This window comes from Saccostrea cucullata, unplaced genomic scaffold (assembly GCF_032062105.1).
Source record: "Saccostrea cucullata isolate Sc308-1 unplaced genomic scaffold, CSIRO_AGI_Scuc_v1 ctg5718, whole genome shotgun sequence".
NCBI classification, from domain to species: domain Eukaryota; kingdom Metazoa; phylum Mollusca; class Bivalvia; order Ostreida; family Ostreidae; genus Saccostrea; species Saccostrea cuccullata.
In genome coordinates, this window is record NW_026933206.1 from 1 (window position 1) to 56,079 (window position 56,079).

Genomic DNA, 56,079 nt, shown 5'->3' on the forward strand with positions numbered 1-56,079 from the left:
TATTTGACGGAAATTGCGGATGTCCACTTACCGGTAGTAGCTAATACAAGTATCATTAAATACAGAAATAAAGGAATTAAACGAACATAAAAAGTTGAATAGAGAATTTAGACATGGAAGATATGACAAAATATTCACCTACATGGTTATGATAAAATTACTGCCAGTGGGATTAACTCTATGAGAAATGAAAGAAATGAATGAATATACATGTAAACCGTTAATAATTACAATTTTAATGTATTTAAATTTTTGGAACGAATGAATGGGAAGATGATGTGTTTTTGAATATTAAAATTAAACCCGCATTTGAGGATATGTGTCTATTCAGCATACTAGTCTGTAATCAAATAAAAAAAATCCACGAAACTTAAAAAAGATGTGAAATACACATTTTATTACCACTCTAAAAAATTAAATTCAAGAATGAAATAGTTACAGATGCAAGCTTGATCGAGTAGATCTTTAAAGAAAAGAATTCTGAAAGAACAATAAAAACACATTTCCTCACATGTAGGGTTTTACAAAATAAATTTTATGCATGTTAAAGGTTTTAATAAAGCAATTTGTAAGAAAACAAGGATGAAATAAATTCAGGGATTTCCTTTGCTACAGTTGACCTGTAGAAATATTTGGAATGACAAAGGGTAATACACGCAGATACTCGTGAATACTTGGTGTCCAGTATATTGTACAAACAAGTACCACTTACGACTAAAGGACTCTGACACCTACTTATTTACAACAGATGGACATGGCTAAATCACTGATTAGCACCACTTAACATGATTGTTGAGACACATGACCATCATACTTTATTGCTTCGATGTTAAATATCATACAAGGGTTGTTCTAAAAGTACGTACACGATTTCTATGTTCGTTATACTACTTTTAAGAAATTTGAAATTAGCAAAAAATCATTTGTAAAAATGATTGTTTTGTGGATGTGTGAAGATTCATTTAATTTGATATAACAGAAATCGATTTATTTCATTTAAATTCAACATGTTTTGTACCCGCAGAGCACACTTAACAGCAATGTACATATGTAACGTCAAAAACCTGGCGTACAGAATTTCTCAAAAATCCTGGCCCTAAATACATTTTACCCAGTATAGTCAGATATCCATCCTATTGCTATCACTTGACATTAATTTAAAAAAAGGACAATTTTTGTCGTTTTAAAAATTCCTTTATCATGTTCTATTTTCTTTTATAACTTAACATGAATGAAATGGAGATAACGAACAGTATTCAATATCAAAGTCCATAAAACAACACAAAATAGAAGCACAGCAAACACGGACCTCCGAAACATCAGAGGTAGGATCAGTTGCCTGGGAGGAGTGAGCATCTCCTGCTGACCGGTCACACTCGCCGTGTGCTCCTTGCCATGATCGGGAAATAACGGAAAAGTACGTCGTCAATTCATTGTATAAATAATGGACTAATAATTAGTATGAAAAACGTCAGTCAGCATTTGACTCAATGATAAATTGTATTTGCTAACAAGATCATTGTATCTACCATAGAATTACGAAGTGATGACTCTAAACGAGACTGCTAATATACTTGTTTCAATAACTTGCTTGTCAATAATTTATCTCGTTCTAGAAATTGTTCATACGTAAACCAGGCTCTTCCGTATCGAATCAACTGAGATATACATACTCCGTATGCAGGTGATGAAGGTTTATTGCTGCATAAGTAAGGGAAGTAGTTAAAGTCATCACGTTTATCATAGAGCTTGGTTGTCAGATTACCATTAACGTCTTTTTCAAGTAAAATATCAAAGTATGAAACAGACTTGTCAGACTCTGTGGTATATTTTATCTCAAGCTCACCAGGATATATCATATCGACGTTGGAATGGAAATTTCCATTGTTAATTGACAATACATCGTCGATATATCTAAATGTCGAGTTGAAGGCCACAGCAAGTATTTTCTTCTTTTCGCTCATAAGATCAGCAACTCTGAAGCGACTATGTGACTTTTCATTACGACTCAACTTTTAAAATTTTGTACATATTTTTTCAATTAAACCGTTTCTTCACAGATTGTCTTCGGCCCTTACAGAGTCTCTGCCATTCAAATACTACGTCAACCATTTACACACACATGCACAACTCACTTGTTACATATTTTTTGATTCCTCAAACATTTATAGAGCTTTTCAGGATTTTTCCCGAGTATATCACAAAATTGTTCGCTTTATCTGCTGCTCTAATGACGTTCTAAAACGTCATCGTTTTTGTCATTTTTCAATCAGGATTACCTATTTTCTCAAGTTGATTTCATTTCAACGGAGGAAAATATTAAGCATTTATTTGGAATATGAATAATGTAATTTCAAGCTGAAAGACCGTTAAAAATCCAAAATACGAGCAGTTTTAACACGGACCTCCAAAACATCAGAGGTGGGATCAGGTGCCATGGAGTATTTAACATCCCCTGCCAACTGGTCACACCCGTCGTGTAATCCTTGTTATGACCGGATAATAACTGGAAAAATCCGTGTATTAATAATGGAATAGTAGTAAGTATGAAAAACGTCAGTAAGCAAAAGACTCAATGATAAATAGTACTTGATGAAGAGGTCACTGTATAGACCATAGAACGTACGAAATGGTGACTTTAAATGAGATTGTTGATAATCCTGTTTCAGCAATTGTTTGTAAATAATTCAACTCGTTATAAAATTGTTCATACGCAGAGCATTTTTAAATACAAACCATTTGAATTTATTGTTTTAATATTTCTACCAAATTTGGATAGCAAATTCGGACGTCAAATAAATAAGATATGACTGAAGTCCACGAACTTTTCGAAGAATGCTCTTACCATATATGTTTTTAAAATTAATTGAGGCCATATATTCATATCATACCTAAAATATTTGCTTACATCTGTGTTACCTACTTAGCTTTGCAATGGCTTTTAAAGAACATTTTAAGATTGAATTAGACCTATAAATTTAATGCTTATTTGTTAATTCTAGCCAATTGCAAAATACTAATATTGTACCAATTCTGATAACTATTCTTCGCTTTTCATGATAAAAGCAGCATAAAGTATTAACATTTTTTTTTGAAACATAAATGGAGATAACGAACAGTATTAGAGCTCAAATGGTCAAAAAAGAGAACAATCAGGAGCGGAACAAACACTGACCTCCAACGCATCAGAGATAGAATCAAGTTGCATGGAGGGTTGAGCAGAGTATCCCCTGCCGACCGGTCATATCCACCTCGTGTACTCCTTTTCAAGACCGGGAAATATGGGAAAAATCTGTGGACCATTCAGTGTGTAAATTATGGCCTCACAATAAGTATGAAAAACGTCACAACTAATAATCATTAAAGAAAGTAGACTTTAACACCTATTAATGACATGATTATTTAAACACAATTATGTGATATGTCAATCTTTCATAATGAAGCAATTTCTTTATTTTCTGTGATTGATATTGGTTTCCATGCATACATGTATATTTTGATATAGAAAATCAAACTTGAATTGCTTATTTTCTACTAGAATTATCTGTGAATAGATCGTATGATTATAGAGCAAGACCAATTTTCTATACTATACTCTGAAGAAATATTTCTTAAGTTTTGGAGCTTTTGATAAACATTATGTTAAATGTTGCTGAATTTATTTTTCAGTCCTGATCATTTTCACATACATGTCAATTTGATTTCGTTAGTTTCCTTATATAAAAGAAAAAAATAATACTAAGTTTCAAGCTTTTTATTATACAAATATTCGAGTGTACATCTGTAAATTACGAGAATGAAAGAAACAAAAGAGACTTGGTTGCGCATTTACTAGAACTTACTTTGTATGCTTATTTGTAAGCATTTTCATGAAGTTTCGTAATCCAATGCAGAATAGAGAAAAATCATTTTCATTATATCCGTCATTGCTTTCAATTTAGAAGTTCTTATGGAAGTTTGAATACTAGTATATAGTTTTATTCTATCACCTCTTACAACCTTAGCTATAAGTTTACGCAAAAATTAACAAATGCGATATTTATGGTCAGTAAGGTACTACAAGGAAAATATTTGCAATTGTTAGTATCAAAAAATATAGATTTCCTTATGTGTATGGTAACATGCTAGTGAAACTCCAAGGGTACTAAACTTTAAAAATTCAAAAGTTTATAAAATTAGCAAAAGGGATCCTCCGAATGAGGAATATTCACGAATGGCGACGTTAGTGTATTCCACATTTTCTATCCAAACATGGCAGCCCGCCTCGACTTCCAGGATGACTGTGTTGGACCCGGTATGGTAATAGCTTCCAGAACTGTCACCAGAGAGTATCCGCCCTTTCATTTTATTATTGATTTTGAGTGCGGTACCACAGTGAGAACTTCCGGCGTAGAAGCATTGCATCGTCCAATAAAACAGGTAAAGACCACGAACAGGTGCAATGAAGATCCCATCAGTTGGGTTATAGTGGTTCCTTAAGTTGGTGATGACGTTTTCAAACTTCAGAATGTATCCAGTACTGATGCCATTCTGATCGCTACTGGATCGAGCACAGAAAGCTATTGGTGTATTGTTGAAAATAGGAATACCTTAAAAAAGAAAATCTCAATAAAAGGCTTAAAATATATATCAAGTATTTTTATGTATTAACCTACATTAGCATCAGAGAAAGGTTTCAAGTAAATTTTTTGTTATGGCAACTTACCCCTTCTTTTGGTGCTGCCTAGGTTAATGTGGTGCTTCCACGTTAGAAGTCTTCCTACAGTTCTCTCCAGCAAAGACAGCCTAACGGACAGGTCCGACTCAGCGTCTGTGGCATTAGTGGTCAATTGACCACACATTACACTGAAGTAAATAGACAAGATATAAAGGTAAAAATTAAGATACATCTTGCTTAATTTAAATAAATATTGTGCTTGATAAAAGGAAGCAAATCTTTATTTTTACCTTTTGTTAAGGATGAAAATATTAGCTTTAAAGAAGACAATTGGTTAAAAACTATGTCCGCGTAACTCACGTACTTGAAAACATTTTGCTTACTTTGCTTTGTTAAAACTCCCAACGGTATCTTTTACATTTTAAAAAGTAAAGAAATATTTTTATATTTTCCCCGTCTTTATACAAATTATGAAATACCATTTAAAAGTCTACTTTTGATTTACTCATTATTGCGTTAATGTTTTTTTTCTTTTAGCAAAAAAAGTCCACTGTTTCAAGCTTGAGTTATCATTTCGAGAGCAATCACTAAAGGGACCAGAGGTATTTACTCTAGGAGTGGGGGACTGGTGAAGAGTATGAACGGGCTGGTTTTTTGGGGTGTGTGTCATTCAATAAGTTGGGATGCGCCTTTTTTAAGTGAGATGTCACGATAGTCATAATGACATAGGGTTCACAGCAGGTATGACCATCTCAGTATTAATTCATATTCCTGCAACAAACCCTCAGGTCATAGATTTTATAAACATATGTTTTATTTTTACAAAATGTCCAGAAATTATTCTACAAATTGGACTTAGAAAGTGTCTACATCAAATGCTAATAAAAATGGATATTCCCGTATAAAAATATTAGTTTTTCAATAGAATAACTGAAACTGAATGAAGCTACCACTTGTAGTTAGTCTCGTTTTCATCTATATTATATTAAAAGTAAATTAATTTATACAGGCCTTTTCATTTTTGAGAAAGATATATTTAAAAAACTAGTTCTACAATTGCAGTATACATAGAATCTATTTGAAATAAGCAAAAAAATCATTATTACCAAAAAAAACATCTTATTTTAAAACTATTCAATTTTTTTTTTGATTTGGCATTTTTTATTCATTTTTTGAAATTAATTAATATGAGAACAAGATAACTATGAAAATATAAAAACGTGTCATGAATGCATAACACAAGTGTACATTTAGCTTGCTCAAGTTTTTTCCTTGAAGTTGATATTGTACCTCCAAAGCAAGACCCGATAACAAGAAAAGTAAGATTTAAAGATTTTCTTGCGGTGTTAAATTTAAATTCAATATGAATGACTTACATTTTGATTTAAAGATTATATAATATGATAATATTTCTATAATGCAATTTCCTGTTGTATGAGTCAAGCAATTAAGTTGTTTCAATGACTATGACTATAAATTCATTCTCATAAGATGACATATCGTACAGTTTAGAGACAGATTACCAATATAGTTAAACATATATGCAGGCATGAAAAATAAGTACAGAGAATTAAACTAACAAAGGGCTCACCAGGAGAACCAACTTTCTCAAAGAAATATTTTAATAAATTTACATAATTTTATCAAATAAATTTAATGTATTAAAAAGTTGTTCAAACTTAAACACATTTGGGTCATTGGGGTTTAAATATTGATATTTTGATATTAACGATAATCTTGTTTTCTAAAAACATGAATCATTGCAATTAAAGAAGTAATGAAATTCATCACAAATTTCATTTTTGGAACATAACTATCAAATTTTATTTTCTCTTGGAATATTTTGTCATCTTACTTCCATTGGTACAATTTCTAAACCTACAAACTATATTTCAGGACTTACAAGGCAAAGATACTGAACACTTTTCTTAACAAATTGAAGTCATATATTGTATAATTAAGGCCTTTAGACGAGTTGAACATTTCACTGTACCACGACCGTTTAAACTGATCGTAGAGAGTGTTTAAAACTACTTTCTTCAGCCAAAATATATTAACTGGTTGGCAGTTTTGCTAAAAATATAAGAAAGTCTACCATCATCATTGAGTCAAATGCTGACTGACGTTTTTCATACTATTGTTAGTCAATTATTTATAGACTGAATTGACGACGAATTTTCCCGTTATTTTCTGATCATGACAAGGAACACAACAAAGGCATGACCTATCCACAAGGGATATGCATTCTTCCATGGCACCTGATCCCACCTCTGATTTTTTTGGGTCCGTGTTTGCTCTGCTCCTATTTTGTATTGTTTTATGGGCTTTTGATCTTGAAAACTGTTCGTTATCTCCATATAAATGTTTCATTCATTCAGAAAAGATTTGATAAAGTAACACTATTGACCATGACCTTAATGATAGTGTACGAGGGGTTATCAAAAAGTTCGTGGACTGAGGCTATAAAATTAGTACAGTAGCTATATAGTCTGTGCTTTCAAAATTTATAAGGAAGATCAAACGACAAAAAATACAGAAATGCTGAAAATGTTAACTTGATACCTTTATTATTTGCCAAATTATTATAAAATAAAAACCGACATTTTATGATCACCTTGCGCCGTGGCCGTTTAGTTCCATGACTTCCGACAACATCACAACGTCATTGTATTTCAGTGTCCGCTTCTTCTATCTGATACACGTACTTTGATTTGATTCTTTGGAGCTGAGTAAGGACTTAAATCCCTCTTTTTACAGGACTTACTATGTAATGAACAGAGGGGTTCAACTCAAATAATATTGCGAATGGATTTATAAATTGGGAGAGATCATCGCTAGATTGTGCAAGCATATTTTGCCTTTTGGAGATCTATATCTAAAACACATGATCAACGTCATTTCTTGACGTAATTCATTTTTCACACCTTGACTTCAAATTGACATTAACTTTGCATCCCTTTTTCTCTCTGAATCTATTGTGGCATTAAAAACAAGTACTATGGATGCATTTTATTTCTCCGTAGCCAGTTTAAACATTTCCTAGGTCTATACCAGTTTTTTACGGGCAAAACTTTATAGAATGTTGGAAAAGGAAATCCTTCCCCCCTTTTGACGTCATTTTCAAGGCCTTATTTGTTTGGACACTCCATGTAAAAGTTCAATAAAATCTTACAGAACTTCCTGAAAGTGGTAAATATTCCATATTTTATGGAACAATAGTGTACCTATGCATGCCTGAATGAACAGGATTTTTGGATGTCAAATGTTCATATCAAAAGAGTTTTTCAATCAGTTACGCTTGGGTCGAAAAAACACTTGTATACATTGCTAACCATACCCTAGAAATGGTTTAATTCAAATACTAAAAACCATAGTTTTATTGAGTGAAAACTACAATAGCGAAACTCTTTATTTTCATACCATATATAACTTACATTAACTTCAGTGTACATGCAAAGTTTGGGGAAAATCTACTGTCCAGGTATTTTTGAGGGACCGTCTTAAAATACAGGTACATTTACTATAGGATTATATAGGAAAATTCCAATTTTTAGCACTTTAAAGCAAATTATACAAATACTACAATAGACATTTTGTTCAAACTATAATATTTTATGAGTAATACTATATGATACAATATATGTAAGAAACACAAAATTCTACCGTCTTGTTAGGAGAGGGGGCATTAAAGGAGATATTCTCAAATTTCTATGTTTTTAATTTCAGGAGCGTATGTTTATTACTTTTTCTGTAATAATATTTTTATTACCCCTTTTTTAAGAGCTTCAGATTATCATAACGTCAAAAAGACACTGCAGCGACGTCAACCTACCTATTAATTGCAAAATCGGTTTAAAAAATCAGTTATATCAAATTGTAATTATATTTTTATAAATATAATTTCTTAATTTTGTTTAATTTTTATAATTAAGCGAAAAAAGTTGCATTTAAACAATAAATACGCTTCATTTACTATGATGCGCGAAATATTGCGCAATGAAAACTATAGTCGGCCCCCTTAAAAATGACTATATTGTCAGATCCAGCAAATGCTCTTCCAAGTCAGATCTTTACTCCTTACCGAAATGTGTACTGCTATTAATGAGAAACGTCAGACATACTTCAGCATATTCTAGAAGTAGTGCTAATCAGATGTACATTCTCAAAAAAAAAAAAAAAAAAAATACACAGAACTTAAAGATTTATTTTCAGAAGTCAGTATTGAAAACGTTAGACTTTTCTATACGCCATACAACTTCACGATAAATTAAATCAATTAAATACAGATCGAAAGACAAACATAATACAGAAATTGTCTTTCGATCTTGATCATAAGTAATTGATTATATTGTATATTTTTTAGTGTCCCTCTCGAGAATTTTTCACTCATATGGAGACGCAACCACTTGCCGGTAGAGAGCTGCAGATTTTGTCCTATACTCGGCACTTGGGGCCATTGAGCAGGGACGGATCTTTTTCGTGCCCGCTAATACTGCGACACGGGACCTCGGTTTATACAGTCTCATCCGAAGGACCGGTCTAAAGGTCCCACAGTTGGATTTGAACCAGCAACGTAAGGTTCAACGCCTAACTTCGCGACTCTATATAGAGCAGACGCTTTAACCACTGCACCACTCGTGCGACTGGTCATCAGTGAGAATAAAAACAAAATAGGAACATTATTGTAAAGTATTAAAATAATATTTGTTCTTAACAATCCATGCTATAAATGAGGATTAAAAAGTCGAGAGCAATGTCACAAGGGTCTTAAATGAGAACCAGTGAAAAGCAAAGCATCAAGAGTAATTACTTAATATTGTGTTATCTATTCCACATATGGCAAGAAAACAGGTAATTGGCGGCGGTAGTTGTTTTTGAGGAAGTTGATTGGGTGTGCATGGCTTTGAAAAGAGATTCGCTCCACCCAAATAGTGATGAATTTTTGAAAGCCGTCATGTTGGTATCTAAACATTTTAAAATTCACCTAAATCACCATGCACTAAAAAAATAAAATTCAGCAGGTTGATAACAACTCAGTAATTCCCAATTATTCTAGTGCACGTAATAAGCTAAACTTTAAAAATAACCATTTGTCTTTTTCTTTTCTTTTTCTCTTTCGAAAAATCATTTTAAAATAAAATTAATATAATCAACTTCAGAAACTTCACTAATGTACTCAGTTTATCATCTAAGAAGTTCAAAGGGCCACAAACTAATCTGAACATACACATACAATTTTTGTTAAATTGTAGATTTATGGCAGCTTCTTTCCATAATTGGTGGAAACTTTGCTTAGAATTGGAAACACTTATGTGCTGCAATTATTGATATATGACAGTACCTATAGTAATTATCATTATTGTTAAAGTTTGAAGCTCTTATAAAAGTAAAATAAATTCTAAGGTATCGAGCAGCCAGGTATAGTCATAATTCCCTGTTTTATCTTTTCATTCCCGATATTCTATTTAAAATTAACAACGAAATCCGAAAAACGAAAAATTTTAATAAGAAAATAATTTTTGATAAATTTCTAATAAGCTAAATTACACAAAAATATAGATAGATAATTGAAAATAGTTGAAAAAAGAAAATAATATAAATCTTTCCATTTGAGAGTTTGACAGAGTATATCAGAGTAAAGTCTAGAATATTGTTATTTTATATGTTGATTCATAAGCTTCTAGCAATGTTGTAAGACCCGAAATCTAATTCTTGTCTTAATCAACATCTCATTCTTCTGACAGTGCTTGTACGTCTAAATCCAGTACGTGTACGTCTCAAACCTCGTCGACCGAAAAGGCGTGCAATTCCCCGAAATAATGCACCGATTCCTCTCTTTTTGCGCCCATTAGATCCACCACACCTGGCCCAGTAGGTCCGCTGGCCTCCTTGAATTCGTTCCTGTCCATTTCGCCAGTTGTTGATTGCGTGGTTGTGTCCTCTATCTGGGCCTCCGTGACGGCTAGCCCGGGCGACCCGATCATCTACAATCTGCTGAACCCGTCTTAACTGACCATCCACATTTTGACCTATGTCAATTTTTAAAATTCATTGAAGTTTACAAAAACATATATCATAGGTACACAGGCACGTAGCAACAGGGGGGCCAGGGGGTGCCTGGCCCCCAACTTTTTTCCTCAACCATACTTTTACTATTGGAATTGTTCGTTGAAAGTATGGTCCCCCCGCCCACCTTATAGTACAGAAAATTGATTTCAGGGAAATGTGGTATGGTATGGGAAAAAATTGGCAATTTCTCTCAGTCTCTCTCTGCCTGTCAACTTTTTCAGGTAAGTCAAAAAAAAAATTCTCTGACTGCCCCCTCCCCCTCCACTTTCAAAAACGATGCTACGTGGCTGGTACACACACTAATTGGTTTGCTATTTTGCAAAACTATGTACAGTATATGAGGTTCTATTTATATGGCGTTTTTCTAGTTCTCAAATTCTAGTTCCATTCCTGTTATACGTGTACAGAATGAATTTCATGATTCTATTATGGTACATTATAAGGTATTCCCTTCTGTAGATTAGGTGTTTGCATTGACCCTAGATTTTAATCTAGATAAAATGCACCCTAAATCAAAGTCCCTTGGATAAGTATTAATACATAGTATTTGAATCAACATTCATTTTCATTTAGGTTTAAAAACTTTTATTATATTTTCTATACTATTAATCATTAAATTGATTATCTAATTGTTTAAGGTTTACATCATACGCACCACTTTCTGCTTGGACTCTATAATAATTAGTAGACTTTCGAATTGCGTCAGTGTATGAAGTTGATCCATCACCCAGCGAAGCCCAGTTTGTTATTCTACCATCTGGTGTTCTGGCATTAATGTAGTTTTGGAGAAGCCCTTTATCTTGGAAATATTGCCGGAAGTATTGATCCTCAGCTCCAAAAAGACCCCTTTTATACCGATGTCTACAACAGAAGATTAAAACAACTTTTCTGATTGCACTTGTCAATTGGTTTACAATTTGCGAAATGCATTCATTATTATTCAGAATATTACAGTTATATTATAAAAGAGAGATAACTCTATTATTTGGGAAAACGAATAATATCTTTAAGATATCATTCCTCGCGTGAAACAAAAATTCCATTTTACAGGTCATATAACAAATTCATACCAAACCGTTTGGTGTTGACGGGACTTATGTTTATAGACAAAAGGCGGAATCTAGAGGTGGATTGCGTAGTTCTGATTTGATATCTTCTGACAAAAAAGGACATGCAGTGAAACATATGGAGATAACGAACAGTAATCAAAATCAAAGGTCTATAAAACATTACAAATCATGAACAGAGCAAACACGGACCCCCAAATCTTCAGAGCTGGGATCAGGTGACATGGAGGAGTGACATCACGTGCTGATGATAATGGTGTACAGTATTTACTAAAATCGTTAAGTGCAGAAAAAATAATTTTCATTTGTAACTTAAGTGTATGAAAAAGTTTTCCTCTGACTTCTTTCTTTTACATTTATATATCATTTTAGGTATATACATGTATTATTCATTTCCGGAAATTAAATTATTTTGTTTTTATATATATTTTGGAGCAGTTCTTGTCACAACTTTTCTAATAATTAAATAAAAACAAACAACTGATGCATGATAACTAAATTTTCTATTTAGCATGAAGCAAATTTTAGATCTTTTATTTCTTACAATAAAGTATTTTGTCATTTAGGGATTCTTTCATCAAAGCAATGAAAACATTACGAACGTTTCATTTCACCATGTGCATATATATTACAACACTATTAATTACAAATTGATCTGTCGCTGCTGCAGATGACAACAAGGAATAAAGATCTTGTATGTTAGAAATAAATTATGACTTTATTTGAATGTTGAATAAACTTGATATCCATTTTAACATTCAACACTTTTGATGCGTTTTAATGTCTGAAACTATAATTAATTTCATAATTTCATGTCAAGGCTCCGTCATATTTCATACAACTCTTCAATATGACTTATGTCACCTTTACCGCACCTTAACTTGATAAATATATGAACCATTCATTTCTTAAAATAATTTGATAGTTTAACTAACACATTTCCCCAGTCTTATAAGCATTATATCAATAATATTAATTATCATCCGAAAAACATATGGAAATATATGTTTATACTTCACAATCACATGCATTCAAAGCAATGAATGTGCGACATTTCAATCCGAAGGTTAATATTCTTAAGAAGGCTGTGAAATTTTTTCTATGCATACGGGGTTTATATCTCTCATTTGATTCTATACGCAAGAGTATACTCGACGTATGAACAATTCCTAAAACGAGGTAAATTTTTGATGAAGAAGTAAAAATATCTCGTTTAAAGTCGCCATTTCGTAAGTTCTTTGGTCGATACAATGACCTTGTCAGCAGATACAATTTATCATTGAGTCAAACTCTGATTGATGTTTTTAAAACTAATTATTTGGCCATTATTTACACACAGATTTGTCGATTTTTTTGTCATTTCCCGATCATGATAACGAGCACATTAATGAGACCGGTCGGCAGGGGATGCTCGATCACACCTCCATGGCACCTGAACCCACATCTGATATTTTGGTTATCCGTGTTTGCTCCGCTCAAATTTTCTCGTATGAAATTGACTATTGATCTTGAATAATGTCCCTTCTCTTTATACATTTTACTTATAAATTCATTTTTCATCTTCACCTTTCAATCCCGTTGTGATTTGAATCATCAAATTGCGTAATAGTGTCAACTTTCTCTGCTTCTTTGTTATCTAAAAAAAAGGTTGTTAAAAAATCATTTCGATATATTCGACCTCGCAATATTTTTTTTATCAAAGATACATGTATTAATCATGGGAAAAGGAATATGAATATTGCAATGAAGCCATGGAATTTGAATTAAACCTATTCTTATTTAGTTTATAAATTACAAAGAACGTTTAAAGAAGATAATTTTCTCATGTAAGTTCTCTTACTTTTCCTGATATTTGAATCACGATTATTTTGATAAGAAAATGGTAGGAATTCAGTGTGGTTTAAACGTCAAATAGTACAAACCAAAATTTTACAACGGTATTGAACAAATACCGATAAAAACCCGAATTTATTCATTTGAATAAAAATCAATTATACAAATAAAAAAATCTGAGACCAGATTAAAAAACGGAAATACAAAATCAAAAACAAAAATATAAAATTAAAAAAAATTATTAAACAACAAAAAAAAAAAAAAAAAAACAAAACAAAATATATTTATAATTATTACCTGCATTCCCAATGAAGAGCAGCACCAGTAAAAAACATGCTTTTGGTAGCATTTTCTAAACTTTAAAACAAAATGATTATTATTAAATCACGTAGAATTAAAAGCCTTCTTTGGCACTGGTTTAGATTTAAAACATGTATAATCATCTTTATCTAAATAGAATTCTAGTTTACGCATTGAAACAAGCATTATGAAATTATTGCTTTAAAAGAAAAAATATATAAATGTATTACCTTACATTAAGGTGTTGTCAACTTGGCGCATAAATATTCAGAATAAATTTGTATCTTTTTCTTTCGCTTTTAAAAGAAAGCACTAGCAAGGAAATAAATGTTGGGATTTCCACATTTGTAGCTATTAATGAGTAGGAAAATTTGGATGACAAAGAGCTTAATATACTTTAGATTGTACGTCAGAAAATGGAAATACTTGTGAACACTTTGAATTCTTTAATCTCCTCCAAATCTTTCTCTCTCTCACCATTACACACCCTCCCATACACCTTAACAAACGCCAAAGGCATCCCAGCATTCGCAGTAATATTTAAAAACAAATGATCAACCCCCCCCCCCCCCCCAAAAAAAAAAAAAAAAACAAAAAACAATAACCTTTTAAACATCTTAAAGATGCTTTAATTAAATAACGTGCACTGATAAACACTTTTCAGTTTGAGTTTCATTTGTCATAAGGCTAATTTCACTTTAACATTTTTAAAAGGTTAATTCTGTCACTCGTGAACTGAGTAATATCAGGAATTTTTTAGAAGTATACTTTTAGATAAGTTCTCGTACAGCATACAGCATAACACAAAATTGCGAGGAAAATTAGGGTCAGTGTGCATCTTACTAAGCTATGGCAGAATTGGGTTGACCTTTTTTTTCATTTTCAATTTTACAAATTTATTTTTGTTCAAATTTTTCTTCTTTATGTATTTGTGAGCACTTTTTCTTAATTGAATGTTTAGAAGAATTGAATTGTAATAAATGATTTGAAGCTTAATTTCTTACTGGAGTTTTATGAAAAGCTACCGATTAACATACATAAATGAAGCTGAGGAATTCCACCTTTTTGCGAGCATCTTTGTTTATCTTTACATCGCTTTGTCACTATACATTTTATTTTTGTGAGATTTTGAACATATTGGTTATACTTATTCATTTCATATAATATATAATCATGATTCAAGTATTTATTTTTTTCAAAAAAAAAGAAGATAAGCATGTACGTAACCTGTTCTGAATTAAAAATTAGTTACACTAAAAGCATGCTCGCATATTTCGAGAGATACACATGTATAAACATATGCACGCATACGTGATACGGGTTATTACTACATGTACATTTATGTAAGGGGCGTTGACGATATATTCTGTTTGTCTTGTACATATCTTAGTTTATGACAACATTGTGTCATATTCCCAACACATGTCCCCCGATACATTTATTTTGAAATACACTCTCATTATCTTTATTTGTATTAATTTATTTTTTTCTTTTAGAATACTTTCATTTTTTATTTGTTGAGAGTAATTAATACAAAACGACTGGTTGCCCTTACACACTTACCAAATAGTTCTTTTTATAAACAAGTGAAAGTGAAAGCAACTAGGGACCCCCAAGGAGTCGCTCAGGTAAATCGTTTAACCACATGTGTCTATTCTTGTCTTAAGAGCTTAATTTATCTACTATATTTCTATTTTGATGCATTTTTCATACCTTTGCTGACTCTTTTTACCTGGAAAACCTTGCCCCTGAAACACATTTGTGTTAAATGTTACACAAGCACAATAATCCTAGGCCTACACAACGCTTTCATGTTTAATAATGCTCATCTCAATTGGGGAATAAGTAGCATGTATATCAGAGATTTTTCAAAAGTATATTTTAGATACATGTAAGTCCTTAGTATAACTCAAAATCACAAGGGAAATGAAGGGTCGGTATGCATTTAAATCATGACTCTTTGGACAATTATTTTATCTTTATATCATAGTTTACAACATCTTATTATGGCAATAAATACAATCTTATTTTACATAAAGTATTTTGAATAGAATTTTTCATTGAGAAAAGCGCATAATATATTGTGTGATTTTTTTGCATCTTAAGGTATCGCATTAATCTAAATATGCAATGAAAAATTTTGAAAATTCTTGGATAAAACTTTTTATATCAAATCTAAGCGCTGATCGATTAGAAGTAAGATGTATCATGTTGCTTAAAGAATGAAAGAAAAGTTAGGGGTCAGTGATATCAGTTTTGAGATATTGAACTCAATTGTATGGAGATTTTGTGTGATTTTTCGTCAAAACGGCGGAAAATTTTTTATCTTAACTTCTTTCATATATCGTCATTTCTGGGCAAAGTTTGATGAGTGAAAGTGTAAAATTTTATTTGAGTTGATTCTTTACGCAAGAGCATGCTCTATGTATGTACAGTTTATTAAAAGAATAAATTACTGACAAACAAGTTGATGAAACAAGTATATCAACAGTTTCGTTTAAAGTCATTCCGTTAACTCTGTGGTCAATATAATAACCTTGTCAGCAAATACAATTTATCATTGAAACAAACGCTGTCTGAAATGTATCATACTGATTGTTGAATCATTATTTACACACTGAATATAGTCGACGGGTTTTCCGTTATTTTCCAATCATGACAAGCTTAAGGAGAACACGGTCAACTCTGATGTTTCGGAGGTCTTTGTTTGCTCTGCTCCTATTTTATACTGTTTAATGGACTATTGAGTCTGGATAGTGTTTGTTATCTCCATATATTTCATTTAAAAACATAAATTGAGACCTATAGTTATAATTCCTATCATATCATAATGGAAAATATTTTTTTGATAAATGTGTTTGACTAAAGTTCCAAGATATTAGATTCAACAATCATGTAGTCAAGTCTTAATTTTTTTTTTTATTTATGAGCATATATATATATATATACATGTATATATTATTTGATTGTTGAACGAGTGGCATTGTTTGATTCAAATATGTTATAAAACATATATACTTTGAATGTTAAAGGTTCTGACTGAATTTTTCTAAAAAGCTGAATTGACATAACTTAATGGGGCTAAATAATTACAGAAATTCCTATATTTCATATACATATGTAACTTAAAAATTTAATTAGTTGCTGTTAGATTAAAAATTGACAGGAACAAACAATTATCGATGTAAAAAAGTACACGAGGAATACAGATCTGTGAAAAGGACATACACAAGGACCCCCAGATATTCCAAGGGTGAGAGTAAGGGTGTAGGCGGGTAAAGCTTCCTTACCAGTAATACCTTCCTTGAGTTATTTGTGATTTGATCATATAGACGGAACATTCCGTAGTCAAATTAAGTACCTTAAAAGGCTTAACAATTGTTGTGAAACAGGTTTAAGAAGCTCATCATAACGGCCATTGAGTTATACTTGGATATATTGCCTTAAGGAGGCTGGCGGGTCAACAATTTAATCAAAAATTAACCACCAGATTTAACTTATTTTTTTTTAGATACGGTATATTTAGCTGTCAACTATCATTTGGCAAAGAAAAAATTCATATATTTTAGTTTTTAAAATTTTATCATTTTGTATATCTTTATATGGAGCTCTCCTTTTAAAGGAGATTGAAATAGTCTAAAAATGGCTGCCACCCCCTAGCCTCGTTAAACGATCGATGTTATGGAAATCCCAGTAACATAGACTAACATGTGATTTGCCTGCTTGGCTTAAGAATTGACCGTACTCATAGTTAACTCTCAAAACTTCTTGGCCAGAAAAACTGAAACTTATGTAAAAGCGTCATGGGATAGTGTAGATTTTCAATTGTCCAAATTATAACGGTCATTGAGCCGTGCGGTAGGGTTGGGTCACAAAAGGTATTACGGGGGGGTGGGGGGTCTGGTAAAGAACAGCATGGCCAAAGCTACTTAGGTGAGGGATGTGGCCAATTGGCCTCTTGTTATTCTATTTTCGTAAAGTTTTGTTAGTGTACGGCAGCCTTGTTTCTCCTTTTTAATTTTTCTTACTTATCCCTTCCACTTTAATTTTGAAATGCACATTCAAATTGATTATCTTTATTTGAACCTTATTTATACTTGTTGAGATTAGTTTCTATTTATTCCTTGCAAGGAATTAATACAAACGATTGACCTTTGCTCTGTCAAACGCAACTGGTTTTCCCTAAATCCAGTCCTTGCCAAACAAGTTTTTTCGATAAACAAATGAAAGTGAAAGCAATCTAGTTACCCTCAAGGAGTTTATTAGGAAAAACGTTCAAATGCCAAGCTTCTGTGTTTATTTATGGCCTAAGAGCTTGCATCTTGTATGTATCCCATAGGCATCGGTAATTCTGTTACTATAGTATTTCCATTTTCACGCATTTTTTCATACCTTATGTTAGTCTTGATAACCATGCTCATGAAACGCATTTGTGTGAAATTTTACACACGGACGACACTTTAACGCCTTAACTTTCTATATTGTTCATATTTTATTTCAGACGGTATAAAAAGTCGTTTTTGAAATAAATAGGTTATATTTTTCACAATGTTAAGATTTCTTATATTCTGAGCTTTATCAGATTTCGACAACCTCCATTTTTGCCTGCAAAATGAAAAAAAAAACAAATCTGTTTCTAGTCATTTCACGGATACTAATGCAAGTTAAACGCCTACAATTTTAATATTCCATGTTAATTCAAAATATTATCACTCAGACTTTATAAAAGAAGTTTCTGAAGTACAAAAATGATTAATATTGGCAAGATTGGAAGACAATATATTTATGACCACTTGTATTATGAGCTTGGTAGATTTTAACAATCCTCCTTTAGACCCCAAAACTATATTAAAAAACCCTGTGTATAGTTATTTGAGAATAAAAAGTACGGAGATAACAAAACATATTTAAATTCAAAATCCATCAAACAATACAAAATTGGAAAAGTCCAAACATGGACCATCAGAGGGGGAATCAGGTGACATGGAGGACGTAGCATCCCCTGCCGACCGGTCACATCCGCCATACATTCTCTGCCATGATCGGAAAATAACGGGAAAATCCGTCCACAATCCAGGGTTACAATACGTCAGTTAGCATTTAGTTCAATGATGAATTGTATTTGCTGATAAGGTCATTGTACCGATCATAGAACTTATGAAATGATGACTTTAAACGAGACTGCTGATATTCTTGTTTCATCAACTTTTAATGTTTTCCATAAACAATATACATATGATTAAAATGATAATTATAATGGTAGTAGTAGAGTGTTTCGGCGACGGATAATGCCTCATGGGGGTCCCAATAAAGATATTCCATGTTTATTGTAAATTTGATTTTATCTACATATCTCCTATATTTTTTATGCACATTATATACTCAATCATAGTTTCCGATTTGAATAAGTCTTGCATGTTGGGTCGGCTTTTAATATATTCCAATACTTTAAATTACGCCTTTTAAATCCTTTTACGCGAGGGTTAAATTTTGTATCCATGATGTATGGATGGCTAGGCTTTGTTTTTTCTCTATTTCTTAAAAAGAGTTGTCTTTCCTTCTGCGTTGTTTCCTCAACTATTGGGTTATTTTCTTCATCAGAATAGCCTCTCTTTGAAATATGTCCCTTGAAATCCCGTAGAATTGTTTTAAGAACTGATGGGTCGTTAGTATTTCTAGAGTGTCTTGTACTTTCTCCTTCGATGAAAACTTTAAACACAGAAACATTGTTTGCACTGTTTCTATAAAGGTATTGGAAATTATTAGTTGGCTTGATGTAAGATTTGATATCAAGTTTCTGACAATGATTAAATCTGTTGCCTTTGTAAACCGTTTTGTTCAGGAAATTCACGGAAATGTGAGATATTTCAAATGTGAATTTAAGGTGTTGACAGCTATTGCTGATGTCAAAAAACTCCAGAATTTCTTCCTTTGTTCCATGAAAAATTATGAATCCATCATCCCTATATCTGCCATGAAACAAAATTTTGTTGACAGGTTGAAATTTAGATTCAATAAACTGCGTAATTTCGTACATTCGAAATATAGCGGACAAAAGGATTAAAACAGCCAATTTTAAAGTACTGGAATAGAAGCAAACCCAACATGCAAAGACTTATTCAAATGGGAACCTATCATTGCGTATAGTAAGCATTAAAAACATATGCGATCTATTGATAAAATCAAGTTTACAATAAAAATGGAATATCTTTATTGGGACCCCTGATGAGGCATAATCCGTTGCCGAAACACTCTACTACTACCATTATAACTATCATTTTAATCAAAACAAAATCATTATATCATTCAATGTGATTTAGAGTGTCGGGTCCAAATATCTCATTATCAAGTCTGATGATTGATGTTGTTTATGGAAAACACGAAAGTAACATTAAATTATTAACTATACGTCGTCGATATATCTAATTTAAATATATAATTTGAATATAACTGTATCACATGCATACGGTGTTTATATATATTAGCAGATTCGATACGCAATATCATGCTCTATGTATAAACAATTTCTTTAAAATGGTATATTATTGGCAAACCAAGTTGGTGAACCAGGAATATCAGCAGTTTCCTCTTTAGTTATCATTGCATAAGTTCTATGGTCGATACAATGACCTTGTCAGAAAATACCATCAGTCAATTGCCGACAGACTTTCTTCATACATATTGTTAGTCCATTATTTATACACTGAATTGACGACGGATTTTTCTGTTATTTCTCGATATTTCCGATCATACAAGGAGCATACGGTGGGTGTGTCCAGTCGTCAGGGGGTGTCAAGGGGTGTTCCCTCCTCCTTGGCTTCTGAATTTACCGCTGGTTCTACGGAGGTTCATCTTTGCTCTGCTCCTATTTTATAATGTTTAAAGGACTTTTGAGCTCGAATACCGATCGTTATATCCATATACTTCATGTTCAGTTTTAGAGATTAGAAAAAGTAATAAATATTATTGGTACTTGAAACTGCATTTGACTGCAGAGTTACACGATTTTGCGTATATGAAAGATTGTTGAATAGTATGGATTTCCAGAGGATTTGCAAATCGAAGACAAAATTTAATGAAAATATTGAATAGCAATAATTATTTTTGTGTAGACTATCCAAAGAGCAGCTAATTTTGTTCTATTTATTGTTAATACATAAAATGCTTCATTACAGAATTGACATGAGACATCCTGAAAAAGAAGACCAATCATAAATACGGACGTTTGACCAAGACCAAGTTTGAATCCACACGTGATCTCCCTCCTGAACCTCTAGAATTGCTGAGTTTGAACCGGTGTGATGAAAACTATTACTATCTTCCCCCGAAAATATGGCACCTTTCTGGGCCCCATTGATCATAAGAGTCGTGCCACAGTGATGACTTCCGGTAGTCACGCAATTCATGGTCCAGTGAAACATGTACAGTCCATGAACAGGTGCGATGAAGATTCCGTCTGTCGGATTGTAGTGGTTTCCCAGGTTAGTGATAACGTGAGAGAACTTGAGAATGAATCCAACACTGATTCCTGATCTACCACCGGACCTTGCACTGAAAGCTACTGCTGAAGTGTTCAAAGTAGGAATCCCTGAAGAAAGATAAAAGTATTTCAATTAATAATAAGCTAGAAAGGTGAAGATAACGAACGGTTATCAGTCGCATTAATCCTTTAAACAAACCGAGTCGTGAACATGGCAAAAGAAATCCCTAATGATCCTGAAGATCATGTTAGCATTGATTTTCTATTTAAAGGACAAGATAGGGTAAGACCAGTATTTGGCCCCCGATTTTGGGTGTCTTTCAGAATGATCCAACAGTTTATCCATAAAAACCTGCTGTCACCCCTGCCACAAAATAAGAATTGGTTTTAAGATTTAGAATATATAGGGGTCACAGTGGGGTCAGGGAATAGGTCAATTTTCGACATTTCTCATTTTTATGCAAATTTTCATCAATTTTACAGCACATTTTCTCTCGGAAAACATAGAGCACACGATTGCCTATCTACCAAATTTATATATTTTATATACTAATATCAGATGCATTTTTGTGTAAAAATCTCAGATAGGCAAGCCTGTGCTCTATGTTTTCCGAAGAGAAATGTTTCCCAAATATGATGAAATTCCAACAGAATTGAGGAAATTCTGGAAAATGCCCTATTTCTGCACCCTCAAGTGGCTTCCGTGTAAGCTTTGAATCAAAATTGGTGCTTGTTTTAAAGTAAGCATTATTTTAACTTCTTAACTACAAACTATCACAATTTTACCAGTGTTCTGATTTTTACATCAAAAAAGGGACAAGATTCGGCTGTTACCCTATCTTGTCCTTTACTTTATAACTTTATTTGAGATTTCAAAGCTGAAATGCTCATATATTTGATAACATTTAAGAAAAATTTGGAAATGATATGTGTACAAGAAAAACTTCCATTTTATACAAAAAAAATCGTGTATGAGTTCAATTGAAACGGGTTTTTTCCCGTTTTTTCCCAATCATGACAAGGAGCACATGGTGATTGTGAACGGTCGGCAAGGGATGCTCACTTTTCCATGGCATCTAATCCCACTTCTGATGTTTTGAAGGTCCATGTTTGAACATTGTTCGTTTTCTCTATATAGTATAGAGAAAACAAACAGTGTTCAAACATGGACCTTCATTAAATTTCATTAAGGAACAAGAAGAAAAAAAAATCTAAAGTTCACAGTAAAAATACATTTGATTGACTGTGGTAAAAACTCAAATTATAAGCAGAAATTATACTGTAGTCAACTTTGGTTTACTTTAATAAGTAAATTGTAGTTAAAATATTTGTTTTCTGCTACATGATGAAGTACTGTGGAGTTAATATAATTAATAGAACCTGGCTATAAGTAGGTCAAAAAATTGCCTGCTGGAATATCAATGTCATTTCATGACAGTGACGTACGTATTATGTGTTTAATATATTTAGTAATTGATAAGGCGGCTACTAAAGGTAAACGCATGTCTATCCCTATTAAAATTGCTGTAATATAATTTTGTATGAGAGTGAATGTACCCATCAGGACATATCTACTAATCTTTTTATGAATCAGTCTGAGTTTCTTATGGAATACAAGATGCGCAGATCAGGTAAAAATATACAGACGCGGACGCCTTGGAAAAACCGATGTAGTCCAGGTAAACATAAGATACGAGGGGTTATCAAAATGGTGACCGAGGCCTTAAAATAAGTACTATGTAGTCTGTGCTTTCAAAATTCGTAAGGAACATAAAACAACAAAAATTAAAGAAATGATGAAAAATTTTGCTTAATAGGTTTATTATTTGCCAAATTATTATAAAATTAAACGACATTATATGGTCACCTGGCGCCGTCGCCGTTTAGTTTCATGACGTACGACAACGTCATTGTTTTTCTGTGTCTGCTTCCTCTACCTCATACATTTATTTTGATAAGATTCCCTGAAGCTGAGTAAGGACTTGAACCTATATTGTCTATATGACATTACAATGTCACAACAGCGGCTTTCAATGCATATAATATTGCAAATGGATTCATATATTTGAAGAGATCCTCGCTTGATTTTGCCGGCATATTTTGCTTTTCGGAGTTTAATATGTACAACACATGATCAAAGTCATTTTCTGACGTGATTTATTTTTCACACCTTGAGTACATATTAACATTTACTGCGCATCAATTTTCTCTTTGAATCTCTTTTGGCATCCAAAAATAAGTACACTGCATGCATTTTATTTCTTCGTTGCCAGTTTAAATATTTCCTAAGTCTATTCCAGTTTTTCAGGGGCAAAACTTTGTAGAATGTTGGAAAAGGAAACACTTCCCCTTATTTGGCGTCATTTTCAAGGACTTATTTGTTTGGACACTCCAAGTAAAATTTACGATAAATTTTCATATAACTTCCAAACTGAGCTAAAGATTTCACATTTTAAGCAACAACTTTGTCCCAACACATTAACGAGATTTTTGGATGAAGGATATGGATGTCAAATATTCATATCAAAAGAGTTTTTCTCAGTTACATTTAGGTCGGTAAAATGTCGTGTTCGACGTTGCGCCGCCATGACATACTATTGCCTACAAAAACATTACTAATTTATTAAAAAATAAAATTTATGATTTGTTGTATATTCTATAGATAGAAAAGATGATGCTAACTAGATATTTTAAAATTCATTGATGTTTCTAAAGCGGTTTTAATTTTATTGCGCTAGTCCACGAACCTTTTGATATCCCTCGTATTTCCTTGTGTGAAACTCAACAAACGGTAAAGTTTTTGCGGAAATAATGTAAAAGTGGAATAAACCAGGGTCTTTTTGATTTCATTATGTTTACGATTAAAGAATTTTCGGAGAATTTTAAACCATTGTGAATATTATTTAACTTTATACCTAGCTAAAGCAGACTGTGTATGTTTTATATTATGATATAATTATCCGTGAAATCAAAACTACCAGAAAAGGTACCTTCCCTACAAACCGCGGAATTTAAGACATGACATCAACAGTAAATTGCTGAAGTGAACTAAAAATTATCAACTTCCATCGCAACATGGGCGGCAAAAATGCGTTTGTGATTTTCCGATCTTTATTAAAAGGAAAACGAAAAGAAACTAGTTAGAGTTCGGTCTGTAATTATCATGTACACTCAGCATCAATGCCGAGGCTAATTAATTAGACAAGTTTTTCAAACTCTGAGGGCCATGTACATGTAACTAAACAAGTAAATATAATAGCGTGAAGACTTAATATCTTTCTTTTTGTTTTTATTTTTCGTTAACGTTGTTCACGTTACGTCATTTAAGTTATATTATGACAGACTTATGACCAAGTGCTGTAATTCATTAAGGTAATGTTCGTGGGTACTAGTAATCAAACTTGTACTGGCTTGTAGGTAACTCATCAATTAAAAAAAGGTTTCTATGAACAGATAATTTACTAAAGGTATATATATCGCTGGGATTTAAATTTGTGGCCTGTGGTGTCCCACAAACTTCAAGAACATTGTTCCTCAGAAAACAATGATGATTTCACAATAATCCTTTGTCAAAATTGTAAGACAAAATAGTGGAATCTCTTAGTATGAAACATGTAAGCCAAAATAAATCCCAAAGGTTAGTTATTTTTATGCGTATGGATCGATAGATCCGGGGAGTATATTGTTTTTGTCCTGTCTGTCTGTCTGTCTGTCTGTCTGTCTGTTTGTTTGTTTGTTTGTCAGCAAACTTTAATCTTCGTCATAACTTTTGAAAGATGAAAGATACAGACTTCATATCTGGTATGCACACTCTACTAATTATCTTCTTTCCAATAATACCAATGTTAATGACCTTGTGGCCTTGACTGTGACCTATATGCTAAAAATACTTTTTTTGACATCAAACTTTAACCTTCGCCATTACTTTTGAACCATAGGAGATAGAGACTTCGTTTTGGTATGCATACTCCACTAAACAAAGTCAAATGACTTTGTGACCTTGACATTGACCTATATGCTAAAAATAGCTCTTTTTGAACTTTGTTGCCGCCGGGTGCATAGTGTTTCACAAACACATCTTGTTCCGATTTGTGATATACTAGCTTTCGTAACTACAGAATTTTTCCATGAATTATTGAACAGATTTAATGGTACATGTACCAATCGAGTTCAATTCTAGTTTGTGATGACATATATATCAAAGTAACTATTGTTTATTGATTATACCTGGTCGATATATCAAACATAACATAAATTTATTCTAATGCAGTAAAAAGGTTTCGTCATAGGAATCAGTATTATACTACATGTAGTATATCTAGGTACTAATAAATCGGCTTTGTTTTCGATGATTAAATAGAACTTACCCTGCTGATGAATCTTTAATGTGCTAATGTTCGAAATATTAAAATTGTCTTTCCCAGTCAGGAATCTCCCAATAGTCCGTTCTAATAAGTTCACCCTATTCTGCAGGTCGGAAAGAATGACTGGATCCGAATTGTTTGTGGTCTTTTGACTGCAAGTAAAACTTAAGGACACAAAAATAACTCCGAGTTGTATTTCAATATACATGGTCATATATATTACGAAATGAATGAATTTGTAAGTGCTATTTATACTTTTCATTCTGAAGTGATTGGAGGGAATGGGAAGTCCATATATGAAAGCAGGGTATCTGATTGGTTTTGGATCCAGGGCAAGGATATTTTTCGATGAGTTTTGTATTATTCTAATTGTAAGAATATCTACACCATAAAGGTTCATATTAAACAACTTTATTTTTGTTATATAAATGTATTTTACTAGTCTTGTATGTAAATCATCTTTTTACCCTATTTACCAAGACATCTTTGTACAAATAAAACACTCTCGTTGCTTCTCTTATTAACATATAGATTTTTATAATTTATAGAAAAAATCATAGAGGGCGTCGATACAAAAATTATACTTCTGAAATAAGCAACATATTCTTCAATTCTTCAAAGCAACATAACTATCCTTTCTTTTAACGAAACATAAATAAATAATTGTAAAGTAAAATAATCACGTATTTTTCAAACCTTTATTTTGTAGTTACTGCAGCTGAGGGTTTTTAGTTATATTTTATGGGAATAAATACAAATAGGACAACGTCAAATTTATTACCAAGTATACAAGACACAAGCTTTTTAAAAAATGCAATATTAATCCTGTAAAATGAGAAAATGTCGTAAAACTGCTTTCAGATCATTGAACATAGTTATTCTAATTGCAAAGCAATATATAATGCATTGTAAATGGAAAAATAAAACGCCCTCTTTGCTTGCTTTTTTGGAAGTACTTAAATATTATAGAACTATAGAGCTTTTTTCCTCCTTAATTTTCTCTCTCTCATAAAAAAGCAGACATGATAAAGCAAAGTTGGGATTTTTTGAAAACATTTCTCAGTCAGTGAAGATAATATACAGAAAAGTAATAAATATTATTGTACATTTTTTTAAATTGTTCAATGGAAGCACTTTATGTCTATTATGTATAAATATCCGCCTTTTTTCCACTATGTTGTAACTTTGTAATGTTTGTATGATGCATGTTATGACAGAAATAAAAAATATGAATGACAAAAAAAAAAACTTTTGACATCAACAAAGTATTTATTACAACTACTCTTCCCTGAATTGTTAATTTTCTTTGTCTCCATAAATTTAGTATTTGTATTATTTTTTGTACTTTGTCCTTCCAATTCAAAGTCTCACATTCTTTTTCATTTTTACCGAAATATATGCCAAGTATTTTCATAATATTTGTCTCAGAAATTTCAATGTTCTGTTTTACATCATTTGATAAACAACCTGAACCTATACACATTATTTCAGACTTTTGAACATTAATTTTAGCACCTGATGCATTTCCATACAATTCAAAAACTTTTAAAACTTCTATAACAGAATTTGTATCTGATATCGCCATAGTTGTGTCATCAGCATGTTGAAACATTAACGCAACCTTGTCTGACATTTGGAATCCCTTTTATATTTGTATTGCATTTCATGGCATGATACAAAGGTTCTGCTGATAAAACATATAACAATGCAGAAATAGGACAACCTTGACTTACTGAATTCTTTTTATAGGAAAATAATTTGTCAAAAACCCATTACATTTAACACTACTAAAAATATCATGATAAAAAATCTTTATCCACTTCTTGAAATAAGGCCCAAACCCAAATGTATCTAAAACATCACATAAGTATTCATGACTAACTCTATCAAAAGCCTTCTCTTGATCAATTTTAACAATACATCCCTCTAAATTATCCATTTCTACTAAATCAATAATATCTCGAATACTAACAAGTGTATCTGCTATATCTTTTTCCTATAATGCAGCATGTTTGACTCTCTGATGCAATATTTGGTAAAACAAGTTTTAATCTATTAGCCATGACTCTTACAATAATCTTATAATCAACATTAAGTAAACTTATAGGTCTCCAATTTTTTTAAAATATTTTTTGTCTCCCTTTTTCTTATATAACAATGTTATAATACCCATTTTCATTGTGTGCGACAAAGTTTCTTTTGTTTTTACTTCTTTATATAATTTAAATAATATCTCTCTTAAATATGGTAAAAACGTTTTGTAAAATTCGACAGTTAATCCATCAGAACCTGGATTCTTATTATTTGACATTTCTTTTATAGCTTTTATAATTTCTTCATTGTTAATACCACTATCACACATTTCAACATCGTTTACATCTATTTTTGTGTTAACAAATGATAAAAAATGATTTTTACTGTCTTCTTCAATACAAACAGATGCATATAATTTTGAATAAAAGTTGTATTGAATTTCTAATAACTCCTCTGTATTTTTTCTGAGAACTTCATTTTCATCTTCTAATTCCTTGATTGAGTTTGATTTTTTGTCTAACCTTTTCTAAATTTAAGAAATATTTCGTGCATTTTCAGACTCGTTTGCCCATTGGGCCTTTGATCTAAGAATTGCTCCTTTACATTTTTCTATTTCGAACTCCGATAATTCACCTTTTAATGCCTCATATCTTTCAATATTTATTTTTTCTCCATTTGCTATTCTCTCTGACAACCTTTTGGTTTTATTTTGTAATGTAAAATATTCTTTATTTCTCTCTTTGGCTCTATCTTTACTATAACACTGAGAAAACTTTTTAATCTTATACTTTAAATTATCCCACCATAGTAATAAAGAACTGTTATATAATAAACATTCTTTTTCTCTTTCAATCAACTGGATAATTTTTTCTTTGTAACTTTCTTCATAAAGTAATTATTAAAAATCCATAAACCGGGACCCCTTTCTACATCTTCATTATTAAAATAAAGAACAACCATTGAATGGTCACTTAAAGTAGTTTCTACATAATAAATATTTCGAACGTACTTGCCAAGTTCCTTAGATACTAATATATAGTCTATTCTACTTTGAACAAGAGTATTTTCAACAACCATCTTTCTAGAAAAAAACTTTCTCTGACATATTTCTATTTCTCCATATATCAGTTACAAAGTGTTTATTCATTAATTCAAACAATGCTTTATAACTCTTATCATACACATGAGCTGTTTTCCCACATCTATCTATTTCACCAAGTGTATTATTAAAATCTCCTAATATCATACGATTTTTTGACTTTGGAATTAATTCAGAAATTTCATTAAAAAATGATGATCTATCTGCGACCTTGTTTGGTGCATATGAATTAACTATATCAAATATTTCTTCGTTTTCTGTATATCTAATATGCAAAAATCTTCCATCTAAACCTTTAACAATTTCAATGTTTTCTTTCAGATCATTTCTTATTAAAAATGCTACACCTCTTGCAGATCTATCATGATTATTATAAATAATTTCACCATTCCATAAATGTTTATACCTTCGTTGTATATGAAAACGAGAGATATTGTATAGGAGCCCTTCCGTCCAGTGTAATTTCATACAAGTTCCCAGATCTAGGAACACAAGCGAACATTGACCCCACTCCACAATGCTCATGCACAAATTTGATAATATTATCAGGTTTAACCTGTCCATTATCTAAAACATCTACAGTTATTGTGTTTTCACGACAGTAAAATCACTTTGTTCGTGTTATTTTGAGATTCGCCCTCATGGCCGCCACTCGACGTGGCAGCCATCCTGCCGTTTATTGACTCAAAGTCAAAGAAACAGGTAGAAACAGCTAACAATGTCTTATATGTACAGTAAATTATACTCAACAAATCAACTGGGCTCCTTTTTAGAAGCTTACTACTTACATTTAAACAAAAACCAACTAACTATCAGCTCCACGAAATCAATCCGTGCACTCTCGGCTGACAGCAAACCGGAAGTCTGCCCACAACAGTCCGATGCTCATTTCACTGAGCTAACGAAGCTGTTGAAATTAATACATAGGTTTAGATTAACTTCAGTACACTTTATTTAGTTTTTCTTTCTATATTATATATAAATAATACTACTAATATGTAAAAAGTATTTACAATGAATCATATGAATATTCTTTGTTATGTATAAACAAACAATAAAAAAAGCATTTAGAAAGGCGGATTTTACGCGGGTTAATATACTCGTAGCGCTCCATTCCTTAAAAGTAATGGGCCTCGATCCTTCGGGGCGTCGGCTCCATTTCTTTTAAGGAATGGAGCGCTACTCGTACATTAACCCTTACATAATAATTGGGTAACAACTACCGGGGTAAAAGTTGTCTAATTGAATTATAATTTGGCAGAAATTTCTGTCTTCCGAACATGTGTAGTGCTAGTGTATATATAAAATCCAATGATCTTTCGACATTACGTAATCGCGCGTTCCTGTTTACATGTACTTATGTAAAAGCTTTGAACACACACAAAAAACTAGAGGTACTTTGAGCAATGAGCTCACTAAATGATACCCCCGCCTCCCATAATGTCCATGTGTTGCTATATATTGTTTTACGGTAATGTGTAAAGAGGAATAACTCGTCCTATCAAATGTTATCCAGAAGCTTCTGTATGTGATGTCATAGATAAACACATAATGGTGGGAAACTTTAAATACGTGTTGAATAAAAAAGTGATATAGGAGGTGCACAATGGCAATGTGTAATTTAGATTCTGTGAAAGTTTCATTAAATTTCACTCAGTAGTATAGAACATTTTCGGAATCTCATACACCTGACACCGTACTACAGACTGCGGACTTTCGAACAAAAGACCGCTTTCAGGGAACGTATAGAAATACAATTTCGGTCTTTCTCAACTTTACTGTACCTTTCATTATTCTGGGATTTTTTTCCATACATGTGACACAATTTGAACGTGGAAACAGATAAAATAATAAACATAATTACAAGCGTAATTTGTGTTTATTGAGTAATTAAAATAAATCAATATGTTTCTTGATAATATGCACAAACGTGTAGGTATTGTACAAGTATCTGCAATACTTTTTAGTAATGCGAATTAATCAACGATTGTGTTGGAATCTTCAGGGGCGTAGGCTGCATAGCTTCCATTGTGACAGTGAGGCAACTGCCTCACTAGATTTTTCAACAAAATTTCCCTTCCCATAATTAATAATACATCGCAGAAATCATTTAATTTTTTTCTTAAAACCATCTTAAAACCATTTTATTTATCATTTAAATAAATTCTATAAATTATTTTTCTGCTTCAAATTTCATGAGATCGGGCTCTATAGTTCTAAAACCTAATTTTTTTTGGAAAAATATATATACGAACCACAATAACAAGGGACAGACAAAGTTAAAACCTTTATATGGAAAAGGAAAAATGAAAGTCTAGAATCGACGTCAAGTATTTCACAAACCCTGTAAACTATTGAATAATTTTATTTTTTTTCCGAATAATACCGAATTCAATTACTGATTTCGTGAATAAAAGACCCGTAACTCTAAGGTCATATGTAAATAGCAATAAACATTATAAGGTGGGGGGGAGGGTAAATTACTTTATATCAACTTCTGTGCGCAAATTTTAAACTTTTGTTTAAATTTAAAGCATAAAATTGAATGAAAATGAATTGGAGATATTTATAATACACTAACACACGCATACAAATAGAACGTTTGTTAGTAACCTTGGTTAGTTTTGGATTAATACGAATCGTCTTCTAAAATGCTTCTTTTTATTCATTTTAGTCCAACTGGTTAGATAAAAGAGGTTGCATTTTTAAAAACGTGTTTTTTTATGTAGATAAATATCTATAAATTGATCTTTGTCTACCCCCCCCCCCTCCGACACACACACACCATCACACACCACATTCAGGTGATAGATATTCACTGTCTACCTTAATACACTTAATGAGTAAAATCACTTATTAGTTATATACTCAACAATTGAAAATAGAATGTAGTGAAATATATCATCATTAATTTATCAAGTTAATCATATTTTTAAGTTAAGTTATTTAGAAGTTTGGAAAATAAACAAAATATTTTGGATTAAATAAACAATTAGCAGTATGCATGTTTATCTAAGAAATATTGTTAAGAAGGCTTAAATACTCTAAAATTTTGTAGGTTTGCAGGAGGTTAATTGTATCTTCATAAAATAATTAAAATACAGTTATCAATTTTAAAAAGAAATGCAAAACGGTATATTCGTTAAATTACGCTTTTGACATGTTCCCTCACCTGTAATGTCCGCAGTCCGTAGTACGTTGTCAGGTATACGTGATTCCGAAAATGTTCATAAGAGGAGTTGCGGATAAGAGATAAAGCGTAACAGACGGACTGACGGACGTACAGACGGACGGAAATACCGATTACTATATACCCTTCCAGTTTTCAAGCGGGGGGTATAATGATATTTCGAAATCCTTTAGCGCACAAAAAAAAATTTAGCGTTCAGGGGCTCTTTCGCCAAAGGCGCTAAAATTAGTAGTGCGCAAAATATTCTCGTTTCACAGTATGAAAATTAATCTCTGGGCATTAATTGTAAAAAGATTCTCTTTACAATTATTGCAGCCCGGAGGACCGGGCTGCTCTATACATATAAGTTTAAGTGTTGGTGTATGGGGATTGGGGTGGGAGTAGTTATGCAGAATTAAAGGCTTTCTAAACATTGAAAAGATTGCTAATCAGAATGTTCTTTCTGTTTATAAATTACGAGATGCATAATATATTCAATTCCATAAAGTGAATCTGTAAAAATATATGTTTTTCATATTTAATATATAAAGTTATTTATCATTTACTATCGAAACAACGACGGGCCCCTTTTTTTTTAGAACATCGAATTTTACTTCTCGGATAAAAACGTACTCTGCACAGTTCGTGTTTTATATTCTAAAATTGAAAATTAATACATTTTTAAATGTAAATGATGCGTGTGTCTAACTTCAATTTATATTTTATATATTTTAAAATGGTATCGTTTTTTATTGATTTTTGTCCGACAAGTTTTTTTTTAAGAATTGCGACTATCGTCTCCATCAATTAGACGCATGCCTTTTTACACATATCTAAGCGGTTTGTTGATAAGACTCATTTTCATTGTTTACTTTATATATTTCCCGGGCGACAATTGATGGTTACATCAATGTTTTCTTGTCTGAATAGAGACTTATATATAAATCATAATAAGATCATTTAGAACAATCTATAAAATTGCACAGTTTCAATAATTGAGTAAAGATAGCTCTAATTATTTGAACTAGAGGTACTGTGAGCAATGAGCTCACTAAATGATACCCCCCGCCTCCCATAATTTCTATGTGTTGCTATGTACTGTTTTACGGTGATGTGTAAAGAGGAATAACTCGTCCTATCAAATGTTATCCAGAAGCTTCTATATGTGACGTCATAGGTAAACATATAATTGAAATGTTCATGTTTTGCTATGGGAAACCGACAATATGTGTTGAATAAAAAAGTAAAATAGGAGGTGCACAATGGCAATATGTAATAAAAATTCTGTGAAAGTTTCATTAAGTTTCAGTCAGTAGTATAAGAGGAGTTGCGGATAAGAGATAAACAAGAAACATATTGACGCAAGCGTCAAAAATCGGCCGCAAACCAATTAATTGTTCCTAATATAAAGTAATTAGAAACTGCTTGTGTGATCTGTTTTAAAAATATCTTATATTTATTTGTTAAAATATCTTCGTGATATGAAACACTTGCATGCGACATTGCCGATTTTGCATGTAAAATATTATATATATAAGCAAACTGTCCATAGATCTTAGCGTCGCTGCACTCAGTTTGGTACTTGTATAAAACGAACTCTGGTGGAAGTTTGATGTTTAAGTAGTTTTTGCATAAAGTACAAAACTAAAGTTTAAACTTAGAGCTCTATAGTTTCACTTTAATAAAAACGCAATAGATATGAAATATGTGGGGCTCCTCGCTCTCTCTTTGAGGATGTTAGGATGTTACCCCCCCCCCCCCTCCCCCGAACTCCCTCTAGATCCACCACTACATTTCTTCTCTTTCACTCTCATTGTTTTGGTGTTGAGATGTGGCGGGATAATGCTTGGCACATTGTAAAACGCGCGTTATCCTAGTCTCCTGGACCAAAATGTTGTAAGATTCTGACTGTGCTTTTAAGAAATCAATATTTCATCAAATTTTTGAAAATTTTCCATAGGAAATGTATAAATGTACACGTCATTTTAAAATAAATACAACAAATCCTGTTTCGGCAGGGTTTTTTTTTTTTATAAAGAAAGTAAAATTGTTGATAAACAAATCGGTCTTTGTTTTAGACTATGCCTATACCTATAACGTCTCCGCACTCCAATCATGTCAGAGTTTGGCAATCAGGATTGGATGAAACATTTACCCCCATTATTAATAAAATTTTAATTTTATGATTATTGTGCATTTTGTTAAACATTTAAAATATCTTTGTTTAATATTTTATGATATAAATGTTAAATATTTTATTTAAATCGTTCTAACTCCGCAGAAACGCACGGCGACTTCAAACTTTCATATCAAGTAACCGACCGCCTCCTGGCGGCCGGTAATCATAACAAACGGACGGACGGACGGAAATCCCGACTACTACATACCCTCCCACTTTTCAAGCGGGGGTATAAATATGGACATAGCAAACATTATAGGAATACATATCATGCAATGTTTCATTTATGTCAATGAAATTACTTATAATCGTATAATGGCTATACAAATATCTATGTAGTGATTATTTGATAAAACCGCACATATTTCAAACATAACGTTAGAAAAATATGATTAACACTACTTTATATAATGAAAATCCACTTGTGTGTCAAATATGACATTTGGCATTTGAGTGTATATCAAAGGACCACTTTCCACATTTTTGATGTGCATTCATTAAGAAAGCAAAGAAGTTAATGTCTCATTAAAAAAAGATTTTGACATTGTGTTTTAACAATTTCTTTTTCTCCCTATGGCCAAAAGAAAAGACACAATTATGGAAAAATATGTTAAGTACTATTCAAGATGTAACATAATAGAGAGCTCTCCAAAATACTTAATAAAGTACAAACCAATAAAAGATCATGACGTCGTTGACAAAGTATAAAAATCTGTAGGTAAAAATATTTGGCCGCTTTGTATTTATATCACTAGAGAATCTGTTATACACATATACATGTAAGTCAATCTACCTGAACTCATTGTCTACGTCTTACTTGGATTCAGAGGAAAAGATTAATTTAATTTTCAAAAGATAGAATTTTATTATACTTAAGATAATTACGTTTTATGAAAAGAATGGTTTAAAGAGGAAAGTTTTATTGTATAAAAGGAGCAGTATTCAATCTCAAAACTCCATCAAACTTTACTATACAAACATAGCCCTTTCATCAGGTCGATCCATAGATATATCGATTTCACAGAAAAGCATATCGACCAAGAACGAAGTCGATATGCTTTTCTGTAGAGTCGATATATCTTTGGATGAAAGGACTATAGTATATAGTTTTTTTTTCTTCAGATAAACAAATCAAACTTAATTTTCTATAAATAATAAAGTTTTCGCCTCTTTTAACATTTGGACACTTAACATCGAAACAAAATATGCTATTTTAATGGCATTGTGTATCTTTTATACGTAATTAGTAATTTAATGTAATAATTTTGTATGCAAAATTAATTTCTAACATCGGTATATCATAATAAGTTTACAATCCGACAATTGGAGTTTTATGACGAGACTTACTTTTACATTGGACGGCTTATTTTTACATTTTAGTGATAGGTGTTTGTCTCTGTTTAAGTTGTAAAAGTCAGTCGTCGATTGTAAAAGTAAGTCTCTTCATAAAACTCCGTTACCAACACCGTCAATTACAAACACCTAATTATAACGTTACTTATTTCCGTCCACTATCCGTTGTATCCGTTTCCTCAACATCCGTACGGTCCACATCCGGATCCCCCATTGCGCCCGTTATTACCGCCATTTATTCCTCCATTGATTCCATTTAATCCGTTATCATTTAATCCATTACGTCCGTTTATTCCATTATCGTTATTGAATCCGTTAAATCCGTTGTCGTTGTTGCTATTCCATCCAGGTCTATTACCTGCGATTCTTCCCCGGATCCTCCTGGCTGCTGGCCGGTGTAACGACGAAAAATGACCCCCGTAGAATATTGACCAGGGGGTCATTTTTCTACGTAGAAAAATGACCCCGGGTCAATATTCTACGTAGAAAAATGACCCCGGGTCAATATTCTACGACAAGTAGGGTCATTTTTCGACTGTAGAAAAACATTCCAGACCAGTAATTCTACGACTCCACACACGTTGAAAATTGACCCCCGTAGAAATTTGACCCCCTACTCTTTTATACAATAAAACCTTGTATATGATATTTTTTCATACTTTCAAATGCAAGTAGGTGAATTTTTATGCATATCTTAATAGTAGCATCACTATCAATGTATCTGGTATGAATTTATTTTTGGCTTGAAGAGTCCCAGTGAATAGTTATTCATTGAGGAGCATTAATTTATTATTATATTTTGGGGTGTTTTTTAATCATTCAAAGGTTTTGCTCCGAAAATGGCCTGATTTGTTTCTGATAACTATAAACTTTGAATTTTTTACAAATCCAAAATCATAGCATAGAAGCAAGAAAAGCAACGTTATTTAACTATACAAATTCAAGTCATTTACATTTACATCTGTATGGAAGAAGGATATGGAGATTACGAACAGTATTCAATATTAAAGTTCATAAAACAATACAAAATAGGAACAAAGCAAAAAACAAGGACCTCCAAAACATGAGGTGGGATCAGGTGCCATGGCGGAGTGAGCATCCCCTGCTGACCGGTCACACCCGCCGTGTGATCCTTGTCATAATCAGAAAATAACGGAAAAATACGTTGTCAATTCAATGTAAAAATAATGGACTATTAATCAGCACGAAAAACGTCAGTCAGCATTTAACTTAATGATAAATTGTATTTGCTGACAAGGTCATTGTATAGATCATAGAACTTACGAAATGATGACTTTAAACGAATATTCTTGTTTCATCAACTTGCTAGTCAATGATTTACCTCGTTCAAGAAAATGTTTATACGTAGAGCATGCTCTTCCGTATCAAATCAACACATCGAGAAATTCCAACAGATTGTTTGAAGACCTGGTCTACAAAAACCACATAATTTTTTTTTCAATCAGAAACTCAAACACTTTTTTATGTCAACTTCAGAGTACTTCTGTGTGTAATCAGAGTGTGTTATAAATTAAAAAAAAAGAGCTCCCTTTTCAACACTTTTTAGCCCACAGACATCTGACCAATGGTTGCTGTAACATCCTCTTTCTTCTGAGATTTTATAGACATAACCTTTGCAAAATAATGAACTCTAATTGCCTATCATGCCATTACTTCGATATAAAGTCCTAGCACATACCGTCCAAAAATTAATGCCAAAGTAAAAGTGTGGAATTTGGGGGTAAAAGTGTCAATGTCATAATGTCAAAGGTGGTTGTACACAAAAAAAGGTCTTGTCATAAAAATACAACTGTGAAATATGAAAGCCATCGTCCCACCCAGTCTAAAGATATGGGCATGATTTATGCAGACAAATATACAAACAGACAGACGGATAGGTAAAAAACTATATACCCCGAAGCTTCCTTTAAGGAAGCATAAGGATAACATTAGAGTAACAAATTTTTCATCATCCAACATTTGTTTTTTTTTCTATTGGTAAAAAACTTCTAAAACCATTATATGTAAGTACAAGTAGAAACGGGGAAAACGATGCTACATGTGCCAATTTTTGTAGTTAATCATGTTTTATGCTACCACCACCATTTTGTTAAGGTTTTGTTGACACTAGCAAACAACAAAAGATATTTTACAGGTTTTGAGCTAACCACATTTTGTTTCCCTTGTTTCATTGGTCAGAGGCAATTTATAATTTTGTACTAATTTTTACAAATTAAATAATCCCAATTTTTTAACTGAAACTTCATTCATATTATTTTTACAAGATCTAATTTTCCAAGCTAGCGCCCCTTTTCGCGCCAGTTTTAAAAGAAGGGATCAAAAAAGTTTAACTTTTGAAAAATAAAACTTTATTTTGATTTTTGCAAATTATTTATCCAGGGGTAAAATTAAAGAAATTTATACTTATTTAATTATGGAAACTTTTTTTTTTCTGACACCATCTAGAAAATAACATTTTTTTAAAGATTAAAATGACAACTGTGAAAACTTACTGTATAAAATGTAAAAAAAAATTTCTATGAATGCAAGTATCGTTGCTCTAATAGCCTTTATAGTTAGAGCATTTTAACATTGTTTTCCTTTAACTGGGATAAAACAGTTTGTATTATTAATGTGAGGTATTGTATAGCTTTGATTTCGTTATCTAAGCTTAAAAGCTTTCAGAAATAACACTTCAAAGCATAAGGCAGCTTGATATTACCCGTATACATTCGCCTAACAAGAATATTCCCACCAAAACGAATGTTTTTGCTTTAAAAAATGACAAGGGGTCATTTTTCGGGGTCATTATTCTACAATGCACACGGAGAGAAAAACGACCCCAAGGCCATAATTTCTACAGAAAAGTGGGTCATTTTTCTACGTAGAATATTGACCATGGGGTCATATTTCTACGTAGAAAAAATGACCCCCGGTCAATATTCTTCGGGGGTCACTTTTCGTCGTTACACCGGCCCATCGAATACCGCCTCCTCCATTGTTAATTCTACTCCTGCCAGGAATATATCCCCCAAATCAAAGTCACCAATAGTTTCATACAACCTATACCGTTTTAAAACGCTAATATATATATTTTTTAAATATGATTTTTTTGGTCTAATACATAATTAATAGATATATGGTTGGTCAGAACAAGTTTTACTGACGAGAGAGAGAGAGAGAGACACACAGACAGAAAGACTTACGATAAGCACAGTAAACAGCGGCCACGCAGACACACAGGAATAGAACTCGAATCATGGTGCAGTAATCTTCAGGGCAAAAATTATCTGTGGTCAGAAGCGAGATCCACAGGACTTTATATATAGGTTAACTTCATTAAAAAATCAATTATACTGGTGAAGTGAGTGCATTTTAAGTTCAATTAATTATTCTTCCGTCATTTAAACTCAAATGATTATAGACTGTCATTAAATAAAAAGAATTTTCAAAAATGGCTATTCCTATTAATTTTTTTATATTTTACATGAATGTTATTCTAATTTTTTTTTAAATTTATAAATAATATCATAAATTTTTTTTGCATTCTGAAGTCGAAAATTAACATTTCCATATTAAGGAAAAGGGGTGGAAACTTGTAATTTTATTCTTTTAGTGCATATACTTCTAGTAAGGTATGTACTAACTGATACCCCCTGATGAATATAATGGCAAAGTCCATGTTTTGGTATGGGAAACCCAAAATATGTGTTGGATCAAAAAATAAAATAGGGGGTCACAGACAATGGCAATATATATATATTTGTAATAATCAATCGTACTGGTGTGATCTCTTAAATTGACAAAACTTTTTTACTTTTCAATAAAATTTGGCAAGTTTGGTGTTATTTTTCTTGTAAAAGCATGAACTTTCTTAATCTAAAATGATAAATTGTAAAAGGACTGAAATTTTCATGAAGAGAATCCATCACCATGTAATAGCATTGTACTCAGTCAATCGTATGGGTGTGTTCTCTAAAATGATCATAACATTTTACTTTTTAATAAAATTTGGCAAATTTGGTGTTATTTATCTTGTAAAAGCATGAACTTTTTAAATCTAAAATGATAAATTGTAAAATGACTGAACTTTTCATAGAGAGAATCTATTATCATGTTATACTCAGTCAATTGTATGGGTGTGTTCTCTTAAATGGACATAATTTTTTTAATTTTCAATAAAATTTGGCAAGTTTGGTGTTATTTTTCTTGTAAAGGCATGAACTTTCTTAATTTAAAATGATAAATGGTAAAAGGACTGAAATTTTCATGGGGAGAATCCATCATCATGTAATAGCATTGTACTCAGTCAATCGTATGGGTGTGTTCTCTTAAATGATCATAACTTTTTTACTTTTTAATAAAATTTGGCAAATTTGGTGTTATTTATCTTGTAAAAGCATGAACTTTTTAAACCTTAAATGATAAATTGTAAATGCATCGACTTTAATTTAACGTTCATAGGGAGAATCAATCATCATGTTATATACACATTTGCATGCAGTCAATCCTACTGGTACGTGTGTTCTCTTCAGTGGCCAAGAGGGGGAATGTGTCACTGGTTTCACATTTGCGTGAAAGTCATATCTCGTGTCTCAATAGCTCAGTGGGTTAGAGCACTGGCGTGGTACGCCAGAGGCCCTGGGTTTGAGTCCTGGTTGAGACTTGACTTTTATGCCAGCTGTGACAGTTTTTAAGATTTAAATAAGTTGTTGAGAAAAGGAGGACATTTAACTAGCTGCCTTAATGGTAAAAATGAATTTATTAGGTTTTACATAGTCAGGTACTTGCATGCATATTGTATGAAATTATTAGACCCCTTGATCATTGAAACATGAGCTAGGGGACTATAGGCTTCCTCCTTGTCCTGTCGCCTTGGTGGTGCAGTGGTTATAGCGTCTGCTCTAGAGTCGCGACATAAGGAATTGATCCTTACACCTGGTTCCGATTTCCACTGTGGGACGTGGAGACCAGTCCTTTAGATGAGACCTTTTAAACTGAGGTCCAGTGTCAAAGTAGGTGCTGACACTAAAAAAATACCTCCCTGCTCAACCCTTAGTGACGAGTTAAGGACAAAAACTTGCAGCTCCCCACCAGTCATTTTTGGCATCTCCACATGAGTGAAAAATTCTCAAGAGGGACTTTAAACAAAATACAATCAAGCAATCCTTCTTGTCCTTCATTTTTATTTCATGTAAATTCCCTTGGTCGAGTATTTTATTTTAAAACACCTTCAAAATGCTACCATGATTAAAAATATCGGAACATTTATTTATAAAGTATAAAATATAGTCGTTATGGAGCACATTAAATACTTTATTGAGAATGGGAACGAAACTCCTGGAGTGAATCCACAAAGTCGGGACGAATCCACTCGTTACCGAATTAGTGAAGGTCTTGATTGAGATCTCAAATACGCTTTTTCACTGCAGTAAAGAAATACACTCTGTAAATGCATTGTTGCAACAGAGATGCAAGAACTCGGAAAAGAAGCTGGTGCCTGGTTGTTTTTTTTTTTTGTTTTTTTTTGCAGTCTGTCGAAAGGATTAATTAACGTACACTTGAATCAATTTAGTCTCATTTATATTCATTTCATTGAGATATTGAATTTGTTTGAATTAGTCCATAATCACCCCTACGCAAGTCGAGGCGTGTGAGTATCGGTTAATTTTTTAATTTATCAACAAACAACAATTATTAGAATAATAATTGTATTTATGTATTGAATGCGATAACTTAGTTGGAGGTTTTCGATAGGATTAATTTTGGTAAAATGTGAAAATTCTTAGATCCACGCCTTGGTTGATGAATTACGTGTGATAGAAGGTGTAAGGTCACGTGGTCAGCTAAGCGAGTCATTTATTTGTATTGTGATAACCCGCATGCTGACCACGCTAAAATGAAGCAAGTCTATTTTGAAGATTTGTTACAACGTCTGTGATTGTTTAACTTAGCTGAACGTGTCCTGGCTTTCTGTCGAGATGAAATTCCGAAGAATTGAAAGGAACAAAATATTGTCCGTGTTATAAAGTGCCGTTTACAAGAACATGTGGATTTTCTGGTTTATTGTTTAGTGATGCGGTGGTACATAATATGTGCGCGGGTTATCATATATATTACCAGATTACTGTATGATACATTTGGTGCAATTTTCTGCCGATATGAACTTTATTTATGAGCAGATATTCATGAGAAGAACATATTTTATGGAGCTACTTTATTGCGACATCAGACGTGGAACTTTTTCCTACAGTCTGAGTTTTGAAAGGATTTCAAAGTAAGCTATTTGTTACTGGTTGAACGAAACAAATGGATACCTTTAATGATTATTATCTCTATATCGATCTCCATGATCAGTGGACACAGAGTTTGATCAACAAAAAGTTGTGATAGATAACGAACATCCTGCAAGTATCTGCTGCAAGCATCGCTATTTCACAGCTGGGGCCACAGCGGGAGACCCTGAACCTCAACGACTTGGGCGTTTTAGGTCCAGCCGGCGTACACCTGTGCTGCTTCTCCGCGTGCATAAGAGAGTTTGCCTTCCCGTGTAATTGAGGACGAAGGCCAGTATTATGTTTACTAAATATAAGTGATTTACAATTATACATAACGCGTTTGGGGTTTCCCAAATAGTTTTTCTGTACAAGTTATCACTTTCATTTATTCAAAGGCATTGTTTAATACTCAAATCATATATACTCTATCATGCTCTATTGTGTAAGCTTTTAAGTTAGCAACTTTATGCAAAGTTATTTAGTTTTGTTGAACTACAAGAATTACCTATCATAGTCTGCATATTTCAAGTTTTTGCATTCAACATGATGTAAAACAGCTAGGCAGCATCGTTAAGACACTGTCCCTCCTTAACAGGCATCTGATAGGTAATGTCAGCTATCTTGTACAGTTAGTTGAGAAATGTGTATTGTAATCATGTTAATACAGGTACCAACATCTCATTTTCACTCTTGGGAGTTTAAGGGTTGTGGACTAAGCTTTATATACATAGTTCAAATAGTTACTATACTGTGGTATTTCTTGAATTGCCCGTTATTGTTTGATCAGTTTTGTTACAAAGTTTATAGGTAACATTTCATGTTTTGTATATTGATAAATATTGAATGAATATTGTACATGTAATATGTAGTCAAAATATATGTACTAAATTGGTTGGTGTAGACAATAGTTACATGATTACTCAAGATGTTTATCATTTCGGTACATAGTGGATAATTTAGGTACTTATTGGGTTGGTGTTGTTAATGGTTTAAACTGTTGATACAATGTGATACTTACAAATTGAATCGGTGTTACTCAAGTGGTTGATTATTTTAGTACATGGTACAAGGTTTATAATTATGTACTAATGGGATCAGTATTACTCTTTCAAGTTTATGGTTTTGATAAAAAGTTGATATGTAGCTATTTGATCAGTGTTGCTTAAGTTGTTTATTGTTTTGGTACAAGGTTTTACCTATTGAGTCAAAGTTATTCATTGGCATATTAATTGTTTATTGGTTTGGTACACAGTAGATAGGTACTTATCGGGTCAGAGTTACCCATATTGTTTGGTACACAGTAGATATTTACTTATTGGATCATAGTTACCTTTGTTGTTTATTGTCTGGTACACAGTAAATTTGTACCTTTTGGGTCAGTATACCCATATTGTTTTGGTGCACAATATTTGTACTTGTGGGTTAGTATACCCACATTGTTTTGGTACACAGTAGAATGTACCTTTTGGGTCAGTATACCCAAATTTGTTTGGTTTTGGTACACAGTAGATTTGTACCTTCTGGGTCAGTATACCCAAATTTGTTTGGTTTTGGTACACAGTAGATTTGTACCCTTTGGGTCAGTATACCCAAATTTGTTTGGTTTTGGTACACAGTAGATTTGTACCTTTTGGGTCAGTATACCCAAATTTGTTTGGTTTTGGTACACAGTAGATTTGTACCTTTTGGGTCAGTATACCCAAATTTGTTTGGTTTTGGTACACAGTAGATTTGTACCTTCTGGGTCAGTATACCCAAATTTGTTTGGTTTTGGTACACAGTAGATTTGTACCTTTTGGGTCAGTATACCCAAATTTGTTTGGTTTTGGTACACAGTAGATTTGTACCTTTTGGGTCAGTATACCCAAATTTGTTTGGTTTTGGTACACAGTAGATTTGTACCTTCTGGGTCAGTATACCCAAATTTGTTTGGTTTTGGTACACAGTAGATTTGTACCTTTTGGGTCAGTATACCCAAATTTGTTTGGTTTTGGTACACAGTAGATTTGTACCTTCTGGGTCAGTATACCCATATTGTTTTGGTACACAGTAGATTTGTACCTTCTGGGTCAGTATACCCATATTGTTTTTTTTTTTGTTGGATGCTCATACTGACAATCAATTGGCGTCGTATGAAGCTTTTCGGTTTATTGTTGGGTCGATGTTACACACATTGTTAATTGTTGGGTCTCAGTTACTTATATTGTTTATTGTTTGGGTCTGAGTTACCCATATTGTTTTATTGTTGGATGCTCATACTGACAATCAATTGGCGTCGTATGAAGCTTTTCGGTTTATTGTTGGGTCGGAGTTCCTTATATTGTTTATTGTTTGGGTCGGACTTGTCCATATTGTCTATTGTTGGGTCAGAGTTACCTTTATTGTTTATTGTTGCGTCAGATTTATCCATACTGTTTCTGGTTCGGTCGGAATTACCCATGTTGTTTATTTATTGTTGGGTCAGAGTTACTCATATTGTTATCGAAGAGTCGGGTAACCCATATTGTTTATTGTTAGATCACAGTTACCCATATTGTCTATTGTTGTTTGGGAGTTACCCATATTGGTTATTTATTGTTGGGTCAGAGTTTCCTATATTGTTTATTGATGGGTCAGAGTGTCTATTGTTGTCTGCTCATAATGACAATCAATTGACGTCTTATGAAGCATATCTATTCATTGTTGGGTCGGAGTTACCTATGTTGTTGATTATTTACTGCCTCTAATAACAGTCAATTGGCATCTTATGTAGCATATCATATCTGTTTATGGTTGTGTCAGAATTACCCATATTGTTTTTATTCGCTTATAATGACAATCAACTTGATCAAATGGTGTCTTATGAAGCACATCTGTTGGTTGGGTCAAAGTTACTTATAGTGTTGATTGTTAATTGCTCGTAATAACATTCAAATTGTGTCTTATAAAGCATATCTAACTTTTGGCACGGTTTTTCCTATTGAAGCTAATATTAATGTTATTAATAGTACATTCATTCTAAAGAAAGTTTCCTTTCTTTTGTTGTTGCATTGTTTGCTCATGTAGACCTAATTTTTCATCCCAGTTTTAAGGTTGTATCCTCCCTTGTGAGCACTTTGTACTTGGATGAGTAATGATAAAAAATTAACTTTAAAGTACATTGTAGATACATCCCGAACAATCGGTGAGAACACAGATCCTCAGGAAAGAATCCTTATAACCCTCATCATAACATTCCACTAATTCCAGTTAAAAGGGAACTGAGATAATCTCCATAGCCTAGGGAACCAAATGAAGCTGTGCCTAATGCCGTGAATTTTATATATTATATCTATATTTAAAAGTTTAAAACTTGGTTGACACTTTTTGACTTTACCATGCAATAACCTCATATAAGATGCAGATACATGTATGTGCCAGCAAAACTGCAGCAGTGCTGCCATGGATGTGCCCTTGATCAGCTGATTGACCAGGATATCCGCTAACGTTGGTTGAGAAAGCATCCATACTAGCTAGATCTTGAAACTTGGTTTCTTATAAAACATTTGCAGGTGAGTCAGCAAGCAAATTGTATTACGGATTCCAATTATCCACATCACAAATGATCCCCTTTTACAACTGACCTTTCTATTAATAAATTAAAGATAGGATTCTCACTTCTTCAGTTTTAAATACTTATGGGAGGGATATGTCCTTCAACAGGTAAACAATCCACTCTATATGCTAGGACTATCCAGTCAAAGGAATGAGTAATCTTGTTTGGAATCAAGATTAAAGATGTGACAAATTTGAACATGACAAAATCAGGATTAATGTTCCTTTAATGCAACAAATTAAATAATGTGTCTTTAATAATAAACATAATCTATAGGGAAGGAATTTGTCCTTAAACAAAGTATTCTTACAAATAAAACCATAGGTTATGTATCTTGCAAGAAAATATTTTATCGTTTGCCTAAATAGGCTTTGGTATAGGCTAATTATACCCCTTCAATTAATTACCTCTGTACTATGCCTTTAGTAATAAGATTTTAAGACTTTAAACACCTTTAAGTTTGCTAGTTTAACATTAAGGCGACTTTCCATGCAATCTTATTTTAGGGATATTAGATGCTATTTACAAAATTCAGTATAATCTGGGAAGTTCACATTATATTCACGATTTGCTTAAGATCATAATAATATTAACCTTCACCTTGTAAAACTTATTCATACTGTCTGGAATAACCGCATGGTATGTTCCTCCATTAAAAGGAAATAATTCATGAAATTAATGTATACACAGTTGGTTCTACAGTTCTAAGAGGAACAGTTGTTTTGCAGGTATTAATGGGATTGTTGAAGATTTTGTTCAATTTCTAATTCAAATCTATAATTTACAAATTGGAACTAAACAGTTAAAAGTAGTATAAGTAGGGAAAATTAAATAATTCAAGGTTGAGTATGTAAAATTTTCACTAACCTTGTGTCATACTCAAGGACACTATCACTCATCACAAGGTAGAAATGGCAAAATTTAAGTTTGCTTAAATTACTAGACCTCAAACATATAAATCTTGTTCTACTCCCATTGGATAGCCAGATTCTAGAATGGATTCTATAATGTACCGATACTTCAAATGATGGTCAGTGTTTAATTGCTGTTTTGTTCCACTCATGATAGATAGTCAGATACTAGGATGTACTTAAAATACAGGTCAGTGATTCACTGCTGTTTGTTCTATAAACAATAAATAGTCAGATACTAGGAGGTAGTTCAATACAGGTCAGTGATTAACTGTTGTTTTGTTCTACTCATGATAAATAGTCAGATAATAAAATGCAGTATAAATACAGGTCAGTGATTAACTGCTGTATTGTTTTACTCCTACAAGTATAGTACCTTAAAGAACATGTTCTTTTGCACACTGACAGGTCAGTGAATAACTGCTGTTAGATATTAAAATACACCCCTCTTCACCTAGCTTGCTTGCTGGCTCATAGAATACTTTGTGATTGTTATATCATTTATTCTGAAATTATTGTTCTTTCATACTTTTAATTACTTAGTAATGCCTATATTTCTTAACATTTCTTGGATATTATATCATTAGATGTTCTTCCTTCATTTTGTATTACATATGACAATTTCGTGTAAACCGTGATTTTGGAATAATGATAGGAAGATTTTTCATTTCATTACTTTAAAACGAAATGTATGGAGAGGCCAGTGATTAACTGCTTCCATGAATAATTCGTATTGTGTGCAAGCTCACCTTGGATGGCACGGATGTGATCTGCATGTCACATCTAACATGGATGTGACTTGCATGTCACATCTTGTGGCCTATTTTGTTTTGATGTGCCATCTTTTTGCTAACTTTTTCATATGAAGTTTTCATTGTCTTGTCTTACAGATACTTTTTTCTAGTCAGTTTTGGGGGATCAGACATTATCATATTTTACGTAACTGCTAATCAAAGCTTGTGAATCTGATCCCCTTCTTGTTTGTTAAATTGTTCACATTTATACCGTCATTTTAATAAATGACATTATTCATCTCTATGAAAGTGTTTTATTTGACTTATACAAAATTAGCAAAAACAAGCTGCGGTGAGCTTGCATATAAGCATAAGAATACATAAAACAACAATTATTAGAATAATAATTGTATTTATGTATTGAATGCGATAACTTAGTTGGAGGTTTTCGATAGGATTAATTTTGGTAAAATGTGAAAATTCTTAGATCCACGCCTTGGTTGATGAATTACGTGTGATAGAAGGTGTAAGGTCACGTGGTCAGCTAAGCGAGTCATTTATTTGTATTGTGATAACCCGCATGCTGACCACGCTAAAATGAAGCAAGTCTATTTTGAAGACCCTCCACCACCCCTGCATTCCTACCCCTAAAAATTGGTTTTAATGTGTCATGTAAAATCATATATTTCATTAGTTCTGACTCGATTTGTTTATACTGTTTTATGTATTTTGTTTCACTACTATCCTTGGCCTATTTTGTTTCGATGTGCTATCTTTTTGCCAACTTTTTAATATGATGTTTTGATTCTACTTTGTTTTTGTTTTGATGTGCCATCTTTTTGCTAACTTTTTCATATGAAGTGCCTATTTTGTTTTGATGTGCCATCTTTTTGCTAACTTTTTCATATGAAGTTTTCATTGTCTTGTCTTACAGATACTTTTTTCTAGTCAGTTTTGGGGGATCAGACATTATCATATTTTACGTAACTGCTAATCAAAGCTTGTGAATCTGATCCCCTTCTTGTTTGTTAAATTGTTCACATTTATACCGTCATTTTAATAAATGACATTATTCATCTCTATGAAAGTGTTTTATTTGACTTAAACAAAATTAGCAAAAACAAGCTGCGGTGAGCTTGCATATAAGCATAAGAATACATAAAAATAGATTGTGATATAACAGGCAAACATTAAACAGTCTGGTACAAGATTTAGCTACGTAGCGTAAGTTACCTTCATAGCTTTATTTACCTACAGTAGTTGGCCATAATTTAGTTCCCAAAATGGCCTGCGTAGTTTCCGTAACTCGGTTTGGCGATGATATTTCGTCTCTTAGTTTCTAAATACGTTAAAAATTCTAACCTTTCTGCATCCGAATAAAAGCATGAACATCGATATTAGGTTTTTAATTTATCTTCTTAATTCTATTTCCGGTTTGTTTGTTGATAGTCGTCTGCTAACAAAATGGGTCGCCGTGGCAAAGATTTGACACTGGAGGTGAGAAAAATCAATATAAGTTTATCTGAGAAAGGTTATTCTGGCCATAAAATCTCAAAAATCACTGGAGTTAATCCTAGGACTGTAAATAAATTTTTAAAACGAGTGAAAGAAAGAGGAAACGAAGAAAATCTTCCGCGAACTGGCAGGCGGCGAAAAACTGACAACAGAGCCGATCTTTTTCGGATGGTACTGGGCAACCGAAGGCAGACCTTGGAAGACCTCACGGATAAATTTAACAACAATTCTGTTGAAAATATTTCTTCAAGGACTGTTAGAAGAAGATTGTTTGAAAATAATTATAAAAGACATGTTGTTTCTAAGACAATCACGATAAGAAGAGAAAACCGATCTCGGCCAATCAGTTTTTGCAGACAGAAATTATGCTGGACGGTTGAAAATAACTGGTCTAAAGTAATTTTTAGCGATGAAACAAAAGTTGTAATTGGAGAGGACAAAAAAATTTATATGTGGAGAAAATCCAACGAACGTTTAATGGGAGAATGCACAGGGATGTTAAAAGACAGAGAGAAGCAAGGTACGATTTCCGCTATATTCTGGGGCTGTATCACCTATAATGGTGTCGGAACAATTACTCTTATTAATGGAAACATGAATTCCAATATTTATATTGAAACTTTAGATAGATATTTATGGCCAGTTGTAACAAAAAACTTCGGAAACCTTCCTTGGATATTTCAAGAAGATAACGCTCCTTGCCACTTATCAAGACAATGTAATGCCTGGAAAGCAGACAATAACATTCCCATTTTACCCTGGCCTGCACAAAGCCCAGATATGAACATAATTGAAAATGTATGAATGTATGTATCAAACGCCGCGTAAATGAAATTAACAACAAGTCAGATCTTGAGAGAGTAGTGATTGAAATCTGGGCATCACTTCCTTTACATTATATAAAAAGCCTATATCAAAGTATTCCAAAGAGAATCAGAGCTGTAATCAAAGCAAAAGGATACATAACGAAATACTAGTAGTTTAAGGTAAGTGTGTTTTATTGTTTGCATGCTATTCAAGTTTTGCTTTGCAACAGGATAGTCCAACGTTTAACTACGGCGGCCATTTTTGGAACTAAATTATGGCCAACTACTGTACCTGAGGTAGCTTTATTTAGCTATCAAACCAAACTTTTTTTCTGAAATTAACATTTTCCCCAGGATGTGCACAAAGTTGCACATCAAATGCTGTGATAATTTTCAATATTAAACACATCTGATCTGAAAACAATTCATGAAAAATAAATCTTGAACATGTTTTTTTTTTTTTCTGCGCAATTGCAGTGAAAGTTTTGGGGTATATACAATAGTTATTTGTGACCTTACATTTATTTCTTGAATGCATGCAATAACAAAGAAGACCAGTTCTGGTTAACATGATAATGGATTGGTAGCTATATATATTTATATATCAACACAATCTTAACATGTTTAAGTGATCATACTTGACCATGCCTCGCCATACACAAAGGGGTGGAAAGTTACTCAAACATTAATAGAAATACATGCATCTTTTACTTAAAGATATTCAAATGCATCAATTTATAATTTATCTTTGTTTTAAATTGTGTTTTTAAACATACCTTTGTAGAACTAGCCATTTAGCTGCAACTTTTTGTCTTAATTAAATGAAAAGGGAATTTGTGAAAATTTGAATTGAAAAAGCTAAATAAAGATACCCGAGGTAGGTAAATAAAGCTACTGTAGGTAATTCTAGCTAAATCTAGTGATTGTACTGAACCAAGTAAATGAAAAAAACTTTTATTTTTGAGTATCATCATGTGTTGGGCAGGAGCGAATATTAAGAATGCTTTAAATTATGCGATGCTATGACAAATACACATCAGAGAGTAACACAATAAGTACCAGATCTATAGAATAATCTAACTGTGTCTTGGGGCAAGTAGTATCTTGGGTCATCAATGTATGTCATCTGAGAAGTAGTTCACTGTGACCTACTTTTGAATTTTTTTTAATTTTAGAAATATTTTAGGTATTAATTGGCTTAAAATCATTAAACGTTGTTGGTGTATCTTGGATTCTCAGATAATGGCAAGTGATAAGTTAGTCAGCATGACCTACTGTCATGTACTAATTGGCTTAGAGTCATTCCAAATCTTGGGTTCTTAGTGTGTTTCATTTAAAACGTAGGTCATTATGACCTACCTTTAGACTTTCGAGGCTTTATCTATATATACAGGATATTTAGGAGGCTTCAAATAGAGATGATAGGTTGTACAATATATCAGAAGAGCAATTCAAGTCCCTTGGTCCTATTGTTTTTCTATAACATACATTGATTGACTTGTTTTGTGAATTAGGTATGGAAGGAAATTGAAACCTAAATACAATTCAAGTATCATGGTACATCATTGTATAAGTTTAATGTTATTGAACAAATGACTCATACAAAAAGTAATTACAGGGTTTTTTCCTATTTTGTGCTAAGATGTGGGATATTTAATCCTAACTTCAAGATGTGGGATATTTAATCCCATATTCTGCATTTAGTGGGAGTTTTTGTCCTGTGGGAGAAATAACCCCATTATTGCATCAACCGTAGGATTTTTTGTCCCACATGGGACAAATTATCCCCTAGTATTATTTCTCCCGTGGGATTTTGGTGGGATTTCAGGTGGGATGAAAAATCCCCCCATTCTCCCATGGGATTTTAAGTTTTGAGAGAAGTTTATGAGAAAACTACAACATTGTGGAAGTTAAAATTGATATGTTGAGATGAGAATAAAAAATCCCACCAAACTTCAGGAAAATTATTAAATTATGTCTTTTCGAAAGGGTACCTTAAAGTCCGGACTTTGTCGTATCCGGACTTAAATGTCGCACTGTTCTTTTCTTCTGTGTATTTTTATGGTTTTATTTATTTTAATCATTTATTTTTTGTTTTATTTTTTATATCTTGATTTACTGATAATTTATTTATCTACTTATTTTTTATTCATTTATTCACCATTTCAATACATTTAAAGAGTTGTATCATACTTAGTTTTCAATCATCAGCTACCCTTGTTATTTAAGCATTGAATTAATATTTTTGGCTGTCTTTGGTCCTATAACACACCTGGCCGTGCCGACAAATTGAACACCGCGCTATGATAAATTTGTCGGCACGTCCAGGTGTGTTATAGGACCGAAGACAGCCAAAAATGTGAATTCAATGCTTATATTTACATTCTCTAATTTTCCATCTTCATAATTGCTTTTTTCCTTAATCTTTAATGTGAACTTAACGCCGTTAAAAACTGGCGCGGTATATAGACGTAAGAGCCGTTGTGACGTCAGATGACGTCGCAAAGTTAAATAACGCAAACAAACATTACGAGGAAAAAAGTGACAAATTAATTTTAAACGCACATTTGTAGTATTTTTACATTAATTTAACAGAATTATAGTTTTTAATTAAATTGAGTCAAAATATTGTACATTTTGGTGTTCCAAGATTATAGAAAATGCATATAGTTCCTACTGTGTATTCTAACGCGCGGTGACAAGGTTCCGCGTGTGTTATAGAAATTTGAATGCCGTTAATTTCTAATGAATTTCATAAGGAAAAATACATGGAATGTAAATATTGAATATTGGAATTAATACAGTAAAATTTTCTATATTACTTTGCTTAACTAATCCCATTTATTTATCAGGTATTTGTGCCCTGTTTTACGTCCTACTACGAGGGTTGTCCAAAAAGTTCGTTGACAAAAACGTTTTGTGAAAATAAAATAGTTCTATATAATTCTGTTGTATATCAAAATATTTTTTATGAAAAAACAATCCGGAATGATTTAATTTTTATCGATGGGACGTAATATTTTTATAAAGATCGGAGTCTTTAAAGATTGAAGACATTGCGCACAGTCCAAGGTGAAAATGACATAAACTCTGATATAAAGTGTTCGGATTAAAATGATTATTTTCTATATAAAACATGTCAAAAATGAATATTTTTTATGTAACACAAATATAGAGGCTAAAATCCTTTTATGAAATCTTATGTATCGCTTACTATATAAACAGTGCAAATACTGGACAAAAACCCTAACAAACATGTGTCAAAACTCGACAGAAAAAGCGACGTCGACTGTCCGAACGAGGCAGCGTCCGATCAAAAAATTTTGTTTTAATACTGTTGAAAAGACCTAAGAGACAAAATATTTGTTAAAACAACTCAAAATTATTGAAATATATTTAGTGTATTGATTTAAGATTGGTATATACCATTTTTTCAACGGTGTGTACAAGTTAATTCGAAGACACTTCAAGAATTTAGTTATTTACTAAAAATGAAGACTTCTATTCATGACGCTAGCGCAGCGTAGGGCTGGACTGTGCAGTTTGTGTATACAAAGTTAACTGTTTATATAGATGACGCTCGTAAATTTTTGTGCGTTGTTTTGAATTTTAAAAATTAAATAAATTATAATCTATATTTATAGATTATTGCTAATACTTGGAATTGTGTTGCGCCTTAAAAAGGAAATATAGTGTGTGTCCATGAACATGTGTTTAGTCTAAATCCAAATTTTTGACGTTATAATGAAATTAGCGTAACATCAGACTGGTCCGTGCGCACAATCTTCGATCATGAAAGACCCCGATTTTTACAAAAATATTAAGTTCCACCAATAAAAATTATATCAATCTGACTTGGTTTTTCATAAGAAACATTTTGATATACAATAGATGCATATAAAACCATTTATTTTACAAAAACGTCATTGTCCACGAACTCTTTGGACAACCCTCGTATTTACTATGGACAGATATTGAAATCTTATTTCCTTCATTAAGTGCACACGAGGAAAGCATTGATATAATATGACAGCCGGTGTTCATTTTGAATCGTAAACTGTAAGGGAAATGCAAAAAATTGAACGTTCTTTGAATATTTTTTTTGGTTTTTGGACAATTTCAGTATTTAAAGAGGGATGTGGAAACAACGAACAATATTTAATCTCAAAGTCAATAAAACAATACAAAATAGGAGCAAAGATAATTTCTGCTTTACAAGAAATAGCCACATTACGAGGGCTGTTCGGAAATTATTGAGACATTTACTGTAACTCTATAAACACTGTGTAGAAACGGACTAGGGTAAAGTGCGTTACCTTAGTCCAAGATGGCGATAGGCAAATACGCTTCAAATATCCATGAATAAATATCGGTGAATTCTAATGCAAACCCCTACTTTGTTTAGCACCATTTTCTTTCGCAGCATCAGTTTTTCTTGCTCAGAAAGAGACAACATTCAATTCTGCGTAATTAACCAGAAAACGTGTCACGAAGTTTTGCCATAGATTAGGGTAAAGTCTACGAACTGCTTCTTTGCGATTAGGGTAAAGTTTTTTCGAGACTAGGGTAAAGTTATTTATTTTACAAACTAATTGTACACAGAACAAATGAAATATACAATTAATAAGTAAAGTTGAGAAAGGGTTTCTGGTGAATATTTAAAAAAAACTTCGGCTTCCACAAAGAAAACATATACCGATTGTTTGCATACATAATATTACTCAAATGTTGAATAGTATACATGCCACAGGTAATTATTTTCTGTTTCATAACTAGATAGTGTTCAAACATGTAATTATAATATTCTGCAGGGCGTAGCTAGGCGTACATAAAAACGTTCTAAAGTTCAACGTTGGTACCCTGCATAGAAAACATGAAAGCAAAATTAATCGTTTCACGTACATGTATCTCGATAAAAAAAAGTTGAATAAAACTGCTGAGTACATGAATATAAATAAATCATTTTTAGACGATGTACTATGATGGGCATAGATGTATCAATACCCACAAACGAAATGATTTTGAGGGGTTTTTTTGGTTTTGTTTGACAAATGTGATGTCATACATGTAAAGTCATAGAAGTCAATTAAAAAAAACGCGTTTTTTTCATTCGGATAGTTCTTAATTTATGAATATGATAAATAATAAGAAAAAATAATACTACTGCATTTATATGTTCTATTTACATTATACTTTTATGTAACTTTATTATAAGTGCTTGGACACAGACTTCATGTTAATGTTTTCTCAAATTCTCGGTTTAATATCTTGTCTATATACTGGATAGGGCTGTGCATTTAGCCAAAAATTTTGATACGATACGATACAATATTTTTTAAAGCGATATGCGATATATTGGATTCTAAAACAAGTCCATCGAAAAAGGCTTATAAATCATTTTAATGCATAACTTTCATAATAATTAAGTGTTTTATTACCCATTTTATAGTTCTTATCTCATTGACATTACAAATAACACTTCAAATTAAAACTTTTAATGACTGTAAAATCAACATGTTCAAATTCAGTTGTCTTTGTATTTTGTAACTGTTATTTCCTTACAAATTATATTATTATTGAACAGTTTTATTTCAAAAAAGTGAAATATAATCTTTGGTGATTCAAATTCCCATCTTTTTAACAGAATTAGAAGAAAAACTATTTGTCCGATACGTATTGGAAGTTATTTTTCGATACGATACTTTTCTAGAATATCGATACGTATCGATATATTGATACAGCCCTAATACTGAAGTATATAGTTGACTACATAACTTATATGCGACAACAAGCTACCGGTATGCATGCATCGGGGTTTCCTGCAGACCATCGGACTTTGGTGTCATCATCATACTTTGGAGTCTTACCTATGTTTCCATGGCATTTCACAAAATGGAAACATAATTAAAGAAGACTTACTTTATAAATCCGCAAATTTTTGAAACTAGGAATTTTGGGACACGTTTCATTCATACATCCTAACATGTTGAGTCAAATTTTATTCTTAATACTGATGAGAAGTTAAAAAAATTGTGTATTTATAAAATTTATCAAACTACAATCCAGAAAAATTAGAGTTGAAATGTCAGAAAGCAAACCAACTCACCTGTATTGTCAGTCCGTGCTCAATGATGGGTGCAGTTGAACACACCAGGTGAAACTTCACTTTAACGAAACAGAGTTCGTGCCCAAGGCACGTAGCAACAGGGGGCGGGCAGGGGCCTGACATAATTTTTACTTTTGAAAATGTTCAATGAAAGACTGGTCCCCCTTATTTTTGTAACAGTAAATTTACATGAGTAATAACTTATTAGTATTTTATGCAAAAAAAAGTGGTACATGTATTGAAAGAAGATGGACTGGGAAAAAGTTGGCCTTTCAACCTGTTAAAGAAACACCTTTAAAGAAAAAAAAAATCACTGAAATTTTAAGAATCAGAAGCCAGAATTTAGAACTGTATAAATTTTTTTCTCTCGAAGAAAGATACAGCAGTGTTAATTTTTGCATCGTTTGTCGATCTTAGATCCAGTAGTAGTATAAGGAGCCTAGATGGGTGGGTCAACTGAGTGCACTTTTTGGGCTGTGGGGGATAACTGGGTTAACTGAGTGCACTTTTGGGGCTGTGGGGGATAGGTGGGTCAACTGAGTGCAGCTCCT

At 32.4% G+C, this 56,079-nt stretch overlaps 3 protein-coding genes across 3 annotated transcripts; all 3 read right to left on the reverse strand.

Annotated features, from left to right (window-relative positions):
- Positions 1–3,739: 3,739 nt before the first annotated feature.
- LOC134237664 (complement C1q-like protein 2) lies at positions 3,740–4,912 on the reverse strand. The gene is made up of 2 exons (XM_062719800.1): positions 4,706–4,912; positions 3,740–4,589 (listed from the first exon to the last, which is right to left on the reverse strand). The coding sequence occupies exons 1-2, from the start codon at positions 4,887–4,889 to the stop codon at positions 4,168–4,170; spliced, it is 606 nt and encodes a 201-aa protein (XP_062575784.1). The 5' UTR covers positions 4,890–4,912; the 3' UTR covers positions 3,740–4,167.
- Positions 4,913–10,311: 5,399 nt separating this feature from the next.
- LOC134237665 (uncharacterized) lies at positions 10,312–14,309 on the reverse strand. The gene is made up of 5 exons (XM_062719801.1): positions 14,157–14,309; positions 13,924–13,983; positions 13,360–13,429; positions 11,382–11,587; positions 10,312–10,686 (listed from the first exon to the last, which is right to left on the reverse strand). The coding sequence occupies exons 2-5, from the start codon at positions 13,973–13,975 to the stop codon at positions 10,379–10,381; spliced, it is 636 nt and encodes a 211-aa protein (XP_062575785.1). The 5' UTR covers positions 13,976–13,983; positions 14,157–14,309; the 3' UTR covers positions 10,312–10,378.
- A 6,786-nt stretch (positions 14,310–21,095) lies between these two features.
- LOC134237666 (complement C1q-like protein 2) lies at positions 21,096–25,978 on the reverse strand. The gene is made up of 2 exons (XM_062719803.1): positions 25,774–25,978; positions 21,096–21,514 (listed from the first exon to the last, which is right to left on the reverse strand). The coding sequence occupies exons 1-2, from the start codon at positions 25,976–25,978 to the stop codon at positions 21,096–21,098; spliced, it is 624 nt and encodes a 207-aa protein (XP_062575787.1).
- Between the last annotated feature and the right edge of the window lie 30,101 nt (positions 25,979–56,079).

What these genes read in the sequence shown, in the direction of transcription:
- LOC134237664 (XM_062719800.1), bottom strand. Translation starts at nt 4,889, where the DNA reads ATGTATCTTAATTTTTACCTTTATATCTTGTCTATTTACTTCAGTGTA. An exon ending in AGGCAGCACCAAAAGAAGGG is followed by an intron (nt 4,590 to 4,705) that starts GTAAGTTGCCAT and finishes TTCTTTTTTAAG; the next exon opens with GTATTCCTATTTTCAACAAT.
- LOC134237665 (XM_062719801.1), bottom strand. Translation starts at nt 13,975, where the DNA reads ATGCTACCAAAAGCATGTTTTTTACTGGTGCTGCTCTTCATTGGGAAT. An exon ending in GCTCTTCATTGGGAATGCAG is followed by an intron (nt 13,430 to 13,923) that starts GTAATAATTATA and finishes CCTTTTTTTTAG; the next exon opens with ATAACAAAGAAGCAGAGAAA. An exon ending in AATCACAACGGGATTGAAAG is followed by an intron (nt 11,588 to 13,359) that starts GTGAAGATGAAA and finishes CTTCTGTTGTAG; the next exon opens with ACATCGGTATAAAAGGGGTC.
- LOC134237666 (XM_062719803.1), bottom strand. Translation starts at nt 25,978, where the DNA reads ATGTATATTGAAATACAACTCGGAGTTATTTTTGTGTCCTTAAGTTTT. An exon ending in ATTAAAGATTCATCAGCAGG is followed by an intron (nt 21,515 to 25,773) that starts GTAAGTTCTATT and finishes ATCTTTCTTCAG; the next exon opens with GGATTCCTACTTTGAACACT.